The 62,500-nt window shown below is 48.4% G+C and overlaps 3 protein-coding genes across 9 annotated transcripts in view; all 3 read right to left on the minus strand.

Moving 5' to 3' along the window:
- Positions 1 to 2,786: 2,786 nt before the first annotated feature.
- LOC129713846 (cytidine deaminase-like) lies at positions 2,787 to 16,288 on the minus strand. Of its 4 annotated transcripts, none has more exons than XM_055663183.1 (5): positions 16,063 to 16,288; positions 7,155 to 7,319; positions 5,904 to 6,015; positions 3,954 to 4,011; positions 2,787 to 3,150 (listed from the first exon to the last, which is right to left on the minus strand). In XM_055663183.1, the coding sequence occupies exons 2-5, from the start codon at positions 7,309 to 7,311 to the stop codon at positions 3,037 to 3,039; spliced, it is 441 nt and encodes a 146-aa protein (XP_055519158.1). In that variant the 5' UTR covers positions 7,312 to 7,319; positions 16,063 to 16,288; the 3' UTR covers positions 2,787 to 3,036. The 4 variants fall into 4 exon arrangements, with proteins under 4 accessions (XP_055519158.1, XP_055519157.1, XP_055519156.1 ...); XM_055663182.1 differs by having other exon boundaries at positions 7,155 to 7,316; positions 16,063 to 16,287; XM_055663181.1 differs by lacking the exon at positions 16,063 to 16,288 and adding an exon at positions 14,030 to 14,181 and having other exon boundaries at positions 7,155 to 7,316.
- Positions 16,289 to 16,965: 677 nt separating this feature from the next.
- Positions 16,966 to 35,754, minus strand: LOC129713845 (apoptosis regulator BAX-like). Of its 2 annotated transcripts, XM_055663178.1 has the most exons (6): positions 35,616 to 35,754; positions 31,867 to 31,915; positions 29,345 to 29,512; positions 28,305 to 28,440; positions 24,628 to 24,732; positions 16,966 to 22,878 (listed from the first exon to the last, which is right to left on the minus strand). In XM_055663178.1, the coding sequence occupies exons 1-6, from the start codon at positions 35,722 to 35,724 to the stop codon at positions 22,783 to 22,785; spliced, it is 663 nt and encodes a 220-aa protein (XP_055519153.1). In that variant the 5' UTR covers positions 35,725 to 35,754; the 3' UTR covers positions 16,966 to 22,782. The 2 variants fall into 2 exon arrangements, with proteins under 2 accessions (XP_055519153.1, XP_055519154.1); XM_055663179.1 differs by lacking the exon at positions 31,867 to 31,915.
- An 8,016-nt stretch (positions 35,755 to 43,770) lies between these two features.
- The window catches only part of LOC129713847 (sodium-dependent neutral amino acid transporter B(0)AT2-like), a 27,021-nt gene continuing 8,291 nt past the window's right edge, over positions 43,771 to 62,500 (minus strand). For all 3 annotated transcript variants that reach the window (XM_055663186.1, XM_055663184.1, XM_055663187.1), the window contains 11 exons: positions 57,874 to 58,120; positions 57,038 to 57,195; positions 56,137 to 56,263; positions 54,770 to 54,945; positions 53,082 to 53,192; positions 51,675 to 51,916; positions 50,594 to 50,774; positions 48,739 to 48,940; positions 47,908 to 48,067; positions 46,044 to 46,206; positions 43,771 to 44,521 (listed from right to left, as the gene is read on the minus strand). In XM_055663186.1, coding sequence (XP_055519161.1) covers positions 44,129 to 44,521; positions 46,044 to 46,206; positions 47,908 to 48,067; positions 48,739 to 48,940; positions 50,594 to 50,774; positions 51,675 to 51,916; positions 53,082 to 53,192; positions 54,770 to 54,945; positions 56,137 to 56,263; positions 57,038 to 57,195; positions 57,874 to 58,060 — 2,100 coding nt within the window. In that variant the 5' untranslated portion in view covers positions 58,061 to 58,120 and the 3' untranslated portion in view covers positions 43,771 to 44,128. The remainder of the gene's footprint in view (positions 44,522 to 46,043; positions 46,207 to 47,907; positions 48,068 to 48,738; positions 48,941 to 50,593; positions 50,775 to 51,674; positions 51,917 to 53,081; positions 53,193 to 54,769; positions 54,946 to 56,136; positions 56,264 to 57,037; positions 57,196 to 57,873; positions 58,121 to 62,500) is intronic.

Genomic DNA, 62,500 nt, shown 5'->3' on the forward strand with positions numbered 1-62,500 from the left:
TCTCTCACACCCCCCCCCCCCTCATCTCTCAACCCCCCCCTCATGCTCTCACCCCCCCTCATCTCAAACCCCCCATCATCTCACCCCCCCCCCCTCATCTCACCCCTCCCCTATATCACCTCCCTCATCATCCCCCCCCCATCCACTCTCACCCCACCCCATCTCATCACCACCCCCCCTCATCTCACCCCCCCTCATCTCTCACCCCATCTAACACATCTCACCGCCTCCTCTCCCTCCCCATCTCACCCCCACCATTACCCCATCTCACCCCCCATCACCACTGCATTCCCATCTCTCCCTCCCATTCCCCTTTAGCCCCTATCTCAAAATCCCCCCACACACCCACATCCCATCCCCCCTCTCTCTTAACCATTATTACTCTTCCCCTCCACAAATCCCCCGTCCCCGTCCCGCTCCCTCAACCCCCATTCCACCTTTTCATTCCCCCCTCTCCTCTCCCTTTCCCTAACTTCAAGTAACCCTTACATCCCCTCTCTCTCTCTGTTGCTTCCCCCACCCTAGTTGTCGTACTAGTTTCACTGTCGTCGTGCTGAGTTTCGCTGTATCACTTGTTATCACCTTCCCCACAGCCAACAATGGACCATTGTGGGCACCACCTCTCCTTGATCATCTTCAATACTTTGATTTGTCCTCTTGCACACCTTTTTCATTCATTTGTCCCATGTACCTTTTCATACCTATCGTTTCACTGTCCCCCGACTCTATGTCTGAAGAAGGGTCTCGACCCAAAATGTCACCTGTCCCTTTTCTCCAGAGATGCTGCCTGTCCCGCAGTTACTCCAGCTTTTTTTGTTGTCTATTCTCAAAAAGCACATGTTGTTCACATGATGTGGGAGGTGTACAACAGGCCTGGCCCCTGGAGAATGCAGGATGTTTTTGTCAGCGTGTGTAGGAAGGAACTGTGCAGATGCTGGTTTAAACTGAAGATAGACACAAAAAGCTGGAGTAACTCAGCGGGTCAGTCAGACAGCATCGCTGGAGAGAAGGAATAGGTGACGTATGGGTCTTGACTCTTCTCCAGTAATTGTCTCGACCTGTACATCACCTATTCCTTTTCTCCAGAGATGCTGTCCGACCCGCTGAGTTACTCCAGGTTTTTGTGTCTGCTTTCATCAGTGGTTTGGCAAAGTGCTTCAATTGTGGTGTAAATTGCCCATTTCATCAAGCAATCTAGTATTTTCCCCAACTGCCCATGAGGTGGTGCCTTTTCTCCAGAGATGCTGCCTCACTAGTAGAGTTACTCCAGCATTTTGTGTCTGCCTTCAGTATAAACCAGCTTCCTTGTGCAGTTCCTTCCTACACATTCTTCATCCCATTGTTCCTTATGTGCACTAACCTCAGCAACTATGATCTTCTTTGGACCCGACTATTGTGGTTTCCTCATATTAAGGTTTATTAATTTATCATATTTAATTATTATTGATCAGTATTATTGCGTCAGTCTGAAGAATGGTCTCGACCCGAAACGTCACTGGGTTGAATGCACAACCCATTCCTTCTCTCCAGAGATGCTGCCTGTCCCGCTGAGCTACTCCAGCTTTAGTTATCTTCAGTATTATTGCGTTGATTGACAGATACAGCATGGAAACAGGCCCTTCGGCCCACACGGGTCTGCGCAAACCCGTTCGCATTGGTTCCATTTGATCCCAATTTCCCATCCGCTCCCTACATGCTAGGGACAATTTACAGAGGGGCAATTGACCCACAAACCCGCACGTCTGTGGGATGTGGGTGGCAACCGGAGCACCCAGAGGAAATCCACTCTGTCACAGGGAGAACGTGCAGACTCCACACAGAAAGCACCCGAGGTCGGGATCGAACCCGGGACTCAAATGCATGGTGCTGTTATAGAAACGTAGAAAATAGGTGCAGGAGTAGGTCATTCGGCCCTTCGAGCCTGCACCGCCATTCAATGTGATCATTGCTGATCATCCAACTCAGTATCCTGTACCTGCCTTCTCTCCATACCCCCTGATCCCTTTAGCCTCAAGGACCACATCTAACTCCCTCTTAAATATAGCCAATGAACTGTGGCCTCAACTACCTTCTGTGGCAGAGAATTCCACAGATTCACCACTCTCTGTGTGAAAAATGTTTTTCTCATCTCAGTCCTAAAAGATTTCCCCCTCATCCTTAAACTGTGACCCCTTGTTCTGGACTTCCCCAACATCGGGAACAATCTTCCTGCACCTAGCCTGCCCAACCCCTTAAGAATTTTGTAAGTTTCTATAAGATCCCCCCTCAATCTTCTAAATTCTAGCGAGTACAAGCCGAGTCTATCCAGTCTTTCTTCATATGCAAGTCCTGACATCCCAGGAATCAGTCTGGTGAACCTACTCTGTAATCCCTCTCTGGCAAGAATGCCTTTCCTCAGATTAGGAGACCAAAACTGTACGCAATACTCCAGGTGTGGTCTCACCAAGACCCTGTACAACTGCAGTAGAACCTCCCTGCTCCTATACTCAAATCCTTTTGCTATGAATGCTAACATACCATTCACTTTCTTCACTGCCTGCTGCACTTGCTTACTTTTATGTACAATGTAAAGCTCCCGTTATGCTGTCTCCATCAGACATTCATAGTGAAGTTACACCACAGGTAAAATGCAGCTTTAATGCTCCTCTGGGTATCCCAGATCACACCCTCCCAGTGTAGGCATGGAGTAGGGTTACACAAAGTTTCCATGTATACATCATCAATAATCCCACTCTATCTTGATGTAATGTGCATTAAACCAGCCGGAGTGATCGCTGAAATGTGTTCATTATATTAAACAAATTTATTATAATTAATATCATATATAATTATAACAAACTGTAACATAGTTAATCAATTACCTTTAACGCCTCCAGAAATGTTAAAATATACAACTATAGTGTCACAAAATACACTGCGGAATTAAATACAACTGAAAATGATACAAAGAGCGGGGTCCTTATTATCTGGACCGTGTCCCTGCTCTGAACAATCCCACGCTTTGGGAACGCTCAGCGCACTCCCCGCCGGCCCCCGTCATTTGGTCTCCAAGTCCTCGGGTCCGAAGGATAGTGGCAGGAGCTCTTCGACCGTCATGGTCATGTGGGACATGTCGGCTTTCGTCATGTGCACCTCCCACTTTGTTCCAAACTGGTTGGGGGGGGGAGAGGGAGAGAGAGAGAGTGAGGTACGTTGGTTTTGAGACAGCAGTCCGTTCTTCAAAGGTAAATCTTCCTTCACAAACTTTATTAGTGAGACACAGAATCCGAGAGCGACCACAGACCCATACAGTCCACAGAGTGTCCACAGACCGCAGTCTAGACGATTCTTAGATTCTAACCCCGTTGTGTGCAAGGGTCAAGAGGCTGTTATTGGCATATGCTATTGGGGAAGTCCAGGACAAGGGGTCACAGCTTAAGGATAAGGGGGAAATCCTTTAGGACCGAGATGAGAAAAACATTTTTCACGCAGAGAGTGGAGAATCTCTGGAACTCTCTGCCACAGAAGGTAGTTGAGGCCACAGTTCATTGGCTATATTTAAGAGGGAGTTAGATGTGGCCCTAGTGGCTAAAGGGATCAGGGGGTATGGAGAGAAGGCAGGTACGGGATACTGAGTTGGATGATCAGCCATGATCATATCAAATGGTGGTGCAGGCTCGAAGGGCCGAATGGCCTACTCCTGCACCTATTTTCTATGTTTCTATATGTCCCAAGTTGAACAATGACAATCTTACGCAGCAGAAGAACAGGTTGCAAAAATGATACTGATCCCCCAAAATACAGAGACCCCCCCTGTCCACAGACCCAGATTGACCACAGATTCAGACTGTCAACAGACTGTCCACAGACCAGACTGTCCACTGGTTCTGTCTGCAACCCAGAGTCCCGTTCCCGACCATTCCCAGCCCAACAGGCGAGCATGCCACCGGGATGCCCGGTTTACGGAGCCTCACCTCGCACATGACCTGTCTGCAGGCTCCACAGGGAGTGATGAAGTTCTCCTTCTTGTCACTGGAACAAAACAGAACATGTTCAAAATCTGTAGGAAGGAACTGCAGACGCTGGGTTAAACCGAAGATAGACACAAAACGCTGGAGTAACTCAGCGGGACAGGCAGCATCTCTGGAGGTGACGTTTCGGGTTGAGACATCTTCTTAAGAAATCTTGTCAGCAGGATAATGCACAATCTCCCACCGGATCACCTACAAAATCCTGGTCCTCACCTACAAAGCCCTCCACCATCTGCCCCCCCCCCCCCCCCATATCTCACTGACCTCCTCTCCCCCTACCAACCCTCACGGTCCCTCAGATCCACATCAGCCGGTCTCCTCTCCATCCACAAGTCCAACCCCTGCAGTTTTGGGGACAGAGCCTTCTCCAGGGCAGCTCCCAGGCTCTGGAACTCCCTCCCACAACTGATCCGCAATTCCGTGTCCCTCACCATCTTCCAGTCCCGCCTCAAGACCCATCTCTTCACCTCTGCCTATCCTTAGCCCCACGTCCCCCTCCCTTTTCATCTGTGCATTAATTGCCTCATATTGCGTTTTGAATTGAATTCTGTCTTTACTTTGTGTACTAGTCATGTCTCTACTATTTATTTCATTCCCCTTACACGTTTTTCCTCTACCTGCTAAATTTTTGTAAGGTGTCCTTGAGACTCTTGAAAGGCACCCATAAATAAAATTTATTATTATTATTATAGTACTTCATGAGAAGCAATGTATCTGTGCCTGTGTTTAACAGGGGCCTGGTGCTGAGAGAGGATCCTGACTCCACATGCCTCTCTTGTTAATCTCTGTATGCTATGCAGGCTTCCAGTCAGCGAAAAAAACTACACATGATTACAATCCAGTCATCCACAGTGTACAGATGCAGGATAAAGGGAATAAATATATCTTAGTGCAAGATAGAGTCCAGTAAATTCCGATTAAAGATAGGCCCTAGTTCCTCAATGAGGTAGATAGGAGGTCAGGGTTGCTCTCTCGAGTCGGAGCATGGCAAAACAGTTGTCTGTTGTTTAAGGATGTGAGAGGAGAGGGGACAAACCAGAGGATGCATCACCCATGACTGACCCACGGGTGATGCATACTAATTGTTGGCTGCTTGCTCCAAACCTCGGCTGGAGCAGCGTCGCAGCTTGTGGCTGCAGAGGCCAATGCGGGAGTGACAGTCTCAGTCACAAAGTAGACGGAGAAACTCGGCGGGTGAGGCGGCAACTATGGAGTGAAGGAATAGGCTGTGGGAGAGCTGGGAAGGGGGGAGAAAGCAAGGTCCACCCGAAACGTCACCCATTCCTTCGCTTTTTCCCCCGAGGGGGGGGGGGCTCCGGTTTCCTCCCACATCCCAAAGAAGTGCGGGTTTGTCAGTTAATAGATTTCGGTAAATTGCCCCCTAGTGTGTAGAATAGAACTAGTGGTGGTAGAATAGAACAAAGGGTGTCCTTTGGTATCTATGTGTGGGCCAGTAGACCGAAGGGCCTGATCCCATGCTGCTGCATCTTGGTTTCTTGGTCCTCCAAAACATTCCAACTGGAATTTAAACTGGAGGCGGTGAAGGGAAGGACTTAAACCAGAAAGAGTTATTGGGAAGAAAGAGCTACTTTAAATTTAGTTGCATCAGGTTGGGTAACTATAGTTGGGTGGAGATTATTCCATGCTTTAATTGTGCGGGGGAAGAACAAATTGCTGTATACATCTGTCTTTGTAGCTGGGATCACAAATTGGATCGAATGCCTTCGTCTGCTCCTAACTGGTTTGGGTTTGGGTCTAAAGACTACTGGTGTCACAGAGGTTAATGGGGAGAAGGCAGGAGCATGGGGTTAGGAGGGAGAACCATGATTGAATGGCGGAGTAGGCTTGATGGGCCGAGTGGCCAAATTCCGCTCCTGATGAACTTGTGTTTACCTGGCAACCGCAAGCGACTTGAATTTGGTGCAGCCTTCCGACACGGCCTTGTGAATGGCAACTCGCTCTGCACAGATGCCCACCGTCAGGCTGGAGTTCTCAATATTGCAGCCTGGGGAGTGAGGAGCACAAGGTTAGGCCCGGACTCTGCCTCGCCACTGACTCACCCCCACTGTGACCCGTCCCACCACCCACTGTGGTTCCCCGGGGCTCTCACCTTTCCCAATCTGCCCCTGCACCCCCCACCCAAGGGATTTTCCCCTCACCCATGGGGCGGCATGGAGGCGCAGCGGTAGAGCTGCTGCCTCACGGCACCAGGGACCCCATGTTCGATGCTGACCAGGGGTGCCGTCTGTATGTTCTCCCCGTGACCGCGTGGGTTTTCTCCGGGAGCTCTGGTTTCCTCCCACGCTCCAGTCGTACGGGTTTGTAGCTTAATTGGATTTGGTATAAATTGCAATATGGTCCCCAGATTCAGATTCAGATTCAATTTTAATTGTTATTGTCAGTGTACAGTACAGAGACAACGAAATGCATTTCCAGTGTGTAGGGTAGTGCAAACATACGGGGTGAAAGCTGGTGGGCGCGGACTTGGCGGGCCGAAGGGCCTTCTTGTTCCCAGGCTGTATCTCCAAAGTCCAAAGTAAGGGGGTCTGCACCAGGGAATTCCCCCTCCCCTCAGCCACTGCTACTCTCGTGGGCTCCCCCCTCCCTCACCTACAAGGACTCCCCTGGGATCTGCACCTTTGTTGAACTCCCACGAGAGATGCAGCACAGGAACAGGCCCTTCGGCCCCTCAAGTCCATGACAGCCACCAAGCACCCTTTTACACTAACCTTACATCGAAATTGATTCCAGAGATTACATTAATCTCTGGAATTCTCTGCCACAGAAGGTAGTTGAGGCCACAGTTCATTGGCTATATTTAAGAGGGCGTTAGATGTGACCCTTGTGGCTAAAGGGATCAGGGGGTATGGAGAGATGGCAGGTACAGGATACCGAGTTGGATGATCAGCCATGATCATATTGAATGGCGGTGCAGGCTCGAAGGGCCGAACGGCCTCTACTCCTGCACCTATTTTCTATGTATCTATGATCCCATTGTCCATTCTCCCCACATTCGGATTAACTCTTTGCAGATTCCTCCGAAGACCTGCACACCCGGGGCCAATTTACAGAGACCAGTGAACCTAACCCAGCTGCCGACCCTGTGTAGTCAGTGCACAGACTGGTGCCGGTCACACCCCTCACCTGTGAATATCCTTCCGTCCTCGGTCAGGAGGGCCGCACCCACGGGGAACTTGCTGTACGGGGAGTACGAGCACGCCTTGGCCTCGTGGCTCTTCTTGATCAGCTTCTCCGTCTCCTCGGACCTCTGGCTGGAGGCCGGGTCAGCGGGAGTGCACATTCTGTCTGCTGGGGGGGGAAGGTTCATAAAACACTGTGGCCATCGGCTGACAAACACCCTGCGTGTGTGTGTGTGTGCTTGTGTACACTGCGCTGGGTAAACACAGGGCAATGTCAGGGCACTGGCCTTTGTCACGTCGAACCTGGCGGTTCATTGCTAAAGATGTACACTTTAACCAGGACTGGCAGAAACACCAGGGTGGGGGCAGCTTATTCCCTACAGCCATATAACCATATAACAATTACAGCACGGAAACAGGCCATCTCGACCCTTCTAGTCCGTGCCGAACACATATTCTCCCCTAGTCCCATCAACCTGCGCTCAGACCATAACCCTCCATTCCTTTCCCGTCCATATAACTATCCAATTTATTTTTAAATGATACCAATGAACCTGCCTCCACCACTTCCACAGGAAGCTCATTCCACACAGCTACCACTCTCTGAGTAAAGAAGTTCCCCCTCATGTTACCCCTAAACATCTGTCCCTTAATTCTCAAGTCATGTCCTCTTGTTTGAATCATCCCTACTCTCAATGGGAAAAGCTTATCCACGTCAACTCTGTCTATCCCTCTCATCATTTTAAAGACCTCTATCAAGTCCCCCCTTAACCTTCTGTGCTCCAAAGAATAAAGACTTAACTTGTTCAACCTTTCTCTGTAACTTAGTTGCTGAAACCCAGGCAACATTCTAGTAAATCTCCTCTGTACTCTCTCTATTTTGTTGACGTCTTTCCTATAATTAGGCGACCAAAAGTCGTTTTGTCTGACCATTTAACTCACTGGCTGCTCCCATCAGTACTGGTCACCACTGCTAGAAGGTTTTCCCCGCCTATAATGTTAACTCAGGTTGCCTCTCTCCTCTGCCTGATGCAAAAATCTCCCTTTGCTTTCACTTTAGTTGAGTTTCTCAGCGTGGAAACAGGCCCTTCGATCACCGTGTCCGCGCCGGCCAGCGATCACCCGTACACCAGTTCTGTCCTACACACTAGGTACCATTTACAGAAGTCATTTCAGCTCCAAACCTGCATGTCTTTGGGGCGTGGGAGGAAACCGGAGCACCCAGAGAAAACCCACGCGGTCACGGGGAGAACGTACAGACTCCGTACAGGCACGGTGAAGCCCGGGTCTCTGCCGCTGTGAGGCAGCAACTCCACCGCTGAGCCACCCCCACACCCACTTGTGAGTAAAGTGTGTCTTTGGCTCGAGAGTCTTCGGCGAGGAGAGGAGGCGACGCAAAAAAGCTGGAGAGGACAGGACGCGGGAACTCATGACAGGACAGATGGGACAGTGTGATGCTTGCAGGATGTGGGAGCCCAGGGACACGGATGGAGCCTCTGGCTGCTGCAACTGCGTTCAGATTCAGCTCCTGAAGGACCGTGTTGGGGAACTGGAGAAGCAGCTGGATGATCTCAGGGCCATCTGGGAAAATGAGGGTGGCTGTGCTGTGCCTAATGAAAACAAGTATGCTCTCTTGGGAACTGTCATAGAAACATAGAAATTAGGTGCAGGAGTAGGCCATTCGGCCCTTCGAGCCTGTACCGCCATTCGATATGATCATGGCTGATCATCCAACTTATCCCCGACCATGATGGGTTTGGGGAGTCTGCACCCCGGGGGCATGAACATCGAATTCTCCCAATTTTGTTAGTCCTTGCTGTCTCCTCCCCTTCCTTAGCCCCCCTGCTGTCTCCTCCTATCCCCCAGCCTTCTGGCTACTCCTCCTTTTCCCTTTCTTGTCCCCACCCACCCCCGCCCCCGATCAGTCTGAAGAAGGGTTTCGGCCCGAAACGTTGCCTATCTCCTTCGCTCCATAGATGCTGCTGCACCCGCTGAGTTTCTCCAGCTTTTTTGTGTAACCTATCCCTGACCATCCCTGCCTTCTCTCCATACTCCCTGATCCTTTTAGTCACAAGGTTAGTTAACTCCCTCTTAAATATAGCCAATGAACTGTGGCCTCAACTACCTTCTGTGGCAGAGAATTAAACAGATTCACCACTCTCTGTTTAAAAAATGATTTTCTCATCTCGGTCCTAAAAGACTTCCCTCTTATCCTTAAACTGTGACCCCTAGTTCTGGACTTCCCCAACACCGGGAACAATCTTCCTGCATCTAGCCTGTCCAACCCCTTAAGAATTTTGTAAGTTTCTATAAGATCCCCCCTCAATCTTCTGAATTCCAGCATGTCGGGGAGATGATGCTTCCAGTCCGAGTGGCTCCTAGCCTAGAAGGATTTGTTACGCCAACTCCACATCCCAGAGCTGGCAATGAACGAGGTCTACATGGTCAGGTGCAGACTGTACCTTGACGTGTTAGCCCAACAACAGCAACATGATAGTGGTATTTCATCTCATCTCCGGTTCAGTAGAAGTGAATGTTCCGTGTGAATCCACAGTACATGTGTACGTATAAGGTACATAGGGTGGGTATCGATCAATTCTAGACATTAGGTTAAAAAAAAATAATCTAACCCCATTAATTCACTCAAGTATTATGATGTGTTCTACAGTATGAAGTGTACAGCAAAACCTGCACTTCCAGAGTGGTCTATCGTGATGTTTCTTCAACCGACCACGGATTTATTTTAAAAGCAAAACATAAACATAGAAAATAGGTGCAGGAGTGGGCCATTCGGCCCTTCGAGCCTGCACCGCATAGACCTGGAGAACTCAGCAGGTCAGGCTGGATCTACAGAGGATCCAAAGAAGGGTCTCGACCCAAAACGTCACCTATTCCTTCTCTCCAGAGATGCTGCCTGACCCGCTGAGTTACTCCAGCTTTTTTGCCTACCTCCGATTGTCCCAAACTCTGTTCAGGCAGCACCCGTAGTCACGATAGCGCCCGGGTCTCATGCACCGTTAAGGAGCAACTCTACCGCTGAGCTATCCCCACACCCAGTTCTCTCCACCCTGACCTGCATTCAAGTGCCCACATGTCCTTTTGTTTTCTCTCTCTCTGTCTGACTCCTTTCATTATTTTATCAAACAGATCATTTCATAAACAGTCTCTCACCATGGCAATCCTGGCCTCGCCTAAAATGATTGTTGCCTTTGTCCACTTGACTCACTCCCTTGTGCAACTCAAAGCTAACTTGTCTTCTCTCCGACACAGCTCTGCTGAAAGTACTTTGACCTGTCACATTAACATCGAAACATAGGAAATAGGTGCAGGATGAGGCCATTCGGCCCTTCGAGCCAGCACCGCCATTCATTGTGGTCATGGCTGATCGTCCCCAATCAATAACCCATGCCTGCCTTCTCCCCATATCCCTTGACTCCACTAGCCCCTAGAGCTCTATCTAACTCTCTCTTAAATCCATCCAGTGATTAGGCCTCCACTGCCCTCTATGGCAGGGAATCCCACAAATTCACAACTCTCTGGGTGAAAAGGTTTTTTCTCACCTCAAGTCTTAAATGGCCTCCCCTTTATTCTAAGACTGTGTGGCCCCTGGTTCTGGACTCGCCCAACATTGGGAACATTTTTCCTGCCTCTAGCTTTGTCCAGTCCTTTTATATGTTTCTATAAGATCCCCCCTCATCCTTCTAAACTCCTTGTCTTTTCAATCTTTCCCCATATGACAGTCCAGCCATCCCAGGAATCAATCTCGTGAACCTACGCTGCACTGCCTCAATCACAAGGATGTCCTTCCTCAAATTCTGAGACCATTAACATTAACACTGCTTTTCCCACCATTTTGGCGAGCGGCAAGGTGGCGCAGCTGGTGATTGTAACCTTTGATGCCACATAGTTTGTTGGACTTTTGCCTTTACTTTCTAATAATCCAACCTTCGCTTGCCTGGGATCTGAATCAATGCTTAATGGGGCAGCATGCTGGACTCTGGACATCACATGCAGCAGATTGGGTTTATGGCCCAGATTGTCCCTCCCCAAGCCTGCTCCAATGAGTAGCCAGTAGTTTAGTTTAGTTTACACATACAACACGAAAACAGGTTCTTTGGGCCACCGAGTCCACGCCGAACAGCAATTCCCATACACTAGCACAGCCCTACACACTAGGGGCTATTTACAATTTTACCAATGCCAATTAACCTACAAACCTGCATGTCTTTGGAGTGCACTCTGACAAGGCCAGAGACCCGGGTTAGACCCTGACTACGGGTGCTGTCTGTACGGAGTTTGTACGTATCCACTTTCTCTCCATAACCGCGCGTGTGGGTTTTCTCCGGGTGCTTTTTTTTCCAGCACTCTATGGGAAGATTTAACAGCAGCAATTACGTGCCTGAGGATCATGATTCCAGAACAAGGGGTCACAGTTTAAGGATAAGGGGGAAATCTTTTAGGACCGAGATGAGGAAAACATTTTTCACACAGAGAGTGGTGAATCTGTGGAATTCTCTGCCACAGAAGGTAGTTGAGGCCACAGTTTATTGGCTATATTTAAGAGGGAGTTAGATGTGGCCCTTGTGGCTAAAGGGATCAGGGGGTATGCAGAGAAGGCAGGTACAGGATACTGAGTTGGATGATCAGCTATGATGCAGGCTCGAAGGGCCGAATGGCCTACTCCTGCACCTATTGTCTATGTTTCTATGATTGGGACAGGACATTGAAATCCACTTGCCTGAGATGTACGGCAACTTTGACCATTGACATTGGTTTATCATTGTCACATATACTAAGACAGAGTGAATACTTTGTAAAAAAACGATCCAGGCAGAACGAACCATACACAAATTCAACAGGTAGTGCAGAAAAAGAAAATATATAGAAATATAATGTAGATAGACACAAAGTGCCGGAGCAACTCAGTGCGTAGGGCAGCATCTCTGGAGAAAAAACGATGGGTGACGTTTCGGGTCAGAACCTTTCTTCAGACTCATACAAAGTTACAACTACAGAGAAAGTGCAGATTAAAAAAAAGTGCAAGGGTCGCACTGAGGTAGGTTGGGAGATCAGGAACTTATCTTGATTGATACTATAGCCATCTAGTTCACCACATCAAGTTCTGAGGAGGAGCTCAGTGTGTATAGAATTGCTGCACGGACGAGCAAGGGAGACTAGCATGGATGCTGTTGAAAGGGTACATTTGTGCCAAAGCCCTGGTGGGCACGAAGATTAATGCCAACCCAATATAGCGTGTCCTGCACGTGATTGGGGGCGTTGAGAACAGTCACAAGAAATCGGTGAGAGTTATCGACGTAGCCCAGACCATCGTGCAAACCAACATCCCCTTCCGTCGACTCCATCTACGACAAGGCTGCCAGCATAATCAAGGACCAGTCCCTCCCCGGTCACTCCCTCTTCACCCCTCTCCCATCAGAAGTTAGTAAATGCATCCCTCCAGATTCGGGGACTGTTTCTTCCCAGATGTACTCAGGCAACTGAATGTTCCTCTCACCAACTAGAGTGCGGTCCTGACCTCACATCTACCTGACTGGAGACCTATGTACCATCTGTAATCGGACTTTATCTTGCACTACATGCTGTATCCTTTGGTACACTGTGGACGGCTTGACTGTGTTTGTGTAGAGTCTTTTCTCTGACAGGCGAGCATGCAAACAAAAGCTTTTCATACAATGTGACAATGTTAAACAAATCTAATCCAGAGTTGAAGATCCGGGAAAGAGCGACGTTTCGGGTCGAGACCCTTCTTCAGTCTCGACCCGAAACGTCACCCCATTCCACTTCTTCAGAGATGCTGCCTGTCCCGCTGAGCATTTTGTGTCTATCTTTGGTTTAAACCAGCACCTGCAGTTCCTTCCTACACAAAGTGGAGACTTTCTCAGTTTGAGTTCATTGCGCTGGAAAGACTCCAAATATAAGGTATATTGGTAACCACTATGGCCAGGCAAACACCTCCGTTGCCATGCTGTGAGAACGGAGAGGTTGAGAAGCAGTTTCTTACCAGAGGCCATTAGGACTGTAAACTCCTATCTCACCAGGGACTAACTTTGCTGTACCACCCTACTGTTTTTTCCCCCTTTTTCCTTCCGCCCACAATATTCAATATGTAAAAGAATATGTGACTCTGTTCCATTCTGTTTGTTTGTTTGTTTTTTGCACAAAGTCCACGAGCATTGCCACTTTTCATTTCACTGCACATCTCGCATGTGTATGTGACGAATAAACTTGTCTTGATTTGGCTGTCGATAAGGCAGTATTGGGTCTGTAGCAAGAATAGAGTTAACCTGAAGATGTAAGCTGATGCAATGTCATGGCAACAGTTACATTAACTGAGCGAGATGTGCGGACACACTTGTCGAGGATTGCCTGGAGGAGCAGTTCACTGGAGCTACTGGTGTCTGGAATGACCAGTTCAGAGAGACTTTTAAGCAGATCTCAGTGAAAATATCAATGAGGAAAAGTGAATTGATTACAGGTTGAAAGGCACATTAATATAAACATTTAACCGTCGTACAATCCCAGAGGCGATAATTCACATAGTTTGTGTAGGAAGGAACTACAGATGTGGGTTTACACTGAAGATAGATACAAAGTACTGGATGAACTCAGCAGGTCAGGCAGCATCTCAGGAGAGAAGGAAGAGGTGATGTTTCAGGGCAAGACTGAGTTTGTTCAGCAGTAACAATGTACTATCTGTACATGTGGTGTACCTTTAAGAACTGGCTTTAAAAAATGGTATGATTTGACGCATTGCAGTATGTTAATCGATTGTTACTGACTACAGTAAAGGTTTGCTTATAATGTCGCCTGTGTTTAGCTGTTGATACAAGGGGACAGCGCAAAGACAATTTCTCTTACCTGGAGAGGAACTGGCGATCGGCACTGACCTCCCTTTGGGAACTGACACACATTCCAAATACATTTAAAAAATTTAAAAATGACATCACCGGTCAACAAGCTGATTGGCCAGCGAGTATAAGTGCTATCATTGTTAAGGCACTGGATTAAATTGAGATGAATCTTAAATTGGAAAATATGACTTGTCTTAGCAGGAAAACCAGAGCAATTTTCGAAGAGATGGATTCCATTCATTGATTCATTACAAGGATAGTATGGTGCAACGCAACTTTGGAATGAAACCGATTTACAGGTTGGGTGATGGGTGGGGAGAGATGAAGCAGGTATATCATCACTCTTTGTTTTTCAGTCTCTTTTTGTCTTTTTATTTCTTTACATTTTTCTCATTTTTTTTACTTCTTCGACTCCACTTATTTGGTAGTCTAGAGGTTCCATTCTTACACATTCACTTCCTTTTTCATTTTCTCTCTTTTTCTATTTCATCTCAGCTAAAAATTAAAATTGAAGCTGTACAATAAATGTATTATGTCATATGCCGTGGGGTTTATACTTTTGTACACGGCTTCTAATTAAAAATTTTTTTTTTTTTTTAAATTGTGATTACTGGGAAAATAGATCAGCAAATTAAGAGTGTTTATGTCCCGAATCAGAACAATGAAATTCTTTCGAGCAGCAGCACGAAAAAATATGCAAACATATTATTCTGTAAACTCCATAATAAATAACAAAACATTCAGTATATAATTTGTACTGGTGTCAGGAAAGGTTACGAGGAGAGGGCAGGAGAACGGGGTTTAGAGGGAAAGATAGATCAGCCATGATTGAATAGCGGAGCAGACTAGATGGGCCGAATGGTCTAAATCTGCTCCAACATCTTGTGAACACATGGTATTAAAGGGAAGATACTAGCATGGATAGCAGGTTGGCTGGATGGCAGAAGGCAAAGAGTCGCAATAAAAGGAGCTGCCAGTGACTAGTGGAGTTCCGCAAGGGTCGGTGCCGGGGCTGCTTCTCTTCAAGCTGTATTAATATTAATGATTTAGGTAAGGGGATTGAAGGCTTTGCGGCCAAGTTTGCAGATGGTGCTAAGATAGGTGGAGGGGCAGGCAGTGTAGAGGAAGCAAGGACTCTGCAGAATGGGTTGGACATGTTAGGAGTGGGCAGAGGAGTGGCAGATGAAATTCAGTGTAGCAAAGTGAAGAGTCATCCATTTTGGTAATAAGAATGAAGGCATAGATTATTTTCTAAAGGGAGAGAGAATCCAGAAATCGGAGTTGCGAAGGGACTTGGGAGTGCTGGTGCAGGACTCCCAAAACGTTAATTTGGAAGTCAAATCGATAGTAAGGAACACAAATTCAATGCTAGCATTTATATCAAGAGGACTGGAATACAAAAAGAGAGATGTAATGCTGAGGCTCTATAAGGCACTGGTCAGGCAGCATTTGAAACACTGTGAGCAAATTTGGGCCCTATATCTGAGGAAGGATGTGCTGGCTCTGGAGAGGTGGTTTACAAGAATGATTTCAGGAATGAGTGGGTTAACATATGATGAGCGTTTGACAGCACTGGGCCTCCGCCCGGCTGGAGTTTAGGAGGTTGAAGGGGGGGACCTCATTGAAACTTACAGAATAATGAAAGGCATAAGAGTGGATGTGGAAAGGATGTTTCCACTGGTGGGAGAGTCTAGGACCAGAGTCTGGATTAAAGGGCGGTCTTTTAGAAATGAGGTGAGGAGGAACTTCTTTAGTCAGAGGGTAGTTAATCTGTGGAGCTCATTGCCACAGTGGACTTGGAAGTCAAGTCAGTGGATATTTTTAAGGCAGAGACAGACAGGTTCTTGATTAGAACGGATGTCAAGGGTTATGTGGAGAAGGCAGGAAAATGAGATTAGGTAGCAGAGATCAGCCATGATTGACTGGTGGAGTAGACTCGATGGGCTGAATGGCCTAATTCTACTATAATTTGTGAACTTCTGAACATAAAACAAATAGTAAGTAGTAGAGTAGGGACAAAAAAAAACCCCAAGACGTCACCTTTCCATGTTCTCCAGCGAAGCTGCCTGACCGGTTGAGTTACTGCAGCACTTTGTATCCGTCAGGTCTGTAGGTTGATTGCCTTCTGCAAATTGTCCCTGGTGTGTAGGGTACGGAATTGTCTAGAACTAGTGAACGGGTGATCGATGGTCGGTGTAGACTCAGTGCGCTGAAGGGCCTGTTTCCACGCAGTATTTCCAAATTAAAGTATACTCAAATCCTCTCAAGGCCACTCGATTTAATCAGGGATTTCTGCCAAATCTCAAAATTTTTCAAAGCTTGGGTCGGGGAGGGGGGGGGGGTCAGTTACTTTGAGGCATTTAGACAGGCTGGGCAGGAAATGGGACAAGAGACCCCTCAGCCCCCACCAAGCACAGAAACTGGGATAGCCACACCCAGAAACAATCTTGCTATTCCGATGTGTGGGAACGTTGTGCTGCCAGGCACCAAAGACCCAGGTTCGATCCTGACCTTGGGTGCAATCTGTGTGGAGTTTGCACGGTCTCCCTGTGGCCAAGTTTTCCACCAAGCAAGGACACTAGGATAGTCACAGCCAGAAACAATCTTGCTGCCTTGATGTTTGGGATCACTTTTGCCTCGCACTGGAAAAGACCCATGTTCGATGCTGACATTGGGTGCTGTCATGTGTTGAGTTTGCATGTTCTCCTTGTGACCGCGTGGGTTTCCTCCAGGTGCTCCGGTTTCTCCCCATATCCAAAAGAATGGGCCAATTTATAGGTTATTTGGCTTCTGTAAAAAAAATTACCCCTTGTGTGTAGAGAGGGATAACATAGGAGTGCGAATGGGTGGCATCAACACAGTGAGCCTAAGGGCCTGTTTCCATGCGGTGTCTTGTAATCGATGCATTAAAGTTGGGAGCACATGGAAATACCAGACACTAAATTCAAATTTAAGTTGTTGTTTATTGTGAAAAAAATCTAAAAATAAGGAATTTACTGGAGTACAAAAAGTGTTCTTTGATGATATTGATATTGTGGTAATAGATTAACAGCATGATATAATTGTACAGAGAAAGCACAGTTTCCCCCCAAACATTACCAATCCATAGTCTAAAAGTTATTTAATTCACATTACATCTTTGTACTAAGAGATTAAGTTTCAGGAAACGCTGTACCTCAAAGCACAGGCTGAACACAGTAAAACCACTATGAGGAGCAATGAGCCAAATTACAATTAGCAGCACTGATCGCTGTCGTCAGGATCAGTTGGCAAGTATTTTATAAATCAAAGGCTGTTGCAGTTTTTTGTTTTTTTTTTAAAAAGGAGAGGAGGGATATCTGCACCGCCCGCTGATTGTTAAACCCCCAAAATGCAAACTTTGCTCGGTTCAATCACAGCAATAGCGGGGCAGGAGAGGAATGAAGCCCTGTAGTTCAGGTGGGGTGCGGTCTATGGAGAAAGCATTTCAGCAGAAGCAACACAGTAATCTGGCTCACCCACCATTTTGGCAACAGCAGATTTTCCAGACTAATGGATGTTATTAAAAAAACATTACACACCACGTGCATTCAGTTTTGTTCCCCCCCAGATATTACATTTTTGGGTAATTAATTTCCCTGTGATTCTGATTAAATGTAGAGGGAGTGTGCAGGAAATGTACCCTGGTCAGTTTGAAGAGAGCGCGGGATATCGAGCACCGCTAGCAAGTTGAGTGCGAGTGCTGCAAGAATTATAGGGCAAACCAGATGCCGAATCATCAGAATTGCAGATGGGAGTGGGCAAATCAAGGATTACCCAAAACATGTTTTACTGCGTGCCTTTATACAAGGGACGTTTGTGGATGTAACTAGCTGGGCAAAAACAAGGCGAGGTGGCAGATGGAGTACATTGGGGTATTCATTGGTTTATTTGACGGTACCACAAAAGGTCTCACAGGGTGGGTAACATTGGGCTGTTTAAAGGCCAGTTTGGAATGTTGTTATTCATGGGGTGGCATAAGGATAGATACTTCTGCTATTTGCCATCTTTATTAATTATTTTGATGAAAGACAATCACCTACGAGGTTGTTGACTGTACAAAGCTGGGAAGGGAAGGAAACTGTGTTGGAGGAAGTGGAAGACGGATTAAATGAATGGTTTGGAGCCTGCAGTGCATAAACTGACTGCTGTAAATCATACATTACAGCAATGACTACCTTTAACGGTAAATGTTTCAATGGTTTTAACATACTTTGGAAAGCTCTGAAAATGGACACCGTCAGTGCTAAATAAAGGAAAGTCATTGTGTGGAGAAATAAGGAATATGGAATCGACTGGTTGAAAAACCGTATTGACTTATCAAATACATTGTGTCAAGAGATCAGGTGTATACCACAAGGAGTACAGGTATAACATGCAACAGGAAGGCAAATGTTACATTCATGGAAAGATGGCCTAAGTCAGTCTTTCTCCAGTTCGATATGGCTTTGGCAAAATTATCCAAGGGTGGTAAAGAGATTTGTATCAAGTGCCAAAGGAAGGGAACGATTCCTATTGGACTGGGTGGAATTTAGAAGGACAAAACTTACAAGTGCTACAGATTGACAGGGCAAATGCCGAGAAAAAACTTCCTTTGGTTGAAGAACAGAGAGCTCTGGCCATCGTCCTAGGATAAAGGGGGTCTGCCATTTCATGTCGGTCTGAAATGAAGAACGCCTTTCATACCCAGTGGGTTAAAGCTTTTATAATTCTTTAACCTATGGAATGGATCTAGATTGATGGGTGATTTTTAGACAAGGGATTCAAGGAATTTGGGATGGAAAAGTGAAAGGAATAATAGGGTGAAGATGCGTTGGATTGCCCATTTTATTGAATGGCTGGGCAGACTCGAGGAGCCACGAGTTCTGCTCCGATTACGGATGTTCTCAAAATAGATTCTCACAACAAAAATATAACATCATTAAATTCAAGAATGGGGAATTGGATGATGAAGAACAGTCATATTAAAGGGCAAATAATTCTCTCTGGAAAGAAATGCATATACAGGTTTAAAAAAAAAAAAAAATCACCAAATTGATAACTGGTTGTCAGTCACCTCATTTGTGCCAGCATGTTCCCCCCTGTGGATTGCATTGGTAACTGGTTTTACTGTGAATTCAACTACTTAGAAACAGGCATGCATTGTAATGCAGTATAAAATCCCAGAGTTAGGAAATGGTAGAGAAGACACTGAAAACTATCCCCACAGGGGATAATTGTTCTCTGGTCCTTTAAAACGAGGTATTTAGGATAGGACAGAATCTCCCATGTCCAAAACCCTGGCTAAATGAGCATGTAGTGGAATAGGCATAAGTAAAGATCAAACTACATGATGAGCCGGGCACTACAACCCTACCATGGAGGGTGGCTGTGATCCAGACCTGCTTCAAGCCAGGAACAGCACCAAAAATAATATATAGCCCACAAGGAGCCTGACTCAAGCTCCACCCAAGGATTATAAATGTAGGAACATTTATTCCATCATCGGGAATAAAATGCCTTGCTCCTCAAAATGTTCACAGTAATGAGGTAATTTCACATTCTTATACAAAAGGTAAGGCATTTGAAGAAAGCCGTGGCTACAAACACCTGCAAGGTTGGAGCAAGAGCACACACTGGCAAAGAAGACATGCTGACCAAGCACCCGTGCAGCATTACAATGGTTGTACGGCAGGTGAGCTTTACCCGTTCCCCGTGGGTGCTCAGCAATCCCACACCGAAGGCTTTTATTATCTAGATAAGGTGGATAAGGAACAATGGCTAAACAACACCTGCAGTTTAGAGATATATAGGCCCATTTCACAGAGAGTGGTCTGTAATAGTATAACCATACAGAAAGATGGCACAATTTTCCCTTTGCAGTACAGGTACACCAACAATTTTCCAGCAACTGATGGTCCGGTACCTCCTTTAACCCTGACAAAATAATGAGACTTTAGACTTTGGAGATACAGCACGGCAACAGGCTGAGTCTGTGCCGACCAGCGACCCTACGCACTAAAGATTATTTTACAATTTTTATCAAAGCCAATTAACCTGCAAACCAGTACGTCTTTGTGGGAGGAAACGGGAGCTCCCGGAGGCAACCCATGTGGTCCACCCGGGTCTCTGACACTGTAAGGCAGCGACTCTGCCGCTGCGCCATTGAGACCTCCAGACCAGTTCCCTGGGTGGCCACACATGGCATTGCCTGTTCTTACGGGACGGGTGGCTCCATCCCAAAAGAGTTAATTCAAATTTAATATTTGTTTCATTTAAGGTTCAAGCAGTCAATGGTGTTTTACAGACATTGGCTGGGTATAATTAGTGCGTCTCAAGGTGTATCGTTGAATTATAGTTATATGGCCCCTGTTGGGCTGGCAAAACAGGTAAACCAGAAAGGCTCTGGAACCAAGGGTGCTGGAAAAAATTGGGGGTGGACCTGTATTTACCTGATGACATGGATCTGACTGTATACATTAACCTGGTGAAATTCCAGCGGTTTGCAATAAAACCTACAGTGGACAAATGTCTGCAATGCACTGCTCCAGATCCTGAATGAACCGCGCAGTGTGATTTTACAATTCCTTACCCAAGTGTTGCTACACTAAAGGGACTGTACCACACAGCAAATGCTGGAGGATATCATTTAGATCCCCAGAGAGGAACCTGCGACTTAATCAGGCCTCAAAGGGAACAAAGGCTTGTGTTGTCTGGGCAATTGAAAATCTCTTTCCATTTAAGGCATCTTGCAAACCACACTCATAATCATAATCCGTTGTAAATTCACCAGGAAAAATTACAGCCAAAACTGCAGCATTATTTAGACAGAAGGATCACATTCTGTAGCCCTCTTTGCACCAAGAACAATCAGTAACTGGGAACAATCTTGCCTTTGGGGTGAGCGATCTCAAGACCTGATGGAAGTATTTGTTATGCCAACTCCACATCCCAGAGCTGGCAATGAACGAGGTCTACATGGACAGGTGCAGACTGTACCTTGAAGTGTTAGCCCAACAAGAGCAACGTGATAAATAGTGGTATTTCATCTCGTCTCCGGTTCAGTAGAAGCGAATGTCCGGTGCGAATACACAGTCTAACTTCACACATCGGGAGGGGGGATGAAAAGACACCAAACCGTTCATCGGATGGCAGACAGCCGGCATCAATTGCAACAGCAAAGGACACAAAGTGCTGAAGTAACACAGTGGATCAGGCAGCATCTCTGGTAAAACGTGGATAGGTGACGTTTCGGGTGAAGACCTTTCTTCAGACTCAGTCTTGAGAATTGCAACAGGAGATGACTTAGTCGACCATACTGACAGCATTGATGGATGGAATGACTTTCAGACATGTTTTACCACGACCAGAAAGGCGCTAACTGACACAGCATGCGCAGTAAGAGTAGTAAGAGATAGTTTGGGTCCACTGCTCTTTCGTCTCACCCTCTTGCTCATTGCTTGATGCCTCCACCAACCTAGTCAGCTCCAGCCCTCTCGACTCCAATGGTCAACTGGAATTGGGTTTCCACAACCTATCCCGACTGTCGCTCTGCCAATGGCCCCAGTCATTCACATTGCTGAAACAATCCCTAGCCTTGCCTTTTCACCAGCAGGGGAGAAAACTAAGACCAGGCCAAGTCACATCAGAAAGTGAAGTATCGTTCTTCAGACTAGGGGTCGAGGAGCAGAAATCTTGCCTGACTTTTACATGTTTCCGGTCCCAAGCTGCGACTGTTACCCAGAAGTAATAAGCGATCAAAGAAAACCTAATCACTAGCCCTGCAAAAGCTATTAACAACAGCATAAACAAACCCGCAACATGGTGAACAAATTCCATTTTTTCTCCCGAGTTTCAGAAATCGTTTTCATGGTCGCAAAGTTTTTAATTTAATTCGAATAAAACTAGAACCAATGTGCAAATGGTCAATTCATTTATAGGAGCAGCCTGCATAACACTTCATCCCTCAAAGCTCTCATCTAGTCCAGCTCTCACTTCCTGCCAGAAGGCATCGCCTTTAAACACCACCTCCATTTTATAAACAACTTCCTTGTTTTCTGCAAGGAGCGTCTACAACTTCCTTGTTTTCCAAAAGATGTGGCTACAACAGACCAACACTGCTCAAAGCATTCAAAAGACAATGACAGGTTGAACTCATTGCTATGAAATGCCCTGTGGGGGCAAATCTGGAACCCAGTCCATCTCTACACACCTTATGAACAAATTATTGCTGAGTCAATGTTGAGAGTACAATCAGCTCCTGTGCACTCACAAGTCAGATGCCACTCCACTTGTGACTTTACCACAGAGGTCCCTGAAGAGAGGCCATATATTTAAAAAAAATGACAAGTGGCTGCAGGATGTTGGCCAGCTGCTAGCTGTAAAACACATTCTGCTGACAATTGCACTCAACCACCCCCCTGCCCCTTAATCAACCCACCCACCACAGCTAAAGCAAGTGCAGTACAGATAGTCAAAATACTGACACACACCTGAAACTCTGCACTAAAACACTGCTGGCTCCACAGTGGGTTGGTCCTTGGAGGAACAGCATTGAGCCTCATCAGAGGGTTTCCTGAAACAAAGGCAAGTGAGGGGCATTTCCCCCAAGTGGTGACAAGAAACAAACCCAAATCGCTGCTGCAGTCTGCCACACACATCCTCGCCAACGGTCTGTGCCAGTTTGAAGTCACCCTTGAGCAGCGGTCACCCGCGCCGGCGGCACACCTGCCTCCGCCACTCCCCTGGGCTCCGCGCGCTGCTTTAGGAGGACTTCCATTTCACGATCGCTAGAGTGGTGAAGACTCCCAGGCAGAAGATGGCAACGGTTTGCCAGGTTGGGGTGCCCAGCAGGGCCTCCTGTGGAAGAACAACAAGGCGCTGGATAGAACCATCTACAATTACATTGCAATGTGCACATTCTCAAGCAAGATACTCCAGGCACGGCAGACTGTGGAAGCTTTCTACCCAAATTGCTTTGAACAATCTGCAGCTACAATCAGTCCAAATACTCACCTTCCCGAGACCTGGTATGGCCAATTCAATGCTGGTAAATGATTACCATCTCACCACAAGGCAGATATAACTTGGGGTCAGAAGTTATGGAGAGAATCGGGTTGGGAGGGAGAGATAGATCAGCCACGATTGAATGGCATAGTATACTTGATGGGCCGAATGGCCTAATTCTGCTCCTATCGGTTATGAAGTTTTGGTCTCCTAATTTGAAGAAGGACATCCTTGTGATTGAGGCAGTGCAGCGTAGGTTCACGAGATTGATCCCTGGGATGGCGGGACTGTCATATGAGGAAAGATTGAAAAGATTAGGCTTGTATCCACTGACGTTTAGAAGGATGAGGGTGGGATCTTGTAGAAACATATAAAATTATAAAAGACTGGACAAGCTTGATGCAGGATCAATGTTCCCAATGTCCCGAGTCCAGAACCGGGGGCTACAGTCTTAGAATAAAGGGGAGGCCATTTAAGGCTGAGGTGAGAAAGAAATTTCTCACCAAGAGAGTTGTGAGTTTGTGGAATTCCCTGCCACAGAGGGCAGTGGAGGCCAAATCACCGAATGGATTTAAGAGATAGTTAGATTGATCTCTAGGGGCCAGTGGAATAAAGGGATATGGGGAGAAGGCAGGCACGGGTTATTGATTGGGGACGATCAGCCATGATCACAATGAATGGCTGTGCTGGCTCGAGGTGCCGAATGGCCTCCTCCTGCAACTATTTTCTATGAACATGAATATGGATAAGGCTTTCCTGGAGCAGTTTGATGAGCTAATTTATTCCAAGCAGGCTCCAGCATTTACTTATAACACAGGAGGTCAAGGGCCTGTCCCACTTACGCGATTTATTCGGCGACTTGCCGGCACTTATCATAGTCGCAGCAGCTTGCCGAAAACTGTCAAAGTGTTGAAAATCTAGTGACGACCAGAAAAAGGCACGACTCTTTGGGTGACTTCTCACGACCAAACAGGCATCACCCTGCGTTTGTCTCTCTGACGTTGAGGCAGTGGCTCTAGCGGCAAGGCCACTATTCTAGCTTGATGATTACAGCATGGTCCCGACTGAGCCACGGGCAAATGGCCACCGAGCTATACCATTGAATGTGTGGCTCAAAGATTGGCGTGAGACACTGGGCTTGGATGTAGTGAGGCCCAACACTTGTACCAGGAAAACAGAGGGAACAGTTTATGAGCAGAAGGGTAGCCTCTAGTAAACCAGGTTTTATCCTGACCATGGGAGCTGGCTGTGTAGCTTGCATGCCTGTGGTTTTGTGGGTTTCTTCAGGGTGCTCTGATTTCCTCCCACACGTCAAAGAAGCAGAAGTTGTTGGAATAATTTATTGCAAATCACCCTCGTGCATAGGTGAGTGATAGTATCTGGTGGAAATGTTGAGAGAGGGGGCTCAGCCCCTCTATCCTAGACCACAACTCAGCTCCCAGGCCGAGTCACACTCCATGGGGAATGATGTTGGAATGATTGATTGCAGGGGGCAGGAACTGGAAGCAGGGAAAGACTGCCTCTACCTCACAGGCACTGCTCCACCTAGAGGACTCCAAGCACTCAGCTTGCATTGTTACTGAAAACCAGCAGAACACTCACCCAACCCCCAAGATCTCGAATCCAACGTAGAATATTCTCCTGGATGTATTCCATAGTCCAACTGATTATAGTTTGGATCATCTCTGGGATCTTCTGGCATAGAGCCTAAAAATGATAAATTATTGATCAGCCACACATTTTTTAAAAGGGACATGGACATGCAAAGTTTTGTTTAAGAAGGAACTGCAGATGTTGGAAAATCTGCACTATGCTGTGACGGGAGCAAAACAGTTAGAAGTACATCAGTGCAGCAAATTGGGATGTGATTTTTTTTTAAAACAACAAGTTCATATCTGGTGAGCAAGATACAAACTTGTCGGAGCAGAGAATGAATGGATATCCTTTTAAAAAATATCTTGAGCGGACATATCAGGGATGTTGAGAATTGCTCACTAGTGGGAGACTCTTCAAAAGGGGAGCTGCCATTTAAAATGGGACGATGGGATTTCTTTGGAGGGTGGAATTCTCTACACTTCAGGGTTTTGGAGACAGAGGTATGTAAGAATGATGCGGACATATATATATATTTTTTTAAGAAAAGTTTGAGGAATTCAGATGTAATAAAACTAAATTGCATATGGTGGTTTACACCAAAGATAGACACAAAGTGTTGGAGAAACTCAGTGGGTCAGGCAGCATCTCTGGAGAAAATGGATAGGTGACATTTTGGGTTGGGACATTTTCAGATAGACTGCAGGAGGCAGGAAGCAGGGAAGGGCTGTCAACAGATGACCTCAGGCAGGGTTGTTCCAGTAGGCTGATAGTTGGCTATGGACAGCATGATCCCAAGTGGGATACAACATTGTGAACCATGGAATTTGTTAACAGACTATTAATGGGAGGGGACTGTTTGGCGAAGTTACTAAAATTAGAGAATTCAACATTCATACCACTCGGCTGTAAGCTACCCAAGCAAAATATGAGGTGCTGTTCCTCCAATTTGCATGTGACCTCACACTGACACTGGAGGAGGCCCAGGTAGGAAGGTCAGTGTGGGAATGGGAAGGGGAGATTCAGTTGTGGAACAGGTGTTGAAGAGGACTCAAGATCTGAACCATATTCATTCTGAAGGGTAGAATAGGCTTGAGGGGCACGAGACTGACTCCTGTGGCCATTTTGTGTGTTGTTGTATTAGAAGACTGATTCAGGAGGTTTATTCGTGGCCAGTCATCTCTCTGGCCTACAGACCCAGTCTTCTCTCCAGCATTGATCCAGGATCGAAACAGCTCACCAAAAACCATTTGGGCATTTTACATTTTCTGGCCACCTTTGTTTTTAGCTACAGAAACTCTGGGCAATCTGACTGCCACCCAAAATCAGGTAAATTGTGCATGATTATACGTGATAAGAGCAGAATTAGGCCATTCGGCCCATCAGTCTACTCCACCATTCAATCATTGCTGATCTATCTCTCCCTAACCCCATTCTCCTGCCATCTAACCAGGGTTGTGGAGTCGACCCAAAACACCCGACTCCGACATTTCTTGTGTATCCGACTCTGACCCGTAGGTATAATAATTCTAAATCTGCTATGATGACATTACACAAGATGGCATTTCACAAGAACTACATTGTAGCTATGCTATTGAGGCTTTTTTAAAAATTGTTTCTTCTTGGATAAAAAACATAATTCATTATGCTAAAAGGAAAAAAAAAATGAATATAGAACTATGACAAAATTAAAACTCCATTTAATTAAATAAAAAGTATAAAAGCATTACACCGTATGTTTAAAAAGTGGGATTTTATCCGATTTACGTAGTCTCTGAAATTTATGTTGAGGTCGGAGTCGGGTCGGGACTTTTTTACCGACTACAGCAGCACCAAAATTGAGCCGACCGACTCCACAGCCCAGCATCTAACCATAATGTCGGACACCCTTACGAATCAAGGATCTATCTATCTCTGCCTTAAATATATCCACTGACTTGGCCTACACAGTCTTCTGTGGCAAAGTATTCCATAGATTCACCACATTGTAGTTGGCAGAGAAGACAGAACGTGGCAATGATTGTCATACCGAATGATCAATGGGACAACGAGAGGAGGGAGTCAGCAGTCAGGTGATCAAACTGCTAGGAATGTTCAGAGACCACAATGCTACGCCAACCTGATGAAAGGGACTTAGGGCACTAATTAAGTGTTGATTTAGATCCCAGGAAAACAAGAGTTGGATTATCAGACAGCAGAGCAGAAGACCAACAGAATTTGCAGTTCAAACTTAAAAATGTGTCTGCAGTTCTGCAGCAGAATCTCCACAATAATAACCGTAATAAGCGCTGGAAATAGTCAAGCGGTTTGGGCAGCATCCGTGGTGAGAGAAGCAGAGATAACATCTCAGGTCGATGAGAACAATCAGATATCAAATGAACGTTGAATGTAAAGATTGGGGAAGGTGAAGGAAATGGAAAGGAACATTTGTGGTAGTGTGGCGAGTGAGAGACTGAATGACAGGGTGATTGTTCCGCTACCGGCTGAGAGAGGCTGCTTAATCGCTGCAGGTCTGACTGCAGGAGATGAGAATTGGGGAGAGAAAAAGCATAGAAACAAAGTAAAAGTTTGGCTTCCATTGCTCCACCCACTGCTCAGGAAAGCTGCCAACATAATCAAGGATGACTCATACCCACATCACTTTCCCATCTCCCCTCCCCGTTAGGTAGAAGATACCAAAGATACTATAGCGAGCAAGATGGTCCACTCGACGAAAAAGACGTAGTACGGACATGGGCAGATTCATGGGTAATTTTCGCCCCCATTTCCGTAACCGGTTTCCGTCTCCGCACCAAAGATCCCGTAGCGGAGCAAAGATACTAGTGCGGAGAAGGAAGCCGGTTACGGAAACATCCTCGTAAAAATAAAAGTTCTTTGGTAAAAATATTCTCCTCATTATCAGAATTATAATTTATTAACACAAACTGTTCCCCCGCAACGTTGATTACACTGCGAGAGGGATAACCAAAGTCGGGTCGGGATTACTGAAATGGCCGAAGAAATGACCTACGTTCTGCTCCGTTGCGTACTACACGTCAGCCCATTGGATTTAGCAGGAGTGGACTCGCTATAGGATCTTTGAAAGATACGAGAGCTTGAACTTCTACCGCTGCACCATCGAGAGCATCCTTACCAACTGCATCACAGTATGGTATGGCAACTGCTCTGTCTCCGACCGGAAGGCATTGCAGAGGGCGGTGAAAATTGCCCAACGCATCACCGGTTCCTCGCTCCCCTCCATTGAGTCTGTCCAAAGCAAGCGCTGTCTGCGGAGGGCGCTCAGCATCGCCAAGGACTGCTCTCACCCCAACCATGGACTATTTACCCTCCTACCATCCGGGAGGCGCTACAGGTCTCTCCGTTGCCGAACCAGCAGGTCGAGGAACAGCTTCTTTCCGGCCGCTGTCACTCTACTAAACAACGTACCTCGGTGACTGCCAATCACCCCCCCCCCCCCCCCGGACACTTATTATTATTATTTTTTTTTTATTCAAATCGTTTGCTATGTCGCTCTTCAAGGGAGATGCTAAATGCATTTCGTTGTCTCTGTACTGTACACTGACAATGACAATTAAAATTGAATCTGAATCTGAATCTGAAAGCACGCACCAACAGATTAAAAAACACCTTCTTCCCCGCCTTTGATTAGGCCCCCCGTCCGCATGACCCACAGAAACTAGACGTACCTTCACAACAAGTCGGCAGGCAAAGTAAAAGAGGGTCACCACTCTCCCCCAGTTGATGACTCCATCAGCAAACTGCTCCTTGGCCACTTTGATGAATGTCTCCTTTGGACATTGGCTGCTAATGCTGTCGATCATCCTGTGTGTAGGAGGAAGTGCAAATTACTTTGTTTACTTGTTTCACTATTACACATGCAAACATCGGTCTGAAAATTACATCATATCCACCCTCTGCAATAATGGTACCTTACTGTCCACTTGCAGATCCTTTAGTCAAAACTTGTTTTTGATTCCTTGAAACTGGCGTTGTAGGGAGATAGGGTGGTCAAAAAGGCTTTCGGCACATTGGCCTTGCTCAGTCAGACTATTGAAGTTGGGAGGTGATGTTGCAGTTATTTAAGACTTTGGTGAGGACATATTTAGAGTATTGTGTTCATTTAGGGTATTGTGGCAGTGCTGTCTCGAAGGGCCGAATGGCCTTCTCCTGCACCTATTTTCTATGTTCAGTTCTAGGTACCTCGGTATAGGAAAGATGTTGCCAAGCTGGAAAGGGCACAGAGAAGATTTATGAGGATGTTTCCAGGACTCGAGGGCCTGAGCTACAGGCTAGGACCCTATTCCTTGGATCGCAGGAAGATGTGGGGTGATCTTACAGAGGTGTACACAATCATGAGAGGAATAGATCAGGTAAATGCACATAGTCTCCTGCCCAGAGTAGGGAAACCAAGAACCAGAGGACATGGGTTTAAGGCGAGGGGGAAAAATTTAATAGGAACCCGAGAGGTAACATTTTTTTACACAAATGGTGGTGGGTGTATGGAACAAGCTGTTGAAGGAGGTAGTTGAGGCAAGTATAAGATACAGTTAGACAGGTACATGGATAGGACAGGTTTTGAGGAATACGGGCCAAACGTGATGAGAGTGCGGGAAAAATCCAAACAAACTGAGCCTTCTGAGAGATAAAGTATCCAGAAATAACAGAGCCGAGGACCCAACCTTTGGGCATCAGTTATTGAGCAGCAATGCGCTGGAGCGATCCTTACCTCTGCAATTCTACGTTGCCGTCGAGCTCGTCCCCAATCTGCCTCAGGCACACGGCAAGTTTCTTCAATTCAGGGTTTTGAAGATCATCCTCTCGACCACCAAGCTCAGCGACAGTTAAATGCACATCACAGCCCTCTGCACCTCTATTTGCTCGATCTATGATAAATCTGAAATAAAAAAAAAATTCCTGTTACTTTCTCAGAATCATGAAAAAAAATTAACTGAAGGACCCACCTCACCCACTTTACCATCGACACCCACCCACTTGCCCCTCTCTTTGTGCACTCATGCATTGTGGAATTACCTCTCATTGATTTAACAGATGGTTCCTCTATGCTGAAGAAGCCACACGTCAGCACTGAACTCATGCTTGAGTCATCCTCTGCATTTTCTTTTTACTAGTTCTGACAAATGCAGCTGGTGCTTGCAGCATTTTTTGTATTGTTCTAATGATGTTCATGAATCCAGCTAGCCTTCCACCATTCTAACCAACAAATCAGACAACTGTAACTGCAGTTGATGGCAGATTTTCCAGGGTTCTCGCACTTATGGTAGTGCTTATACCTCGCTGAAACTTACTTATCCCTCATTGAAACTTACCGAATTGTGAAAGGCTTGGATAGAGTGTATGTGGAGAGGATGTTTCCACTAGTGGGAGGGTTTAGGACAAGAGGGCATTGGCTCAGAACTAAAGGATGTTCCTTTAGGAAGGAGATGAGGAGGAATTTCTTTAGTCAGAGGATGGTCAATCTGTGCCATATAAGGCAGGAGGATGGGGTTAGGAGGGAAAGATAGATCAGTCATGATTGAATGGCGGAGCAGACTTGATAGGCCGATTGGCCTAATTCTGCTCCTTTCACTTATGACCTTAAGGAGAAACAGCTGGCCGAACTGGTTCAAACATAGATACATAGACAATAGATGCAAGAGTAGGCCATTCGGCTCTTCGAGCCAGCACCGCCATTCAATGTAATCATGGCTGATTATCCACAATCAGTACCTCTTTCGTGCCTTCTCCCCATATCCCTTGATTCCGTTAGCCTTAAGAGCTCTATCTAACTATCTTTTGAATTAATCCAGTGAATCGGCCTCCACTTCTGAGGCAGAGAATTCCACAAATTCACAACTCTGGGTGAAAAAGTTTGTCCTCATCTCAGTTCTAAATGGCCTACTCCTTATTCTTAAACTGTAGCCCCTGGTTCTGGACGCCCGCAACATCGAGAACATGTTTCCTACATCTAGCATGTCCAATCCCTTAATAATCTTACATGTTTCAATAAGATCCCCTCTCAACCTTCTAAACTCCAGTGAATACATGCCCAGTCGCTCCATTCTTTCATCATATGATAGTCCCGCCATCCCGGGAATTAACCCCGTGAACCTTTGCTGCACTCCAATAGCACAAATGTCCTTCCTCAAATTGGGAGACCAAAACTGCACACAATACTCCAGGTGTGGTCTTACCAGGGCCCTGTACAACTGCAGAAGGACCTCTTTGCTCCTGTACTCAACTCCTCTTGTTATGAAGGCCAGCAAGCCATTAGCTTTCTTCACTGCCTGCCTTAACTGCATGCTTACTTTCAGTGACTGATGTACAAGGACACCCAGGTCTTGTTGTACTTCCCCTTTTCCAAACCTGACAGCATTCAGATAATAATCTGTCTTCCTGTTCTTGCCGCCAAAGTGGATAACTTCACATTTAACCACATTAAACTGCATCTGCCCACTCACCCAATCTGTCCAAGTCACCCTGCATCCTCATAGCATCCTCTTCACAGTTCACACTGCCACCCAGCTTTGTGTCATCTGCAAATTTGCTAATGTTACTGTTAATTCTTTCATCTAAATCATGAATGTATATTGTAAGTAGCTGCAATCCCAGCACCGAACCTTGCAGTACCCCACTAGCCACTGCCTGCCATTCTGAAAGGGATCCATTAATCCCTACTCTTTGTTTCTTACCTGCCAACCAATTCTCTATCCGTGTCAGCACTCTACCCCCAATACCATGTGCCCTAATTTTGCCCACTAATCTCCTGTTTGGGCCAAGTCTGGGAGAGACAACCTTTGCTGAATTCCCACCACACTACCTCTCTGGTTGGGCAGTTCCTCTGAGCACAAAGAAGGGTCTTGATTCGAAACATCATCCAACATTTTAAAAGGGAGGCAGAATGGTGCAGCGGTAGAGTTGCTGCCTTAGAGCGCTAGAGACATGGGTTCGATCCTGACTACGGGTGCTGCCTGTACGGAGCTTGTACGCTCTACCAATGACTGCCTGAGTTTTCTCCGGGTGCTCCCACACTCCAAAAACGTTGATGTTCGTAGGTTAACTGGCTTTGGTAAAATTCTAAATTGTCTCTAGTGTGCAGGATAGCGCCCGTGTATGGGGACCGCTGGTCGGAGCGGACCCGGTGGGCCAAAGGGCCTGACTGCGTGCTGTATCTCCAAAGTCTAATGTCAGTAATCCTGGCCTTGCATTGACTGATGAGAATAAGTAATAAAAAAATAATCTGATACCTACCCTCGTAAAAGTGTTTCCCCTGTATGCATGATCTGCTGACTGACTTGGTCTAAAAAGAAAAAGAAACTAAGTTAGGTGGCACGGCTTGAATACGATTAGCCCTAAATATAGAAGTCTGGCTGTGGGATATAATACGATGATACGTTGGAGCACAGCACAACTTTCACCTTCAGCAAGGATATCAGAAATTTAACTAAAAAGTAATTGAACCACAAATTATGTTCCACAACTTGAAACATTCAGTTAGGCAGGTACAAAATAGACTATGCTATAGACAGGATGAAACCAAAAAGTGAAATTGGCTTTAAGACAGAGGAAAGCAACTTCCATTTCACTCTTAAAAAAAAGTGCTGGAGTAACTCAGGCAGCATTGCTGGAGAACATGGATAGATGAAGTTTCAGATCTGGACCGTTCTTTAGACAGGAATGGTCTCAACCCGAAACATCACCTATCCATGTTCCCCAGGGATGCTGCCTGAGCCGCTGAGATACTCCAGCACTTTGTTTCTCTTTTTGTAAACAAGCATGTGCAGTTCCTTGTTTCTACGTGTTTCCATTTCCCTCTCCTGTTCTTATTCAAATCCTATTTACACCACTTCTAGACCAATCAACTATAGACTGATTACCATTACAAGCCATGAGTAGGAAAGAGCTGCTGATGCTGGTTTAAATGGAAGGTAGGCACAAATTGCTGGAGTAACTCAGCTGGACAGGCAGCATCTCTGGAGAAGGAATGGGTGACGTTTTGGGTTGAGACCCTTCTTCAGGGTGACCCCTTTTGCTTGAATAGGCATCTGAGAGGGATGGTAAGAAATAGGAAGGGAACGAAAAGAGGGTTGAGCAGACAAAATGTACAGGAAAAGAACTGCAGATGCTGGTTTAAACCGAACAGACACAAAAAGCTGGAGTAACTCAGTGGGTCAGGCAGTATCTCTGGAGAAAAGGAATAGGTGACATTTCAGGTCAAATTACTCCAGCATTTTCTGTCTGTCAAGAGTGTTGAGGTAGATGCAGCCTATTGAAATATGAACATCTTAAAGAATGGTGAGAAATGAAAACATGACTATCAGTTTCTTCTGACCTTAACTGCACCCTTCTTTGTACACTGCATCATCAGCAGACGTGCCTTCGGCTGTCCGAGTCACAAATCTACTAAATCCCTCCCCTACACCTCTCACCATTCAAGATATTCCTCCAAACACATCTTCGAAAAGCTCTCATGCCCAAGAAGAAACTGCAGATGCTGGTTTATACCCTAGACACAAAATGCTGGAATAACTCATCGGGTCAAGTAGCACCTCTGGAGAAAAGAAACAGACAACGTCTCTGGTCGGAACCCTTCAGGATTATTCTTTTCTCCAGAGAGTTACCCCGACATTCTGAATTGATCTTCGAAAGGCTCTTGCTAGCCCAATCTAATGCCTCAAGTCTGAAGAAGCTTCTTGACTCGAAACATCACCCAAGAAGGGTCTCCAACATTTTGTGTCTATCTTATGCCTCCAGCTTCAGCTCGTCTTCTTTTAAAATAAATACTGCTCTGCTGATGTGTCACATCATTAGACTTTGTTCAAGGCCTTATATTAAGATAAGACATTGTTGAGATAAATTGCAGAGGTGAGATTATGGGATGCAGTTAGCTTGTATTGTTGCTGCAATACCTATTAGTCCACAAGCACTTCTAGGAAGTACTTAGTGAGATAACAAGCCCACTAGGAATATTTGAGCAGTGATCTGAAATAGAAGTCAGATTAAACTACACACAAAACAAAACCGTGGGCTTTTAGTTTTGTTTATTACTTTTCATGTGTACCGAGGTACTGTGAAAAGCTTTTTTGGTACGAGCTATCCAGTCAGCGAAACTGAAGTGTGATTGAATGGTGGGGTAGACTTGATGGGCTGAATGGCTTATTTCTGCTCCTATAACATGAACTTGCTCGTAAAACACTGTACTTTTCCTATGTTAATTATACAGCAAAAAAAATTCAGTTCACTCAATCCAACAACAGGAAGAGCTCGCAACAGGCTGATCTCTGCTCAGTGAAATGATCGCCGAGCAACGTCAGTTAGGACGAACACCTTGTTGATAACAACTGGATTTCCAGACATGAACACAAACAGTGAACTCCCACAAGACAAGGACCAGATACAAACTGCAATCGTTATAAAGCAGCCGATTTAGGGATGTTTCGCAGAAACCACGACAATAATTGCGCTGTATCTCCCGGTAAACACAGCTGGAAAGGTCAACCAGTTTCAGCTGCTCAGACACAGTAAAAACATTTGTCATCTAAAAATTATAGATTTTCTGTGCAAGCAGCCTTCAAGAGAAAACTGACGCACACTCACACCTAATGCAAAACCAACCAACTAAAACTGTAACGCACAGGAAGTGAGAAGCAGCTCCTTGTGAACTACAGTGGGCCCTTTTCTGGGTCAAAAATTGCCCAGCCTTGGGAGGGGTGCAGAGTATTATTCCTCACTGACCACAACTGCTGCTGCATCACTCCTAAGTACTACCCAGCCCCTAGAACAATGCCAGTCTCATTCCTCCTCCATTTTGATTAGGCAGTCAGGACAAAATGATCCAGGGGGCCCTATTTTCATGGCAGCCCCATGGCAAGAGGAGAGAGCCTCCCCACCAGCTAAAGGGACACTGTCTCCACCTCTCAATCTCCAGAGCCAGGAATGGAGGCGTTCTTCCAATTATTGCCACACATACAACAGGGCAGGCAAAGCTAATAGTCAAAACCGAAAGTCTTCACCACATCAACCAAGCCCCATCTTAAAGTGTAAAACGAGGTCAACATTCACCAAAATGAATGGGGCAGCACTCTTTCTCAATCACCCTCCACCCATCCCTTCGGTTGACACTCGACCAAGAGATTACTCTCTCATTTTCCATTCTGCCCAGGGACAACCTCATCCCTCCACACCAGCCTCAGTCGAGCCCTCTTCCTTCCATCCCAGGGCCATAGATTGCCCCGTCCATTCCCACCCCCAGAACACAATGCCATCACCCACCCACCCGTATCCTGCCCACACACTGGTATCTCCTCCGCCCCGCAACACAACCCTGTCCCTCATCCCAACCACAGCTTCACCCCCACCCCACCTTCTTCACCCCTACCTCCACCCCCCCCCCCCCACACCTCCACCCCACAGCTTCACCCCCCCCCACCTCACCTTCTTCACCCCTACCCCCACCCCACAGCTTCACCCCCCCACACCTCCACCCCACAGCTTCACCCCCCCACACCCCCTTCACCTCCACCCCACAGCTTCACCCCCCCCCCTCACCTCCACCCCTCACCTCCACCCCTCACCTCCCACCCCACAGCTTCACCCTCCCCACCTCACCTTCTTCACCCCTCTTCACCCCTACCACCACCCCACAGCTTCACCCCCCCCCCTCACCACCACCCCCCCCCCACACCCCACCTTCACCCCCACCTCACCTCCACCCCCCCCCACACCCCAACACCCTCACCTTCCCCCCCCTCACCTCCACCCCCCCCCCCACACCCCACCTTCACCCCCCCCCACACCTCCACCCCCCCCCCTCACCTCCACCCCACCCCACACCTCACCTTCACCCCACCCACACCTCCACCCCACAGCTTCACCCCCATTCGGAAACAGGGCCTGGTCTCCCTCCCTCGCTCTACCTCTCTCTATCCCTCCATCCCCCCCCGCCCCAGATCTCCTCCACAGGCCGGCCGGCCACCCGGCACCTTCGGCTCGCTCCTCACCCATGGACCTCGCCGATGTCCCCCGCCTGGGCGCAGTCGGGCCGCCCTGCCCCCGTGTCCGGGCCTGGGCATCGCCGGCGCCCATCATCGCCGCGTCCGCCTCGGCCATAGCGCGCCCCGAGCTCGAGCTCGAACTCTGCCGCCCGCTCGCCCCGCCCTCCCTCACCGGCACAGTGCGCCTGCGCGGACCCTCCCCGCCCGCCCGCCGGGGACACAGTGCGCCTGCGCGGACCCTCCCCGCCTGTCATCACGCCCTCACGTCATCTCGTTACGCCACCACGTAACGTTAATATGCATGAGTGCGTCCCCACCCTCATTTCAATATTATAATAAGGAGGGTGTTGAGGGGGGGGGGGGGTTGGTTGGGCAGAAGTGTCCGGCAGCGCCCCCCACAGGCAGGAGAAGGAGTTCACACCAGAGTGCAGAGAAGGTTACTAGATGTCACCTCTACCTTTTTCTGTGTAACCTTCGATTCTCCAGCATCTGCAGTTCCCTCTTAAATACTAGATGTCACCTTCAGCTTCAGTCTGAATAGAAGTAAAGATACTTGGTTTGAAGAAGGGTTTCCACCCAGAAACGTCACCTCATTCCTTTTCTCCAGAGATTCTGTCTGACCCACTGAGTTACTCCAGCTTTTTGCGTCCAACTATCACAGAAGGTCCAGATCTGGAGAAATGGTCACAGCCAAAACATCATCTGCCTAAAGATAGGCACAGTAACTCAGCGGGCCAGGCAGCATCTCTGGAGCGAAGGAAATAGGCAACGTTTCAGGCTGAAACCCTTCTTCTGACTCTTTTGTTTGTTTTGTTTGTTTGTAATGTTTTGGGCCAGGACTAAAAGTTCTACATCTGAAATGTTATCTCTTCATTTCCTGGACACTACCTGATCCGCTAAGTTCCTCCAGCATTTTGTTTTTACTCAAGATTCCAGCATCTGCAGTCTCATGTGTTCTCTAGTTCCTTTTGGGTTTTTTTTTTAAATATTAATATTCATCAGTCTGAGATATCTGCTAAAATATCTGACACTAATGTTTGGGACCACCAAGGTGCGGAGCATGCCAGATTATCTGAAATTCTTAAATCTTGCTCTTAATGCTGTGGCCACCTCACCTAACTGGCTGAGAGGTACAGGGCAGTTACTATTATTGCAGGGCGAGTTACACTTTAGACTTTAGAGATACAGCGCGGAAACAGGCCCTATGGCCCACCGAGTCCGCGCTGACCAGCGATCACCCCGTACACTAGCACCATCCTGCACAGTAGGGATCATTTACCATTTTTTTTACCTAAGCCATTTAACCTACAAAACTGCACCTCTTTGGAGTGTGGGAGAAACCCCACGTGGTCACGGGGAGAACGTACAAACGTACAAACTCCGTACAGACAAGCAGCCGTAGTCAGGATCGAACCCGGGTCTCTGGCGCTGTAAGGAAGCAACTCTACCACTGTGTCATTACAACACCTCTGGCATACTGCTCACAATACACTGGCACTGAATCCAGGAGTTGTCGGTCACGGCAAACACAAAAAAGCATATTGGACTTAGCATGGCATCAGTACAAGGGTCACAGTGTGCTGAAGCACAGATGGCAATGCTGATTAAAGTACTCCAACAAATTCTGGGTGTGGTGACACAATACACTGCAGATGCTGTCATGCAAAGGGTACAGAGAAGATTTACGAGGATATTGCCAGGACTCGAGGGCCTGAGCGACAGGGAGAGGTTGAGAAGGCTGGGACTCCATTCCTTGGAGCGCAGGAGGTTGAGGGGTGATCTTAAAGAGGTGTATAAAATCATGAGAGGAATAGATCGGGTAGACGCACAGAGTCGCTTGCCCAGAGTAGGTGAATGGAGGACCAGAGGACATAGGTTTATGGTGAAGGGGAAAAGATTTAATAGGAATCTGATGAATCACTTTTTCACACAAAAGCTGGTGGGTGTATGGAACAAGCTGCCGGAGGAGATAGTTGAGGCAGGGACTATCCCAACGTTTAAGAAACAGTTCAACAGGTACGTACATGGAGAGGACAGGTTTGGAGGGATATGGATCAAACACAGGCAGGTGGGACTAGTGTAGCTGGGACATGATGGCCGGTGTGGGCAAGTTGGGCCGAAGGGCCTTTTCCACGCTGTATCACTCCATGACTCTGTGCTGGAATCTTAAGCAAGAAAGAAAGTGCTGGAGTTACTCAGCGGGTCAGACAGCATCTGTGGGGGGAAATAGACAGATGCTGGTTTATACCAAAGACAGACAAAAAGTGCTGAAGTAAGTCAGCAGGACAGGCAACCTCTCTGAAGAAAAAAAGATGGGTGACATTTCGGGTCTGAAGAAGGGTCCCGACCTGAAACGTCACCTATCCTTTTTCTCCAGAGATGCTGCCTGACCCGCTGAGTTACGCCAGCGCTTTGTGTCTATCTTTAGACTGATGATGTTTTGGGCGTGAACCTTTTTTCAGATCTGGGTACAATATTTGATACAAATGAAATAGACGCACAGAACGTGAATACCTCTCTCGAGGCGCAGATAGATAGTTTCCTGAAAGTGGCATCACTGGTAGAGAGGTTGGCCAGGGTAGGAATTTATTCTTAGTGTCTTATTGATAGGTGAATGCAATAGCCTTTTACTCACAGTGGGCGAATGGAGAACCAGAGGTCGTAGGCTTAAAGTGTGGTGGGGGGGTGATTGAATAGGAATCTGAGGCGTAACTTTTTCCACACAAAGGAATGAGCTGCCAGACAGAAGGCAGCCAAGGTCAGGATCAAACCCGGTCGTGCAGCAGCTGCTCCACCCACTGCGCCACAGTGAGCCAACTGCAAATTGCACGAGTGTGAATTTTATCCCACACACATCAAGTTTTTGGGGCAGTGATCAGTCAACTCTGGCAGATAGCGTGAAGGATACGGAACGCATGGACCGCAGCGGTGGAGGAGCGGCAGAGGACACCACGACCACGCTTGGCCAGGCCGACCCCCGCGCCAGGACAACGACCTTCGTGGACAGATCACGAACCCTGCGCTTACAACTGGGACTTGAAAATGGCGCCAAACTGGTCATCCGTACACTGTCTCAGTGTACCGCTGCTGCTCACTTGCACTGCGCCCGAGATGCTGATCTAAGATGTATCTCAATGCTTGTGTATGGTGATACTTGTACTGCTACCTTCAGGTAGAAGGTACAGGAGCCTGAAGACTGCAACGACCAGGTTCAGGAATAGCTACTTCCCCACAGCCATCAGGCCATTAAACTTGACTCGGACAAAACTATGAACATTAATAGCCCATAATCTGTTATTTGCACTTTATTATATGAATCCGTTTATTTATTCATGTGTGTATATATTTATATAATGGTGTATGGACACACTGATCTGTTCTGTAGTCAATGCCTACTATGTTCTGTTGTGCTGAAGCAAAGCAAGAATTTCATTGTCCTATCAGGGACACATTACAATAAACTCTCTTGACTTGACTTCAGGACAAGGGTCACAGTTTAAAAATCTTTTCGGACCGAGGTGAGAAAAACATTTTTCACACAGAGAGTGGTGAATCTGTGGAATTCTCTGCCACAGAAGGTAGTTGAGGCCAGTTCATTGGCTATATTTAAGAGGGAGTTAGATGAGGACCTTGTGGCTAAAGGGATCAGGGGGTATGGAGAGAAGGCAGGGACAGGATACTGAGTTGGATGATCAGCCATAATCATATTGAATGGCGGTGCAGGCTCGAAGGGCCGAATGGCCTACTCCTGCACCTATTTTCAATGTTTCTATGACTTGACTACTGAACTGTGTACAGAAATTAATTTCCACTGCCCCTTTATTAGTGACAAGTAAAGTGCCAATTCTGTAAGGGCGAATGTATGTTACTCAATCTGCCGTAGCGTGTACTAATAAATCACAACGTAGCTGCTTGCACATGTAATGCTTTATTTTCCATGCATCTTTGTTCAAAAATAGTAAGAATTTTATTATTAAAGGGGTCAAGTAACAGATAACACAAAGTAATGCAAGCCCGTCTGGTGAATAATTACTTGTTGGTAGTTGGCAGCTCTTCACATTAACTGTGTAAAAAAAAGCCTCAACCCTGGGTGATAAATTACATTCTGTTCTCTGAGCTCAGGAGCGAGATTTGCATTCACATAACAACAGCTAACTGGACGAGCATCTGTACACACACACGCACGCACGCACGCAATCGCCGATACAGACATACCATACACACGACCACACACTGACGACTACAGCATACATCTACACAATATTCAACAATACTTTAACTCTTTGATCGCGTTAAGGGCTGGTCCCACTCACGGGATTTTTTTTTCGGCGACTTGTCATAGTCGCAGCAGGTGGGACAGAAAAAGGTACGACTCTTTGGGCGACTACTCGTAGTCGCCCAAAGAGTCGTACCTTTTTCTGGTGGCCGCTGGATTTTCAACATTTTGAAGAATTTTGCCGACCTACTGTGACAGGTGCCGGCAAATCGCCGAAAAAAACTCAGCGGAAGTGAGGCAGGCCCCTTAACACTATTTGTGGCAAGTTATAACATTCAGCCCCCTCCCCTGGATAAGTTGCAATCAGCCAGTTTTACCAATGTGGAATAAGTGCTTTCTGATCGAAGGTGGACACAAAATGCTGGAGCAACTCGGCGGGACAGGCAGCGTCTCTGGAGAGAAGGAACGGGTGACGTTTCGGGTCGAGACCCCTCTTCGGACTGAAGAGTCTCGACACGGAACGTCACCCGTTCCATCTCGCCAGAGACGCTGCCTGTCCTGCCGAGTTGCCCCAGCATTTTGTGCCTACCATTTAAACCAGCATCCGACACAAGTACTTTCTAATCTGCCAAGGATTACACAGAGAGTGGTGAATCAAGTCAAACATGACCCTGACTAAATCAACGAGACCTGGTACCACAGCCGTCCAAGTCATAAGTGCTGGCTCTCTCTCCTCTCTCTCGTTAGCTCCCCCAACTGCCCATTACAGTGGGAAGATCTTAAGATGCCTCATTGGAGGGAGGGGAGGAGAGGGGAATCTCCACCTCCCTGGGAAGAATCCACGTCTAAGTTCCACGTCTAAGTTCCAGTTCCAATCTAGCATTCATCAGCACTTTGCCACTCCCTGGAGTCGCCCTTTGCTTCAGGGCAGTGGCTCTGCTCCTGGTCTCCCACCACCCATGTTATCCTTGCGTGAATGCTTTAGTTTAGTTTAGTTTAGAGACACAGCGCGGAAACAGGCCCTTCGGCCCGCTCCTATTAGCGATCCCCGCACACTAACACTATCCTACACCCACTAGGGACAACATTTACATTTTACATTTACCAAGCCAATTAACCTACAAACCTGTACGTCTTTGGAGTGTGGGAGGAAACCCGAAGGTCTCGGGGGATAACCCGCGCGGGTCACGGGGAGAACGTACAGACTCCGCACGTGGTCGCTGCAACCGCTGTAAGGCGGCAACTCTACCGCCGCCCCGCCGTGACGCCCCGAACCGCTGGCGTAAACCACTGGCACTCCAGAACCGCGGCCTCACCGCACGGCACGAATCACCCACTTTGGACCGCTCTGGATCCAAGAGCGGAGATCGAGAATCAAGTTCAGATTGTACAGTGCCGAGATCCATCGTGATGCAAATGTCGGAGAACTACAACCAAGTGTAGCCTGCTTACAGTACAGGTATGGAGAAGTATCTGACTGCATTAAACTCCACGGTAAGACAAAAATGCTGGAGAAACTCAGCGGGCGAGGCAGCATCTATGGAGAGAAGGAATAGGTGACGTTTCGGGTCTCGACCCGAAACGTCACCTATTCCTTCACTCCATAGATGCTGCCTCGCCCGCTGAGTTTCTCCAGCATTTTTCGATTTTTCCAGCATCTGCAGTTCTATCTTCAACATTAAACTCCACAATCACACCAGCAGCAGAGCAGAGCGTGTGGAAATCTGGCACTCCTCTGAATAGAAAGATAGCAGCATCGACTGTACGTGATCTAGAACCATGCACCAACTGGAGTGAGATAGAGATCTAGAACCACGCACCAACTGAAACCCTGGAGCGAGATAGAGATCTAGAACCACGTACTGATCGCAACAAGTGAAGGCCCTGAACTGTTGCGCTGACTTTACAGCAAAGAGATTTAGCACCGTTTCTGACGGCTCAGCTTAGTGATCCAGAAGCACACGGTGACTTTACACACTTCTCCGTACGCCGACCATTTTGCAAGAGTCTTAACTAAAGCCTTGATCTGACCTACGCAGAGATCCCGCACCGCCCACCAACTGCACGGCACGAAGACCAAGGCCTCCGTGTTGCCAGCATCGTTCAAAGATTCACACCCACAACGTAGAGGTCAAGAATCCAATGGGTGACTGTGGAGGCCTCAAGTAGGCCACGACCACGAGGTGAACAAGAGGAAGAGGACTGGACTTTGCTGCCTTCACTCACAGTGGGAACCATTGTGGGGGGGGGGTATGCTTAATGTTCAATTCTTCTTTAATGTTGTGTTTTAGTGTTTTATTTGTGTGCTGCAAATGGCAAGTCAAATTTCACTACCCTAATTGGTGTATGTGACAATAAATGTCCTTTGTCCTTGGTCCTAGAAGGGATCTCGGAGGTTATTATCAATGGGAAAGAGAATTAGTGTCCAGGAAATGTTACATATATTGCAGGTCTGGTAGTTCAACTTTACAGGTGGGCAGGTTAATGGAATCGATATATACCAAAGTCTCTGAAAACGGTGTTTCGCAGGTGGATAAGGTGGTTGTGAATGCTCTCAGTCAATGAAGGCTAGTGAGTGGATAGGCACAAAATGCTGGAGTAACTCATCGGGTGAGGCAGGATCTCTGGAGAGAAGGACTGGGCGACGTTTCGGGTCGAGACCCGCTGCTGGGGAAGTGTGGGAGGGACAGGGACCCCGAGGACATTTTAGAAGGGCTCTTGGACCGAGTGATGGAAGGTGTGGCTGGGCAGCTTCGTTGAATGGGCTATCAATGGATGGACTGGATGCAATGTATGGAGAGGCGTGAAAACTGCACCAGGCATCCAATGTGTTTTTATGAACCGTGGGAATGTCCGCTCCAACTGCAGCGGGAAGAGATCAGGAAGCGTACAGATTGCACAAGAGCAGTGATTTATAACCACACTGTGCGGAGCTGAATACCAGGGTCATGTGCCATTGATTTAGGACAGTGGGCAGACGGGAGGATATAGGGATAGACTTGAGATACAGCGGGGAAAGAGGCCCTTCGGCCCATCGAGTCCGCGCCGACCAGCGATCATCCCGTACACTGACACTACCCCAGACACTAACTGGGGACAATTGCACAATTTACAGAAGCTAATTAACCGACAAACCTGCACTTCGTTGGAGTGTGGGAGGAAACCGGAGGAAATCCACGCGGTCACAGGGAGAGTGTACAAACTCCGTACTGACAGCACCCGTGGTCAGGATAGAACCGGGGTATCTGGCATGGGTGGGTCTGGAAGCCAAGTGTGGAGCAGGGAGATTTAGAGCTCACTTGACTGTGTCGTGGAGATGAAAGATGCACAGAGTGGTGTCTTATCCGCTGCTCACCAACTGCTCAGGATACAGAGGTCTACTTTACATTGACTACTTTGCTCACCCCTTCAAGTCTGGTGCCTCCTGCTCCTCTCCGAAGGCACCAGCCACAAAATGCTGGAGTAACTCAGCGGGTGAGGCAGCATCCTCTGGAGGAGAGGGACGAGTCTCGACCCGAAACGTCGCCCACTCCTTTTCTCTCCCGAGATGCCGCCTCACCCGCTGAGTGGCTCCACCATTTTGCGTCTACCTTCGATTCAAACCAGCACCTGCAGTTCTTCCTTGTACATCCCGTTCCGCTTTCCATGGGCGACCCCAGAATCTCTTCTCCGGCCTAGTTGTGCGTCCCTGCAACTAATTGTTGAACTAGATAACGCTTCATTGGAGTTTCGCAATCCCTTGCCACGGGATGCCACATGCAGACATTCCACGGACTCATCACCCCCTTCCCTTCTCCCCTGGGTCACCCTTGCCTGTGCCTCTCCACCCCCCACCCCCCCCTCCCTCCCAGCCCCTTAAACCAACATCAATAGACATTTGACAAGTTTTACTTCCCTTCAGGAACTCACTCTCATTGTGCTGACGAGTGTATCTATATATATATATATATATGTATTTTTTTCTCCTCTTCCCTCTGCATAATCGGTGAACTTCCGCGTCCAAAACGCGCACGTTAATTTCCAGTGGTCCGCGGCGGAAGCGAAACGTTGAGCGAGTCGGCCGCCCGTTCCCACGGGGAGATGCCGCGTACGGCAATGGCGTCCGTGTAGGATGGACACGTGCGGCTGGGTAGAGAGGGAAGAAGACCCTGCTAGCCGGGGCGCTCGGTTTCCGAACGCAACCCTATCGGCCGCTGAACTACCCCAACCCAGGACGACTCCCGTGGCTGGAGGCGTCTCCTAAGTTTTTGCTTTAGTTTTTTGAAATAGAAAGGCCCGTAAAGTGTCCAAAATACCGCGGGAGTTACTTCGAACCCGCCTTGCAGCTTTGGTCTCGTGACAAGTCGTCCATTTCAAACACTTCCTCCTGCTCCTCCTCCTCCTCTTCCTCCTCCTCCTCCTCCTCTTCCTCCGACAGCAGCAGCACCGACCTCTCCAAGCCCCCCTCCTCCGTCTCAACCTTCAGGTAGCCATTTTGCCCCACCCCCTCGCCGGCGTTCCCGTCGAGAGGGAAGGAGACGCCGTCGGCCCCGTCGGTGCCCATGTAGGCGCACTCCGAGTAGTCCGTGCGGCTGAGCTGCCTGTCCAGCAGCGCCTGCCTGATGTACATCAGCGGGATGGGCAGAGAGGCCATCACTATCAGGAGTATCATCATGGCAAGTGCCCAGTTCGGATACTCCAGCAACACCTCCTCCGCCTGAGAACACAAACAGTTGAAAAGGCGTTAGACAATAGACAATAGACAATAGGTGCAGGAGTAGGCCATTCGGCCCCTCGAGCCAGCACCGCCATTCAATGTGATCATGGCTGATCATCCCCAATCAGTACCCCGTTCCTGCCTTCTCCCCATATCCCCTGACTCCGCTATCTTTAAGAGCCCTATCTAGCTCTCTCTTGAAAGCATCCAGAGAACCGGCCTCCACCGCCCTCTGAGGCAGAGAATTCCACAGACTCACCACTCTCTGTGAGAAAATGTGTTTCCTCGTCTCCGTTCTAAATGGCTTACTCCTTATTCTTAAACTGTGTGGCCCCTGGTTCTGGACTCCCCCAACATCGGGGACATGTTTCCTGCCTCTAGCGTGTCCAAGCCCTTAGCAATCTCATATGTTTCAATGAGATCTCCTTTCATCCTTCTAAACTCCAGAGTGTACAAGCCCAGCTGCTCCAGAGAATTCAGAGAATTCCACAGACTCACAACTTAAGTATTTGTTCCAAATGGCTTACCCCTTATTCTTAAATTGATAACACGGTTACAGACCCAGGAACGGAAACGACTACGGACAAGGAGAGCATGGCACACGAGACATCCACAACAGCTGCGGGACACAAACTTCAGGTGTGCATTTGTGGTTGGGAGAAAATAACATCAGTGAAGGGCTTGAAGATCCACCAAGGGAAGAAAAAGTGCTTGAGAGAGCAGAGACATGGGCCTCGCATTGACCAGTACTTCTTACGGAGCAACCAGTCAAATCAGTCGAGTGAAGCACAGCGACGGGACTCAAACCAAATAAACGCAACTGGCAAATTTCACGCATATGATAAAGAATGTCATAAGTGATAGGAGCAGAATTAGGCCATTCAGCCCATCAAGTCTACTCCACCATTCAATCATGGCTGATATATCTCTCCCTCCTATCCCCATTCTCCCCATAACCCCTGACACCCATACTAATCAAGAATCTATCTATCTCTGCCTTAGTAATATCCACTGACTTGGCCTCCACAGCCTTCTGTGGCAAAGAATTCCACAGATTCACCACCCTCTGACTAAAGAAATTCCTCCTCATCTCCGTCCAAACATCCTTTAATTCTGGGGCTATGACCCCTGGTCCTAGACTCTCCCACTAGTGGAAACATCCTCTCCACACACACTCTATCCAAGCCTTTCACTATTTGCTAAGTTTCAATGAGGTTGCCCTCATTCTTCTATACTACAGGCCCAGTGCCGTCGAACGCTCATCATATGTTAACCCACTCATTCCTGGGATCATTCTCGTAATATGGTAGTATATCTCCAGATAATGGTAGTATATCCAGAGTTCTCTCCAGAGATGCTGCCTGAACCGCTGAGTTACTCCAGCATTTTGTGTCTACCTTTTGATTTAAACCAGCATGTGCAGTTCTTTCCAACACAATGGTAGTATATCTTCAGGTAATGGTAGTATATCTCCAGATGATTAGGCAAGCAGTGAGTGAATGTGTTATCGGGATAATCTCACCTTGGTCTGATTCCACGCTCGATACGTTGGGTGTTTGATACACATGCGGATCAGGCTGGCGAGCAGTAACGCCACCATGATGATGGGGCAGACAAACTTCCACAAGTACTTGTAGAGAAAGAACGGCCGGCGACCAATCATTTCCTGGATGTCATCGAAGAACCTACAATGAGAAGAGCTTGAGTTACAGCCGACCCACCACCTCCCCATGTCGGCAATGTCTCACGAAGGTCCGCTCCCATCCCCATCACTGGCACACAGGCCAGAAGATGCCCACTGAGAGCGCCTGGTTGCTGGAATACCACCGGCGTTCTGGAACAAAACTGAGGCCACACGCAAATGAACCACAGCCAAGTCCAACAACCGGTCTTTAGACCAGTTACCCTGATCCTACACACCTGCCCTGTATAAACCCTGGTTCGAAAGGGGGAGGGGGGAAGAGGGGAGAGGGGAGAGGGGAAGAGGGGAGGTGAAGGAAGGGGAGGTGAAGGAGGAATAGGTGAAGGAGGAAGAGGTGAAGGAGGAAGAGGGGAAGGAGGAAGAGGTGAAGGAGGAAGAGGGGAGGGGAGAGAGGGAAGGGGAAGAGGGGAAGGGGGGGGAAGAGGGGAAGAGGGGAGGTGAAGGAGGAATAGGGGATGGAGGGGAAGAGGTGAAGGAAGGAGAAGAGGGAAGGAGGAAGAGGTGAAGGAGGAGGGGAGAGGGGAGAGGGGAAAGGGGAAGAGGGGAAGGGGAAGAGGGGAGGGGAAGGGGAAGAGGGGAGGGGGGAAGAGGGGAAGGGGAAGAGGGGAAGGGGGAAGAGGGGAGGGGGAAGAGGGGAGGGGGAGAGGGGAGGGGGGGGGGAGGGGAAATGGGGAGGGGGAGAGGGAGAGGGGGGGGGGAAGGGAGGGGGAGGGGGGAGAGGGGAGGGGGGAAAGGGGAGGGGGGGAGGGAAGGGGGAGGAGGGGAAGAGGGAAGGGGGGGAGAGGGGGGAGGGGGGGGGGGAAATGGAGGGGGGGAAGAGGGGAGGGGGGAAAGAGGGGAAGGGGGGAAGAGGGGAGGGGGGAAGAGGGGAGGGGGGGAAGAGGGGAGGGGGAAGAGGGGAGGGGGGGAAGAGGGGGAAGGGGGAGGGGGAAGAGGGGGAAGGGGGAAGAGGGGAAGGGGAACAGGGGAAGGGGGAAGGGGGAAGGGGGTGGGAGAGGGGGAAGGGGAGAGGGGGAGGGGGGAAGAGGGAGGGGGGGGGGGAAGAGGGGAGGGGGAAGAGGGGAGGGGGGGAAGAGGGAGGGGGGGGAGAGGGGAGGGGGGGAAGAGGGGAGGGGGGGGAAGAGGGGAGGGGGGGAAGAGGGGAAGGGGGAAGAGGGGGGAGGGGGGAAGAGGGGAAGGGGGAGGGGGGGGGAGGAGGGGAAGGGGAGGAAGCTCCTGATCTCAAAGCAGATTATCCCAATAACACATTCACTATTCACATCCCACCCGCCATCACTGACTAGATTCAAGGGATTATGTTTCATTAAAGTTCATATGGTACTCATAGTTCATATGGAATTCACTGGATGTTTTCAAGAGAGAGTTAGATGCAGCTCTTAGGGCTAACGGAATCAAGGGATATGGGGAGAAAGCAGTAACGGGATGATCAGCCATGATCATATTGAATGGCTCAACAGCCCCTGTCCCAGTGAGACTCTGACTTCATCATTTACGTTTAATGGGTTCAAAGGAAATGGTATAATATTGAGACAAAAATAATTAAAAGACCACGAAAGCATCAGTTCGAATAACATCCACAGCCCAGAAAATCTGACCCATTGCCGGATTTGGGGAGTTTTAAAAGGTTGTGAGGGCAGGCGGTTTGGGAAAGGCATTAAAGAATGAGAGAGGAGCAAGCGTTTACCTGTCGACTCCGTAGAACCAGGCGACTGCCACCAGCTCGAACAGAACGACAATAATCAGAGGCATCGTCGCGGAGTAGTCGTCGAACATGCAGACAAAGTAGTTCCCAGAGCGCTGTGTGAAGATCAGGCCGGTGATGAAGCCCAGGGAACAGCACAACACTGGAATGAAAGGACCGGCACGGAGTGAGACTGTGGGATGTGGGGATGTGGGGGGAGAAGGGTCCGCGGGGGAGGGTGGGGGGGGGGGGGGGGGGAGGGAGGGGGAGGGAGGGAGGGGGGTGGGGGAGGGGGAGAGGGGGGGGGGAGGGGGGGCAGGGGAGGGAGAAGGAAGAGGAGAGGGGGGAGTGGGGGGGGAAGAGGGGGGTGGGGACCGGGGGGGAGAGGGGGGAGATGAGGAGGGCGTGGGGGACCGAGGGGGGGGGGGGGGGGGAGGGTGCGAGGGGGGGGAGTTGGGGAGCAACGGAGGAGGAGGTACATGGGAGAGGTGAGGCAGACGCTGGAAGAGGGGATATCGGATTGGGTCGTGGGAGAGAGGAGAGTGCGGAACTTCGGGGGATGCAGCCCGGACACAGCAGCAGGTTTTGCACCTCAGATAGACACATAATGCTGGAGTAACTCAGCGGGTCAGGCACTCAGATACAGTCTAAAGAAGGGCCTCGGCCAGAAATGTCACCTGTTCGTTTCCTCCAGAGATGCTGGCTGAGTTACTCCAGCATTTTGTGTGTGTGTGTGTGTGTGTCTGCAGCAGGTTTGAAGGTGGGTTTGCAGCAGCAGGGTGGAGCCGTGCGTTCGGAGGGTAGTTAGTCACAGGGCGAGCTTTAGTTGTTTACCAGTAAAGAGAGACTTTCTCTGGGACAGCGAGGGGAAGTTGTCTAGGAGCGGAGTGAGGATTCCCTGCATGTTTCCGAACATCGTGCTCATTCCCAGGTTCAGCAGCATCAGGAAGAACAGGAGGGACCAAAACGGTGATGCCGGGAAGTGCGTGATGGCTTCAGTGAAAGCGATGAAAGCAAGTCCTGTCCCCTCGGCCCCCTGCGGCACAGAGAGAGAACACGGCACTCACCGTTAGTGAAAGAGCAGAACAGACCTAACCAATCTCAGCTAGACACAAAACGCTGGAGTAACTCAGCGGGACAGGCAGCATCTCTGGAGAGAAGGAATGGGTGACGTTTCGGGTCGAGGCCCTTCTTCTCCAGAGATGCTGCCTGTCCCGCGGAGTTACTCCAGCATTTTGTGTCCATCTTCAATTTAAACTAGCAGTTAATCTGCAGTTCTTTCCCACACATTCAGGCACAAAAGTGTACCGACCCAAAACGTCACCCATTCCTTTTCTCTACGGGACAATTTACACTTATACCAAGCCAATTAAACCTACAAACCTGTACGTCTTTGGAGCGTGGGGGGGAACCGAAGATCACGGAGAAAACCCACGCAGGTCACGGGGGAGAACGTGCCAACTCCACACAGACAGCACCCGTAGTCGGGATCGAACCTGGGTCTCTGGCGCGGCCAACGCTGTAAGGCAGTGACTCTGCCGCTGCTCCACCAAACGATTTGTATGTTCTCGAGGAATGTGGAATACTCTGCCTCATTGGGCGGTGGAGGCCGGTTCTCTGGATGCTTTCAAAAGAGAGCTAGATAGGGCTCTTAAAAATAGTGGAGTCAGGGGATATGGTGAGAAGGCAGGAACGGGGTACTGATTGGGGATGATCAGCCATGATCACATTGAATGGCGGTGCTGGCTCAAAGGGCCAAATGGCCTAACTCCTGCACCTATTGTCTATTGTCTATTGAATGGCCTAATTCTGTTCCTATCACTTACCTTGTGGTTCCATAATCGAGCGTGTGGGCTGAACGGTCTTTGAATATCGGTGCCTAAAATGGCAACGCCCGCATGTCTAATAAATTTCACTGTGAAGTTGTACATGCGACAAATAAAGATCAATTGAACCTCTGAAGACTTGCTGTGAGGTTGTTGATCGGCTCAATAGACAATAGACAATAGGTGCAGGAGTAGGCCATTCGGCCCCTCGAGCCAGCACCGCCATTCACTGTGATCATCCCCAATCAGCACCCCGTTCCTGCCTTCTCCCCATAACCCCTGACTCCGCTATCTTTAAGAGCCCTATCTAGCTCTCTCTTGAAAGCATCCAGAGAACCGGCCTCCACCGCCCTCTGAGGCAGAGAATTCCACAGACTCACAACCCTCTGTGGAAAAATGTTTTGCTCATCTCCGTTCTAGGTTCTTGGTTTCTTGGTCCTCCAAAATATTCCAAATGGAATTTAAACTGGAGGCTTACCCCTTATTCTTAAAGCCATTTAGGACAGAGGTGAGGAAAAACTTTTTACTCAGTGTAAATCAGCCGATTTTTGGTGGGGGGGGAGATTAAGAAGGGGCACGAGAAAAAATGTGCTGTGTGACTCAAGGGGATGGAGAATGGCATTGATGGGATTGCCCCAAGTGGAGCCACCATGAGTCCATTGGGCCTGATGGCCTCCTCCTGTGCTGCAATATATAAGGAGCCTCTTCCCGTTCAACTGCACCACACAGGATCCCACAAGCTCAAAGCTCTGTGTATTTGGATCCCTTCCCATCTGCCCTCCCCATTCCATGTTCGTACAGCAACCGTCCCCTGCTGGACCAATGCGTTACTTTCCCCAATCGTAAGACAGCGTCTGCCTTACCTTCTGCATTTCCTGTTTGAGATCGCACTGCTGGATGCCGTAGAGAGACAGCTCCGAACTCAAGGAGCTGAACCACTTGCTGTATTCCTCATGCGACACCATTGTTTCATTCAGAGACTCGGGGATCAAGTGTCCCTTCAAAATTCCGCTATCGATCAGATCCGTCACCAGCTGGCCGTTCCTGCAAGGCAGCACCGTCAACCAATGAATCACCCCTCACTGAAGCCAGCTCTTGAATCACGCCAACCACCTCAGTCAAAGCCGGGGGATTAAACATGGCACTCCCCACTGCTGCCCTCCCAGAAGCGGTTGGACATTACTCACCAACTGTACACCTACATCCATGATCAATCCCATTAACATCCCCACACATAATTCATCCTTAAACCGTGAATGGCCCACGTTACTTTAGTTTAGAGATACAGCGCGGAAACAGGCCCTTCGGCCCTCCAAGCCCGTGCTGGCCAGCGATCACACACACTGGTGCTATCTTCAGTTTAATTTAGTTTAGAGATACAGCGCGGAAACAGGCCCTTCGGCCCTCCGAGCCCGTGCTGGCCAGCGATCACACACACACACGGGCACTATCTTCAATTTAATTTAGTTTAGAGATACAACGCGGAAACAGGCCCTTCGACCCACCGAGTCCATGCTGACCAGCGATCACACACACACACACGGGCACTATCTTTAATTTAATTTAGTTTGGAGATATAGCGCAGAAACAGGCCCTTCGGCCCACCGAGCCCGTGCCAGCACTGGCTTAGGGACAATTTACAATTTTTTTCACTGAAGCCAACTAACCTACCACTGACTAGGAGTCGGCTCTGAGCAGGGAGAGTATGCTGTGACCACACCACTCTGCTACAGTTTCTTTGGTCTAGGGGCTCCCTCAGCCTGGGGGCAACTTACAGCGGGCAGTGAATCTTTGGGATGTGGGAGGAAACCTGAGCGCCGGGGAAAACCCACACGGGTCAGGTACGGACCAGCACCTGTAGTCGGGATCGAACCTGGGTCACTGTGAGGCAGCAACTCTACCGCTGCGCCCCCTGCAGGCAGTGTCAGGTGTCCAGCCTCGTACCGTTTCAGACAATTCTTGGTGAGGAGGTTTGCTCGGAACCCCAGCACGGCAAACACCACGAGCGTGGCAAAGACCGACGTGAAGAAATTGATGAAGGAGACCAGGTAGGCGTCAAAGTGGCAATTGTTGTTGCGGGAATTGTAGCTGGAGTAGGCGATGACGCTGCCAAAGCCCAGGCCCAGGGCAAAGAAGACCTGTGTTGCAGCCTGTCGCCACACTTGAGTGTCCACCAGGATTTCAACCTGCAAAGAGACGCACGTCATATCCTCAATAAGGATTGTATCATAATTGTATAATAGTTTAGTATGGATATATGTTTGTATTGTATTTATGGTGGTGGGTTCTGGCTTGTTTTATTGTAGTGTAAATATTATTTTTTAATAATTGAATAAATTTTTTGAATTAAAAAAAAAAAAAAAAAAAAAAAAAAAAAAGAGACGCATGTCATTGGAATTCAAAATATTGATCGGATGTTAGTAACGCACTGCGCCTCGGGAAGCGCCGATCACTGCAACGGATCGCTTTGCGGGGCGGCACGGTAGGCCTGCTCTGCTGCCTCCTCTAGAGTGTCGGGGACCCAGGATGATTCCTGATCTCAAGTGCTGCCTGTGGCCACCCACCCCGGTCACCTTTTCCACACGTCTTACCCTGGTCGATCTATCTTTCCCTCTCAACCCCATTCTCCTGCCTTCTCCCCAACACCCGTACTAATCAAGAATCTATCAATCTCTGCCTTAATGTCTATCCATTGACTAGGCTTCAACAGCCTTCTGTGGCAAATAATTCCACAGATTCACCACCCTCTGACTAAAGAAATTCCTCCTCATTTCCTTCCAAAAGGAACGTTCAGTTAGATGTGGCCCTTGTGGCCAAGGGGATCAGAGGGTATGGAGAGAAGGCAGGTACGGGATACTGAGTTGGATGATCAGCCATGATCATATTGAATGGCGGTGCAGGCTCGAAGGGCCGAATGGCCTACTCCTGCACCTAATTTCTATGTTTCTATGTTCTTTTATTCTAAGGCTGTGGCCTCTGTTCCTAGATTCTCCCACCAGTGGAAACATAGAAAATAGGTGCAGGAATAGGCCATTCGAGCCTGCACCGCCATTCAATATGATCATGGCTGATCATCCAACTCAGTATCCCCGTACCTGCCTTCTCTCCATACCCCCTGATCCCCTTAGCCACAAGGGCCACATCTAACTCCATCTTAAATATAGCCAATGAACTGTGGCCTCAACTACTTATCCCCTCCACATCCACTCGATCCAGGCCTTTCACTATTGGGTAAGTTTTAATGAGGTTGTCCCCCAGTCCGCCCCCTCCCCTCCCTCATCCCCCCACCTCATCCTTCTAAACTCAATCTGCAGCCCCTCCCTCTGGCTCTGTCTCGTCACGTCCCGTTACCTTCGGGGTGAACATGTAGCGAATTCCATCCGCGGACCCTTCCAGCAGGAGGCCTCGTACAAGGAAACAGAACAGCACCAGGTAGGGGAAGACGGAACTGAAGTACATGACCTGTGAATGGTGAATGGTCAGGACGTTAGCAACTCAATGGTCCAATGAATGGCACATTATCGTCAGTGCAGTGAAAATCGGGTTTCCTCATCTCTATCTTACAAAGAAGCTCTATCTAACTCTCTCTTGAAGGCATCCAGAGAGTTGGCCTCCACTGCCTCCTGAGGCAGACAATTCCACAGATTCACAAGTCTCTGGGTGAAAAAGTGTTTCCTCATCTCCGTCCCATCTCCGTGGGACGACAGATGGTGCAATGGGCTAAGTGTTCGGCTGGCGACCGGAAGGTAGCCGGTTCGAATCCCGCTTGGAGTGCATACTGCCGTTGTGTCCTTGGGGCAAGACACTTCACCCACCTTTGCCTGTGTGTAAATGTAATGTAATTATGTGAAGCACTTTGGGGTCAATGCAAGTTGACTAAAAATGTGCTATATAAATAAGATTATTATTATTATTATTATTATAAATGACTTACTCATTCTTAAACTGTGTGTGGCCCCGGTTCTGGACTCCCCCAACATCGGGAACATGTTTCCTGCCTCTAGCGTGCCCACTCCCTTAGATGTTTCACTAAGATACCCTCTCATCCTTCTACACTCCAGAGTGTACAAGCCCAGCCGCTCCATTCTCTCAGCATATGACAGTCCCGGGAATTAACCTTGTGTGAACCTACGCTGCACTCCCTCAATGTCTTTTCCTCAAATCTGTAGATGTTCCGGGTTGGGACCCTTCTTCAGACCCTCGGTGTAGGAGCTGGCTGGAACTCTGACCAGAAATAATAATAATAATAATAATAACAATAAGCCTTTGTTGTCATTGTACTTCGAAATACAACAACATTAGGGGAGCTACTCCTGATCAGTGCAACCAAAACAAGTCCAAACAAACAAGTCACATCCAATACATTATTTTGCACTAGGAGAATATTACACTTTAAACTTAGTAAATACTTTAAAAGAATTAAAAAATAGAGAAAATATTAACTGAGTGATCTGTTTGATAGTGGAATTGATGACAGCTTCCTCATGTCTCGAGGATATTTGAGGAATTTAAAGTTCTAATGGCCCAGGGGAACCAAGAACAAGTAAATTTAAGGTACACAAAAAAGCTGGAGAAACGTTGCCTATTTCCTTCGCTCCATAGATGCTGCTGCACCAGCTGAGTTTCTCCAGCACTTTTGTCCACCTCCGATTTTCCAGCATCTGCAGTTCCTTCTTAAACCTACAAACCTGCACGTCTTTGGAGTGTGGGAGGAAACCGAAGATCTCGGAGAAAACCCACTCCGCTCCAGAGATTCTACCTGTCTGAAGAAGGGTTTCGGGACGAAACGTTGCCTATTTCCTTCGCTCCATAGATGCTGCTGCACCCGCTGAGTTTCTCCAGCTTTTTTTTGTGTATTCGATTTTCCAGCATCCTGCAGTTCCTTCTTGAACACAAGTAAATTTAAAGTAGCTCTTTCTTCCCAAAAACCTTTTCTGGCTTAAGTCCTCGCTCCACCGCCTCCAGTTTAAATTCCATTTGGAACATTTTGGGGGACCAAGAAACCAAGGGAAAGAAACTGTTCTTCAGCCGTGCCTTACCTTCCCCGAGGACTTTATTCCCTTGATCATGGCGAGGCAAACGATGACCCATGCAGCCAGCAGGCAGCCGGTCATGGTGGGATCCAAGCCCCCGCTGTCGTTGATGGAGCTGGTGATCTTCAGGGCCTTGCGGTACCAGAAATAAGTGGTGGGAGAACTCTCGCTGCACTCAGTCACTGCGGCAAAAAATACTAAAAACGTCAGGACAACAGGATGAAACGACTGGAGGGGACGGGAGGGGAGGGAGAAGGTCAAGGGGAGGAGGGGTTGGGGGGCAGAGTTTAAAGTGTAGATAATAATAATACAGGTTCACAATCTCTTACGCCGAACGCACTATGGGAACTTCACTCGCCTCCCTGCAGGAACTATACAACAGGAGGTGCAACTCCAGAGCAAACAAAATCATGAGAGACCTCTTCCACCCCTGCAACGGACTGTTCCAGCCGCTACGGTCAGGCAAACGCCATCCGTTGCCATGCAGTGAGAACGGAGAGGTTGAGAAGGAGTTTCTTCCCAGAGGCAATTCGGACTGTAAACGCCTTTCTCACCGGGGACTAACTCTACAGAACGTTTTTCCTTCTATTATTTATTATGTAAAAGAATATGTGTGTTATGATTGTGTTTATAATTTGTTTGGTTGTTTTGTTGTTTGTCTGCACAAAAGTCCGCGAGCATTGCCACTCATTTCACTGCACATCTCGTATGTGTATGTGACAAATAAACTTGACTTGACTTGACTTGACTTCTTAGCCGAAAACCTTGGGACCAGACACTTTTCGGGCTTCGGAATTTTTCGGATTTCGGAATGGAAGATTTTTAGCGTAGATTTTAACGTTTAACGGGTGGCTCAGTGGTAGAGTGCTCGGCTCGTGGCCGCAAGGTTTGCGCCTCGATCCCGGCAGTTAAAAATGTTCAGTTTTCGGAGCTTTTCGTTTTTTTCGGAATTTCGGATAATAATAAATACTTTATCGATCCTCAAAGAAATTCAGATGTCCAGAAGCCCCCAACCAATAGACCCACACATTCAAAACAAACGCAGACAGAAAATACATATACAATGTAGACAATACCTGAGAGCAATAAATACCAATAATTAATAGTTAAAAATTTTAAAAAATGCAAAAATGCATCCCCCTACAGTATTAATGAGAATGGAATGGAGGGTTATGGTACGAGTGCAGGCAGGTGGGACTAAGGGGAAAAAAAATTGTTCGGCATGGACTTGTAGGGCCGAGATGGCCTGTTTCCGTGCTGTAATTGTTATATGGTTATATGGTTATTATAAAATCTAATGGCGGCAGGGGTGAACCATCGCTCCGTTCTACAGCGCAGGGAGAGGAGATACAGGGCAGGGCGGAGATACCCACCAAATCCTGTGTTGTTTGGCAGAGAGGGGCACGATTGCCAGGGCAGTGGGTACTGGAAGGAGTGACCCAGGTAGAAGAGGCTCCAGGCGATGATGACATTATAGTAGAGAGAGACAAAGGTGCAGACCTGTGGGGCAACAAGAGAGGCGGCACAACTGGGTCAATCCTCTGTCAATGCTACAATTTTAGGTGACCTTTCACAACTCTCCCCACCCCCCCCCCCCCCCACCACTCCTCTCCCCCTCCTCTCCACCCACAACACCCCTCATTTTCTCCCCCCATGATCCCTCTCTCCCCCTCCCCTTCCCCCTTTCCGCACCCCCCTTTCCATCTTCCCCCCCAACCCCCCCTCCCCCCCCCCCCCTTTCTCCCCCGCACGCCCCTCCCTCTCCTCCCACAACACCCTCATTTTCTCCCCCCCGACCCCTCTCTCCCCCCCACACCCCCTTTAGTTTTTAGTTTTAGAGATACAGCGCAGAAACAGGCCCTTCGGCCCACCCTGTCCGTGCCGGCCAGCGATCCCCGCACATCAACACCATCCTACACCCACCAGGGCCAATTATTACATTTACCATAAGCCAATTCACCTACAAACCTGCACGTCTTTGGAGTGTGGGAGGATCTCGGGGGGAAAACCCACGCAGGTCACGGGGAGAGCGTGCAAACTCCGTACAGACAGGCACCCATAGTCGGGATCGAACCCGGGGCTGCATTCGCCGTGAGGCATAGACTCGACCGCTGCGCCATCGTGTTCTCCCCTTTATCCCCCGCAACCTTCCCTCTCCCCAGCCACCCCGCTCCTCCCCAGGCAACACCCCACTCCCTCTCCCCTTCAACCCTGTGAGAACACAACTGGGTGCGATGCCAGCGATGCCCGCCATTGACCCACTCCCCCACTCACCACACAACTGGCAAAGCCAATGCCGGCCAGCCTGGGGTTAATGTGCTTCCACACTCCGATGCTGCCCTGCCGGATGCTCTGGCCAGCGGCCAACTCCAGGAAGAACAGCGGGATCCCCATCACCACCAGCAGGATGAAGTAGAGTAAAAGGAACGCCCCTGCAAGAACAACACCTTGTTGATATGGTCACGGCGCGCACATCACGGCGCGGAGAGCTCTGCTCACACAGTCGCCCTCTCAACTGAGGGGCTCTTAAGGCAATCACACTGCTTCCCCCCCCCCCCCCCCCAAAGGCCCTGTCCCACTTTCACAACCTAATTCACAACCATTTTTACTCGTGGACTTTTTTCATCATGCATATATACACACACATATGTACACACACAAGCATGGATGCACACACACACGCTTATATACACACACACATACATACACATATACAAGCATATATACACGCACACATGTACAAGCATATATACACACACACACAAGCATAAATATACACGCATATATACACACACACATACACACACGTATACACGCATATATATATACACATACATACACACATATGCACACACATGCATATATACATACACACGCATATATACTGTATATACACACACAAACGCATATATATACACACACGCCTATACACGCATATATATACACACACACATACTGTATATATACAAACTTGTTGTCGTTTGTTAAGGTGTTTACAGAGTGCTTTAGTACGATGTTTACACATCCCTTGTGCTGCTGCAAGTAGGAAGTGAGTAGTTCTGTCTGGGAAGACATGAGAGTGAAGCACTGTTGCGAGTTGATCTACTTACCGCCCCCATTCTGGTGGCAGAGGTAGGGGAACCGCCAGACATTGCCAAGCCCCACAGAGAAGCCCACCTGGGCAAGGATGTACTGCAGCTTGTTACCCCAGGCTGGCCGGTGGGGCTGCTCCAGCACCAGCTCAGTGCTGGACCCGCTCGCATCTACACTCTGGAAGTCCGTCTTGATCTTTTCCATCAGAAGGTGCAGCCGCAAATGGAGACGGGAGTTAGCGTCAGCGAGCTTTCAAGGAACGGGCTGTGGGAGGATAAAAGGCAACGTGTCACAAAGGGAGAGCTCTTAGGGCTAACAGAAAAGATTAAAGGGCCTGTCCCACTATCCCAAGTTACTCACAAATTCTCCCAGGTTTTCCCCTCGATTCAAACTCGGAGAATGTCCGTAGCGAGTCCGTGGATATATCGTAGCGGCTCATTATGTCATCCGTAGGTACTCGGGGCATCAGGTAAGTCGGGAAGTTTTCTCAGCATGTTGAAAAATGTCCACGAGTTAAAAAAAATACCCCGAGTACCTACGGCTGGCATCTCCGAGTTTGAATCAAGGGGAAAACTCGGGAGAATTCGTGAGTAACTCGGGTAAGTGGGACAGCCCCTTTAGATCTTTCCTAGAGAGAGTTACATTTAGCGCCTCAGGCTTACAGAACCAAGGGATATGGGAAGAAAGCAGGAACGGGGTACTGATTTTGGATGATCAGCAATGATCATATTAAATGGTGGTGCTGGCTCGAAGGCTCCTGCACCTATTTTCTATGCTTCTATCCCGGGAAACTCTTTACAGAAAGTGCCTCCTAACAGCAGTGGAAAATTCCACTGGCAAGACCTTTTGAGAGCAGAGGAATGTCTCCGTTCCAAACTCACACCGTGTGTGAGAGAGAGTCAGTGTCAGCAGATCTTGAAGAACGAGGCCAAGGATAAGGTTTCTGTCCCTTCCACACATTCTGGCAGCAAGTTCCAGCCTTCTAGTACCTTCCCCCCACCAAGTCTACGCCGACCAGCGATCCCCGCACACGAGCACTATCCTATACACTAGGCACAGGCCACAATAGTATTTACCACAGCCGACTAACCTGCAAACCTGTACGTCTTTGGAGTGTGGGAGGAAACCGGAGAAACCCAGGGGTGAACATACAAACTCCGTACAGACAGCACCCGCAGTCAGGATCGAACCTGGGGCTCTGGCGCTGTGAGGCAGCAACTCTACCGCTGCGCCACCGTGTTAAATCGAGCTAAATCACGGTCCCTACCAGAAAAGTGGTCTCCCACTTAAAGTTCAACGTGTTCAACTGCATTCCATACAACTAAGTCAACAATCACACCTCTTTTTTGTTTGCTTTGCTCTATATTGACAACAAATGATCTCTTGAACACAATCCTGGACGTTTGTGCCTTTTAGTACATTTACACTGCGTAATATTGGGATAATATCAGCACGCCATTTGTCCCACCTGCTCTACCAGCTAACAAGATCATGGCTGATTTTCTCATCTCAATACTACTTCCCTGTGCTAATCCTAGGTCCTTTGACTCACTTTCCTCACACAAGTCTATTGATCCGTGTCTCGAATGTACTCAGCAACTGATCTTTCATCGCTCATAGCTCCCCTGATCAGATCAACTCCACCAACGACACTCTGTGCTGGAGTAATCAGCAGGTCAGGCAGCATCTATGGAGGACATGGATAGGCGACGTTTCGGGGTCAGGGCCATTACTCGTGTTCTCTCTGAGATGCTGCCTGACGCGTTGAATTACTTCAGCACTTGTGTCTGCATCTGCATCCGCATCTCCTTGTAACTATGTCGTCAGATTAACTATCCTGAGGAGGAAGAATGTTCATTTTCGCCTCAACTCTGTCCTCTGCGTGCGTCCTCTTGATGGGCGGCACGGCGGTAGAGTTGCTGCCTTACAGCGCCAGAGACCCCGGGTTCAATCCTGGCTACGGGCGCTGACTGTACGGAGTCTGCACCTTCTCCCCGTGACCTGCGTGGGTTTTCTCCGAGAGCTTCGGTTTCCTCCCACACTCCAAAGACGTACAAGTTTGTAATTTAATCGGCTTGGTACAAAAATGTTTCAACATTTGTCCCTGGTGTAGGATAGTGTTAGTGTGCGGGGATCGCTGGTCAGTGCGGATTCAGTGGCCTGTTTCCGCGCTGTATCTCTAAACTGAAAAAACAAAACTACAGCTTACCCCTTATTTTGAGACTGTGACCCTTGGTTCTGAACGCCCCCAGGCTGGGAAACTATCAACTCTGGACCCACCTGGGTGAAGGGCCTGTCCCACTGTACGAGCTAATTGAAGAGTTCTCCCGAGTTTCCCCTGATTCGAACTCGGAGAATTACGGTAATGGTTGCTCGTGGGTACTCGGAGCTCTCGTGGACATTTTTCAACATGTTGAAAAATCTTCACGAGTCTTCACGAGTTACCCAAGTACCTGCCGTTAGCGTTACGAGCCGCCAAGAGATGTCCCGAGCTCCGACGTACCCGCTACGTACATTCTATGTGCTTACCGCGAGTTTGATGTTTTTTAAACCCGGGAGAGCTCTTGAATCACCTCGTACAGTGGGACAGGGTCTTTAGCCGTTAAAAATGCTCAATGCGATTACCTCCCATTCCTCTCAACTCCCCACAGCACGGGCTCAGTCTGCGGAACATTTCCCCCCTATCACAAATCCACCAACCTAGAAATGAAGAAGGCTCCCGACCCAAAATGTTCTCCAGAGATGCTGCCTGACCCGCTGAGTCTAAACCAAAAGATAAAGGCGCAAAAAGCTGGAGTAACTCAGCGGGACAGGCAGCATCTCAGGATAGAAAGGAACGGGTGACGTTTCGGGTCAAGACTGGAAAGTCTGAAGAAGGGTCTCGACCCGAAACATCACCCATTCCTTCTCTCCAGAGATGCTGCCTGTCCCGCTGAGTTACTCCAGCTTTTTGTGTCTATCTTCGGTTTAAACCAGCAGTTCCTTCTCCCACACACGGTTTGCCTTCCTCACTGCACATTAATTCTCAGTGATTTGTATGCAAGGCCATCTAAATCCCTCAGAACAACACGTCTTTCAATCTCTCACCATTTTATAATAATACTCCCCCTCGTTTTTGTCTACTGAAACAGCTGACCTTGCATTTTCCACGTTATATTCCATCAGCCAAGTAATAGACTGTTCACTTAGACCAGTGGTTCGTAACCTTTTTGGCACACGTACGCGCATACTCGAACAATATATTGTATGTAGACAAAAATGCTGGAGAAACTCAGCGGGTGAGGCAGCATCTATGGAGCGAAGGAGATAGGCGACGTCTCGGGTCGAGACCCTTCTTCCATCTGATGTGAGGGTGGGGGTTGGGGCCGGGAAGAAGAAAGGATGAGGCGGAGACAGTGGGCTGAGGGAGAGCTGGGAAGGGGAGGAGAAAGCAGGGACTGCCTGGAATTGGAGAAGTCAATGTTCACACCGCTGGGGTACAAACTGCCCAAGCGAAATGCGAGGTGCTGCTCCTCCAATTTACGGTGGGCCTCACTCTGGCAACGGAGGAGGCCCAGGACTGAAAGGTCGGATTCGGAATGGGAGGGGGAGTTGAAGTGCTGAGCCACCGGGAGAAGGATCTCGACCCGAAACGTCGCCTATTTCCTTCGCTCCATAGATGCTGCCTCACCCGCTGAGTTTCCCCAGCGTTTTGGGTCTGCCCATTTATCCTTGTTTGTATCTTCTTCCCCCTGCCTTCAATCTTCAACAGCGAGGTTGTCTTTGCCGCCCGCTACAACATTTAGTAGCCTGTGATAAACCGTTCAACATACTCCTGGCAGCTCTCCATTCTCCACCTGTCCAAACCATACCATCCAAAGATCCATTACAGTAGTCCTTGTACATACCAGGTGCTGTTCATCTCTAAGTGTGAGTTTAGTCTCGAGATACAGCACAGAAACAGACCCTAGGGCCCACGATATCTGCGCCGACCAGTGACCACCGCGTGCATTTGTTCTATCCTACACGCACGGGATAATTCACATGTCAACTAACCTACAAACCAGCACGTCTTTAGGATGTGGGAGGCAACTGAAGTACCCAGAGAAAACCCACGGGGAGAATAAACAATAGGTGCAGGAGTAGGCCATTCGGCCCTTCGAGCCAGCACCACCATTCACTGTGATCATGGCTGATCAGCCACAATCAGTACCCCGTTCCTGCCTTCTCCCCTATATCCCCTATCTTTAAGAGCTTTATCTAACTCTCTCCACTGCCTTCTGAGGCAGAGAATTCCACAGATTCACAACTCTCTGGGTGAAAAAGTTTTTCCTCATCTCAGTCCTAAATGGCCTACCCCCTATTCTTAAACTGTGACCCCTGGTTCTGGACTCCTCCAACATTTTTTCCTGCATCGAGCTTGTCCAATCCCTTAAGAATTTTATATGTTTCTATAAGATTCTCTCTCAGCCTTCCAAATTCCAGTCAATACAAGCTCCAGTCTTAGTTTAGTTTAGTTCAGCGATACAGCGCGGAAACAGGCCCTTCGGCCCACCGTGTCCGCGCCGACCAGCGATCACCCTGCACATTAACACTATCACACACACACACACACACACACTAGGGACATTTTTTACATTTACCAAGCCAATTAACCTACAAACC

The sequence above is a fragment of the Leucoraja erinacea genome, chromosome 37, assembly GCF_028641065.1.
Source record: "Leucoraja erinacea ecotype New England chromosome 37, Leri_hhj_1, whole genome shotgun sequence".
Classification (NCBI taxonomy): Eukaryota; Metazoa; Chordata; class Chondrichthyes; order Rajiformes; family Rajidae; genus Leucoraja; species Leucoraja erinaceus.

What these genes read in the sequence shown, in the direction of transcription:
- LOC129713846 (XM_055663180.1), bottom strand. Translation starts at nt 14,093, where the DNA reads ATGTATTTGGAATGTGTGTCAGTTCCCAAAGGGAGGTCAGTGCCGATC. An exon ending in GGACGGAAGGATATTCACAG is followed by an intron (nt 6,016 to 7,154) that starts GTGAGGGGTGTG and finishes CTCACTCCCCAG; the next exon opens with GCTGCAATATTGAGAACTCC. An exon ending in GCAGACAGGTCATGTGCGAG is followed by an intron (nt 3,151 to 3,953) that starts GTGAGGCTCCGT and finishes CCCCCCAACCAG; the next exon opens with TTTGGAACAAAGTGGGAGGT.
- LOC129713845 (XM_055663178.1), bottom strand. Translation starts at nt 35,724, where the DNA reads ATGGCCGAGGCGGACGCGGCGATGATGGGCGCCGGCGATGCCCAGGCC. An exon ending in GGGGAAACACTTTTACGAGG is followed by an intron (nt 29,513 to 31,866) that starts GTAGGTATCAGA and finishes TTTTTATTTCAG; the next exon opens with ATTTATCATAGATCGAGCAA. An exon ending in TTCGAGATCTTGGGGGTTGG is followed by an intron (nt 22,879 to 24,627) that starts GTGAGTGTTCTG and finishes GTTCTTCCACAG; the next exon opens with GAGGCCCTGCTGGGCACCCC.